Below are 71,872 nucleotides of genomic sequence, written 5' to 3'. Positions count from 1 at the left end.
TGCAGCACTCCCTCAGTACTGCCCTCCGACAGTGCAGCACTCCCTGAGTACTGCCCCTCCGACAGTGCAGCGCTTCCTCAGTACTGCTCCTCTGACAGTCCAGCATTTCCTCAGTACTGCCTCATCGACAGTGGAGCGTTCCCTCAGTACTGCCCCTCCGACAGTACAGCACTCCCTCAGTGCTGTCCCTCCGACAGTGCAGCACTCCCTCAGTACTGCCCCCCAACAGTGCAGCACTCCATCAGTACTGCCACTCCGACAGTGCAGCACTCCCTCAGTACTGCCTCTCCAAAAGTGCAGCACTCCCTCAGTACTGCCCCCCGACAGTGCGGGGCTACATCAGTATTGCCCCTTCGACAGTGCAGCATTCCCTCAGTACTGCCCCTCCGACGGTACAGAACTCCCTCAGTACTGCCTCATCAACAGTGCTGCACTCCCTCAGTGCTGCCCCTCCGAAAGTGCAGCACTCCCTCAGGACTGCCCCATCGACAGTATCGCGTTCCCTCAGTACTGCCCCTCCGACAGTACAGCCCTGCCTCAGTACTGCTCCTCCGACAGTGCAGCGCTCCCTCAATACTGCCCCTCCGACAGTGCAGCGCTCCCTCAATACTGCCCCTCCGACAGTGCGGCACTCCCTCAGTACTGCCCCTCCAACAGTGCAGCACTCCCTCAGTACTGCCCCTCCAACAGTGCAGCATTCCCTCAGTACTGCCCCTCCGACAGTACAGCACTCCCACAGCATTGCCTCAGCAACAGTGCAGCACTCCCTCAGTACTGCCCCTCCAACAGTGCAGCACTCCCTCAGGACTGCCCCATCGACAGCACAGCGCTCCCTCAGTACTGCCCCTCCGACAGTGCAGCCCTGCCTCAGTACTGCCCATCCGACAGTGCAGCGCTCCCTCAGTACTGCCCCTCTGACAGTGCAGCGCTCCCTCAATACTGCCCCTCCGACAGTGCGGCACTCCCTCAGTACTGCCCCTCCAACAGTGCAGCACTCCCTCAGTACTGCCCCTCCAACAGTGCAGCATTCCCTCAGTACTGCCCCTCCGACAGTACAGCACTCCCACAGCATTGCCTCAGCAACAGTGCAGCACTCCCTCAGTACTGCCCCTCCAACAGTGCAGCACTCCCTCAGGACTGCCCCATCGACAGTACAGCACTCCCTCAGTACTGCCCCTCCGACAGTGCAGCCCTGCCTCAGTACTGCCCATCCGACAGTGCAGCGCTCCCTCAGTACTGCCCCTCTGACAGTGCAGCACTCCCTCAGTACTGCCCTCCGACAGTGCAGCACTCCCTGAGTACTGCCCCTCCGACAGTGCAGCGCTTCCTCAGTACTGCTCCTCTGACAGTCCAGCATTTCCTCAGTACTGCCTCATCGACAGTGGAGCGTTCCCTCAGTACTGCCCCTCCGACAGTACAGCACTCCCTCAGTGCTGCCCCTCCGACAGTGCAGCACTCCCTCAGTACTGCCCCCCGACAGTGCAGCACTCCATCAGTACTGCCCCTCCGACAGTGCAGCACTCCCTCAGTACTGCCTCTCCAAAAGTGCAGCACTCCCTCAGTACTGCCCCCCGACAGTGCGGCGCTACATCAGTATTGCCCCTTCGACAGTGCAGCATTCCCTCAGTACTGCCCCTCCGACGGTACAGAACTCCCTCAGTACTGCCTCATCAACAGTGCTGCACTCCCTCAGTGCTGCCCCATCGACAGTGTCGCGTTCCCTCAGTACTGCCCCTCCGACAGTACAGCCCTGCCTCAGTACTGCTCCTCCGACAGTGCAGCGCTCCCTCAATACTGCCCCTCCGACAGTGCAGCGCTCCCTCAATACTGCCCCTCCGACAGTGCGGCACTCCCTCAGTACTGCCCCTCCAACAGTGCAGCACTCCCTCAGTACTGCCCCTCCAACAGTGCAGCATTCCCTCAGTACTGCCCCTCCGACAGTACAGCACTCCCACAGCATTGCCTCAGCAACAGTGCAGCACTCCCTCAGTACTGCCCCTCCAACAGTGCAGCACTCCCTCAGGACTGCCCCATCGACAGCACAGCGCTCCCTCAGTACTGCCCCTCCGACAGTGCAGCCCTGCCTCAGTACTGCCCCTCTGACAGTGCAGCGCTCCCTCAGTACTGCCCCTCTGACAGTGCAGCGCTCCCTCAGTACTGCCCGTCCGACAGTGCAGCGCTCCCACAGTACTGCCCCCCAACAGTCCAGCACTCCCTCAGTACAGCCACTCCGACAGTGCGGCACTGCATCAGTAGTGCCCCTTCGACAGTGCAGCATTCCCTCAGTACTGCCCCTCCAACGGTACAGAACTCCCTCAGTACCGCCTCATCAACAGTGCTGCACTCCCTCAGTGCTGCCCCTCCGAAAGTGCAGCACTCCCTCAGGACTGCCCCATCGACAGTGCAGCGCTCCCTCAATACTGCCCCTCTGACAGTGCAGCACTCCCTCAGGACTGCCCCATCGACAGTGCAGCGCTCCCTCAGTACTGCCCCTCCGACAGTGCAGCCCTGCCTCAGTACTGCCCCACCGACAGTGCAGCGCTCACTCAGTACTGCCCCTCTGACAGTGCAGCACTCCCTCAATACTGCCCCTCCGACAGTACGGCACTCCCTCAGTACAGCCCCTCCGACAGTGCGGCGTTCCCTCAGTACTGGCCCATTGGCAGTGCAGCACTCCCTCAGTACTGCCCCTCCAACAGTGCGGCACTCCCTCAGAACTGCCCCACCGACAGTGCAGCGCTCCCTCAGTACTGCCCCTACGACAGTGCAGCGCTCCCTCAGTACTGCCCCTCCGACAGTGCAGTGCTCCCTCAGTACTACCCCTCCGACATTGCAGCACTCCATCAGTACTGCCCCTCCGACAGTGCAGAACTCCCTCAGGACTGCCCCATCGATAGTACAGCGTTCCCTCAGTACTGCCCCTCTGACAGTGCAGCCCTGCCTCAGTCCTGCCCCTCCAACAGTGCAGCGCCACCTCAGTACTGCCCCTCTAACAGTGCAGCACTCCCACAGTACTGCCCCTCCGACAGTGCAGCGCTCCCTCAGTACTGCCCCTCCGACAGTACAGAGCTCCCACAGGACTGCCCCTCCGACAGTGCAGCGCTCCCTCAGTACTGCCCCCGACAGTGCAGTACTCACTCAGTACTGCCACCCGGCAGTGCAGCACACCCTCAGTACTGCCCATCCGACAGTGCAGCACTCCCTCAGTACTGCCCCTCCGATGGTACAGAACTCCCTCAGTGCTGCCTCATCAACAGTGCTGCACTCCCTCAGTGCTGCCCCTCCGAAAGTGCAGCACTCCCTCAGGACTGCCCCATCGACAGTATAGCGTTCCGTCAGTACTGCCCCTCCGACAGTGCAGCCCTGCCTCAGTACTGCCCCTCCGACAGTGCAGCGCTCCCTCAATACTGCCCCTTCGACAATGCAGCACTCCCTCAGTACTGCCCCTCCGACAGTGCAGCCCTGCCTCAGTACTGCCCCTCCGACAGTGCAGCACTCACTCAGTACTGCCCCTCTGACAGTGCAACACTCCCTCAGTACTGCTCCTCCGACAGTGCAGCGCTCCCTCAGTACTGCCCCTCCGACACTGCAGCACTCCCTCAGCACTGCCCCTCCGACAGAGCAGCGCTCCCTCAGTACTGCCCCTCCGACAATACAGCGTTCCCTCAGTACTGCCCCAGCGACAGTGGAGCATTCCCTCAGTACTGCTCTTCTGACAGTGCAGCATTCACCCAGTACTGCCCCTCCGACAGTGCAGCACTGCCTCAGTACTGCACCATCGACAATACAGCACTCCCTCAGTACTGCCCCTCCGACAGTGCAGCCCTGCCTCAGTACTGCCCATCCGACAGTGCAGCGCTCCCTCAGTACTGCCCCTCTGACAGTGCAGCACTCCCACAGTACTGCCCTCTGACAGTGCAGCACTCCCTGAGTACTGCCCCTCCGACAGTGCAGCGCTTCCTCAGTACTGCTCCTCTGACAGTCCAGCATTTCCTCAGTACTGCCTCATCGACAGTGGAGCGTTCCCTCAGTACTGCCCCTCCGACAGTACAGCACTCCCTCAGTGCTGCCCCTCCGACAGTGCAGCACTCCCTCAGTACTGCCCCCCGACAGTGCAGCACTCCATCAGTACTGCCCCTCCGACAGTGCAGCACTCCCTCAGTACTGCCTCTCCAAAAGTGCAGCACTCCCTCAGTACTGCCCCCCGACAGTGCGGCGCTACATCAGTATTGCCCCTTCGACAGTGCAGCATTCCCTCAGTACTGCCACTCCGACGGTACAGAACTCCCTCAGTACTGCCTCATCAACAGTGCTGCACTCCCTCAGTGCTGCCCCTCCGAAAGTGCAGCACTCCCTCAGGGCTGCCCCCCGACAGTGCAGCACTCCCTCAGTACTGCCCCTCTGACAGTGCGGCGGTACATCAGTAGTGCCCCTTCGACAGTGCAGCATTCCCTCAGTACTGCCCCTCCGATGGTACAGAACTCCCTCAGTGCTGCCTCATCAACAGTGCTGCACTCCCTCAGTGCTGCCCCTCCGAAAGTGCAGCACTCCCTCAGGACTGCCCCATCGACAGTATAGCGTTCCGTCAGTACTGCCCCTCCGACAGTGCAGCCCTGCCTCAGTACTGCCCCTCCGACAGTGCAGCGCTCCCTCAATACTGCCCCTTCGACAATGCAGCACTCCCTCAGTACTGCCCCTCCGACAGTGCAGCCCTGCCTCAGTACTGCCCCTCCGTCAGTGCAGCACTCACTCAGTACTGCCCCTCTGACAGTGCAGCACTCCCTCAGTACTGCCCCTCCGACACTGCAGCACTCCCTCAGCACTGCCCCTCCGACAGAGCAGCGCTCCCTCAGTACTGCCCCTCCGACAATACAGCGTTCCCTCAGTACTGCCCCAGCGACAGTGGAGCATTCCCTCAGTACTGCTCTTCTGACAGTGCAGCATTCACCCAGTACTGCCCCTCCGACAGTGCAGCACTGCCTCAGTACTGCACCATCGACAGTACAGCACTCCCTCAGTACTGCCCCTCCGACAGTGCAGCCCTGCCTCAGTACTGCCCATCCGACAGTGCAGCACTCCCTCAGTACTGCCCCTCTGACAGTGCAGCACTCCCTCAGTACTGCCCTCCGACAGTGCAGCACTCCCTGAGTACTGCCCCTCCGACAGTGCAGCGCTTCCTCAGTACTGCTCCTCTGACAGTCCAGCATTTCCTCAGTACTGCCTCATCGACAGTGGAGCGTTCCCTCAGTACTGCCCCTCCGACAGTACAGCACTCCCTCAGTGCTGTCCCTCCGACAGTGCAGCACTCCCTCAGTACTGCCCCTCCGACAGTGCAGCACTCCCTCAGTACTGCCTCTCCAAAAGTGCAGCACTCCCTCAGTACTGCCCCCCGACAGTGCGGCACTACATCAGTATTGCCCCTTCGACAGTGCAGCATTCCCTCAGTACTGCCCCTCCGACGGTACAGAACTCCCTCAGTACTGCCTCATCAACAGTGCTGCACTCCCTCAGTACTGCCCCTCCGACAGTGCAGCCCTGCCTCAGTACTGCCCCACCGACAGTATCGCGTTCCCTCAGTACTGCCCCTCCGACAGTACAGCCCTGCCTCAGTACTGCTCCTCCGACAGTGCAGCGCTCCCTCAATACTGCCCCTCCGACAGTGCAGCGCTCCCTCAATACTGCCCCTCCGACAGTGCGGCACTCCCTCAGTACTGCCCCTCCAACAGTGCTGCACTCCCTCAGTACTGCCCCTCCAACAGTGCAGCATTCCCTCAGTACTGCCCCTCCGACAGTACAGCACTCCCACAGCATTGCCTCAGCAACAGTGCAGCACTCCCTCAGTACTGCCCCTCCAACAGTGCAGCACTCCCTCAGGACTGCCCCATCGACAGCACAGCGCTCCCTCAGTACTGCCCCTCCGACAGTGCAGCCCTGCCTCAGTACTGCCCCTCTGACAGTGCAGCGCTCCCTCAGTACTGCCCCTCTGACAGTGCAGCGCTCCCTCAGTACTGCCCGTCCGACAGTGCAGCGCTCCCTCAGTACTGCCCCCCAACAGTCCAGCACTCCCTCAGTACAGCCACTCCGACAGTGCGGCACTGCATCAGTAGTGCCCCTTCGACAGTGCAGCTTTCCCTCAGTACTGCCCCTCCAACGGTACAGAACTCCCTCAGTACTGCCTCATCAACAGTGCTGCACTCCCTCAGTGCTGCCCCTCCGAAAGTGCAGCACTCCCTCAGGACTGCCCCATCGACAGTGCAGCGCTCCCTCAGTACTGCCCCTCCGACAGTGCAGCCCTGCCTCAGTACTGCCCCACCGACAGTGCAGCGCTCACTCAGTACTGCCCCTCTGACAGTGCAGCACTCCCTCAATACTGCCCCTCCGACAGTACGGCACTCCCTCAGTACAGCCCCTCCGACAGTGCGGCGTTCCCTCAGTACTGGCCCATTGACAGTGCAGCACTCCCTCAGTACTGCCACTCCAACAGTGCGGCACTCCCTCAGAACTGCCCCACCGACAGTGCAGCGCTCCCTCAGTACTGCCCCTACGACAGTGCAGCGCTCCCTCAGTACTGCCCCTCCGACAGTGCAGTGCTCCCTCAGTACTGCCCCTCCGACATTGCAGCACTCCATCAGTACTGCCCCTCCGACAGTGCAGAACTCCCTCAGGACTGCCCCATCGATAGTACAGCGTTCCCTCAGTACTGCCCCTCTGACAGTGCAGCCCTGCCTCAGTCCTGCCCCTCCAACAGTGCAGCGCCACCTCAGTACTGCCCCTCTAACAGTGCAGCACTCCCACAGTACTGCCCCTCCGACAGTGCAGCGCTCCCTCAGTACTGCCCCTCCGACAGTACAGAGCTCCCACAGGACTGCCCCTCCGACAGTGCAGCGCTCCCTCAGTACTGCCCCCCGACAGTGCAGCACTCACTCAGTACTGCCCCTCCAAAAGTGCAGCACTCCCTCAGTACTGCCCCTCCGACAGTGCAGCGCTCCCTCAGTACTGCCCCTCCAACAGTGCGGCATTCCCTCAGTACTGCCCCTCCAACAGTGCAGCACTCCCTCAGTACTGCCCCTCCGACAGTGCGGCACTCCCTCAGTACTGCCCCTCCAACAGTGCAGCACTCCCTCAGTACTGCCCCTCCGACAGTGCAGCATTCCCTCAATACTGCCCCTCCGACAGTACAGCACTCCCTCAGTATTGCCTCATCAACAGTGCAGGACTCCCTCAGTACTGCCCCTCCAACAGTGCAGCACTCCCTCAGGACTGCCCCATCGACAGTACAGCGTTCCCTCAGTACTGCCCCTCCGACAGTGCAGCCCTGCCTCAGTACTGCCCCTCTGACAGTGCAGCACTCCCTCAGTACTGCCCCCCGACAGTGCAGCACTCCCTCAGTACTGCCACTCCGACAGTGCAGCACTCCCTCAGTACTGCCCCCCGACAGTGCAGCACTCCCTCAGTACTGCCCCTCTGACAGTGCGGCGGTACATCAGTAGTGCCCCTTCGACAGTGCAGCATTCCCTCAGTACTGCCCCTCCGATGGTACAGAACTCCCTCAGTGCTGCCTCATCATCAGTGCTGCACTCCCTCAGTGCTGCCCCTCCGAAAGTGCAGCACTCCCTCAGGACTGCCCCATCGACAGTATAGCGTTCCGTCAGTACTGCCCCTCCGACAGTGCAGCCCTGCCTCAGTACTGCCCCTCCGACAGTGCAGCGCTCCCTCAATACTGCCCCTTCGACAATGCAGCACTCCCTCAGTACTGCCCCTCCGACAGTGCAGCCCTGCCTCAGTACTGCCCCTCTGACAGTGCAGCACTCCCTCAGTACTGCTCCTCCGACAGTGCAGCGCTCCCTCAGTACTGCCCCTCCGACACTGCAGCACTCCCTCAGCACTGCCCCTCCGACAGAGCAGCGCTCCCTCAGTACTGCCCCTCCGACAATACAGCGTTCCCTCAGTACTGCCCCAGCGACAGTGGAGCATTCCCTCAGTACTGCTCTTCTGACAGTGCAGCATTCACCCAGTACTGCCCCTCCGACAGTGCAGCACTGCCTCAGTACTGCACCATCGACAGTACAGCACTCCCTCAGTACTGCCCCTCCGACAGTGCAGCCCTGCCTCAGTACTGCCCATCCGACAGTGCAGCACTCCCTCAGTACTGCCCCTCTGACAGTGCAGCACTCCCTCAGTACTGCCCTCCGACAGTGCAGCACTCCCTGAGTACTGCCCCTCCGACAGTGCAGCGCTTCCTCAGTACTGCTCCTCTGACAGTCCAGCATTTCCTCAGTACTGCCTCATCGACAGTGGAGCGTTCCCTCAGTACTGCCCCTCCGACAGTACAGCACTCCCTCAGTGCTGTCCCTCCGACAGTGCAGCACTCCCTCAGTACTGCCCCCCAACAGTGCAGCACTCCATCAGTACTGCCCCTCCGACAGTGCAGCACTCCCTCAGTACTGCCTCTCCAAAAGTGCAGCACTCCCTCAGTACTGCCCCCCGACAGTGCGGGGCTACATCAGTATTGCCCCTTCGACAGTGCAGCATTCCCTCAGTACTGCCCCTCCGACGGTACAGAACTCCCTCAGTACTGCCTCATCAACAGTGCTGCACTCCCTCAGTGCTGCCCCTCCGAAAGTGCAGCACTCCCTCAGGACTGCCCCATCGACAGTATCGCGTTCCCTCAGTACTGCCCCTCCGACAGTACAGCCCTGCCTCAGTACTGCTCCTCCGACAGTGCAGCGCTCCCTCAATACTGCCCCTCCGACAGTGCAGCGCTCCCTCAATACTGCCCCTCCGACAGTGCGGCACTCCCTCAGTACTGCCCCTCCAACAGTGCAGCACTCCCTCAGTACTGCCCCTCCAACAGTGCAGCATTCCCTCAGTACTGCCCCTCCGACAGTACAGCACTCCCACAGCATTGCCTCAGCAACAGTGCAGCACTCCCTCAGTACTGCCCCTCCAACAGTGCAGCACTCCCTCAGGACTGCCCCATCGACAGCACAGCGCTCCCTCAGTACTGCCCCTCCGACAGTGCAGCCCTGCCTCAGTACTGCCCCTCTGACAGTGCAGCGCTCCCTCAGTACTGCCCCTCTGACAGTGCAGCGCTCCCTCAGTACTGCCCGTCCGACAGTGCAGCGCTCCCTCAGTACTGCCCCCCAACAGTCCAGCACTCCCTCAGTACAGCCACTCCGACAGTGCGGCACTGCATCAGTAGTGCCCCTTCGACAGTGCAGCTTTCCCTCAGTACTGCCCCTCCAACGGTACAGAACTCCCTCAGTACTGCCTCATCAACAGTGCTGCACTCCCTCAGTGCTGCCCCTCCGAAAGTGCAGCACTCCCTCAGGACTGCCCCATCGACAGTGCAGCGCTCCCTCAGTACTGCCCCTCCGACAGTGCAGCCCTGCCTCAGTACTGCCCCACCGACAGTGCAGCGCTCACTCAGTACTGCCCCTCTGACAGTGCAGCACTCCCTCAATACTGCCCCTCCGACAGTACGGCACTCCCTCAGTACAGCCCCTCCGACAGTGCGGCGTTCCCTCAGTACTGGCCCATTGACAGTGCAGCACTCCCTCAGTACTGCCCCTCCAACAGTGCGGCACTCCCTCAGAACTGCCCCACCGACAGTGCAGCGCTCCCTCAGTACTGCCCCTACGACAGTGCAGCGCTCCCTCAGTACTGCCCCTCCGACAGTGCAGTGCTCCCTCAGTACTGCCCCTCCGACATTGCAGCACTCCATCAGTACTGCCCCTCCGACAGTGCAGAACTCCCTCAGGACTGCCCCATCGATAGTACAGCGTTCCCTCAGTACTGCCCCTCTGACAATGCAGCCCTGCCTCAGTCCTGCCCATCCAACAGTGCAGCGCCACCTCAGTACTGCCCCTCTAACAGTGCAGCACTCCCACAGTACTGCCCCTCCGACAGTGCAGCGCTCCCTCAGTACTGCCCCTCCGACAGTACAGAGCTCCCACAGGACTGCCCCTCCGACAGTGCAGCGCTCCCTCAGTACTGCCCCCCGACAGTGCAGCACTCACTCAGTACTGCCCCCCGGCAGTGCAGCACACCCTCAGTACTGCCCATCCGACAGTGCAGCACTCCCTCAGTACTGCCCCTCCAAAAGTGCAGCACTCCCTCAGTACTGCCCCTCCGACAGTGCAGCGCTCCCTCAGTACTGCCCCTCCAACAGTGCGGCATTCCCTCAGTACTGCCCCTCCAACAGTGCAGCACTCCCTCAGTACTGCCCCTCCGACAGTGCGGCACTCCCTCAGTACTGCCCCTCCAACAGTGCAGCACTCCCTCAGTACTGCCCCTCCGACAGTGCAGCATTCCCTCAATACTGCCCCTCCGACAGTACAGCACTCCCTCAGTATTGCCTCATCAACAGTGCAGGACTCCCTCAGTACTGCCCCTCCAACAGTGCAGCACTCCCTCAGGACTGCCCCATCGACAGTACAGCGTTCCCTCAGTACTGCCCCTCCGGCAGTGCAGCCCTGCCTCAGTACTGCCCCTCTGACAGTGCAGCACTCCCTCAGTACTGCCCCCCGACAGTGCAGCACTCCCTCAGTACTGCCACTCCGACAGTGCAGCACTCCCTCAGTACTGCCCCCCGACAGTGCAGCACTCCCTCAGTACTGCCCCTCCGACAGTGCGGCGGTACATCAGTAGTGCCCCTTCGACAGTGCAGCATTCCCTCAGTACTGCCCCTCCGATGGTACAGAACTCCCTCAGTGCTGCCTCATCATCAGTGCTGCACTCCCTCAGTGCTGCCCCTCCGAAAGTGCAGCACTCCCTCAGGACTGCCCCATCGACAGTATAGCGTTCCGTCAGTACTGCCCCTCCGACAGTGCAGCCCTGCCTCAGTACTGCCCCTCCGACAGTGCAGCGCTCCCTCAATACTGCCCCTTCGACAATGCAGCACTCCCTCAGTACTGCCCCTCCGACAGTGCAGCCCTGCCTCAGTACTGCCCCTCCGACAGTGCAGCACTCACTCAGTACTGCCCCTCTGACAGTGCAGCACTCCCTCAGTACTGCTCCTCCGACAGTGCAGCGCTCCCTCAGTACTGCCCCTCCGACACTGCAGCACTCCCTCAGCACTGCCCCTCCGACAGAGCAGCGCTCCCTCAGTACTGCCCCTCCGACAATATAGCGTTACCTCAGTACTGCCCCAGCGACAGTGGAGCATTCCCTCAGTACTGCTCTTCTGACAGTGCAGCATTCACCCAGTACTGCCCCTCCGACAGTGCAGCACTGCCTCAGTACTGCACCATCGACAGTACAGCACTCCCTCAGTACTGCCCCTCCGACAGTGCAGCCCTGCCTCAGTACTGCCCATCCGACAGTGCAGCGCTCCCTCAGTACTGCCCCTCTGACAGTGCAGCACTCCCTCAGTACTGCCCTCAGACAGTGCAGCACTCCCTGAGTACTGCCCCTCCGACAGTGCAGCGCTTCCTCAGTACTGCTCCTCTGACAGTCCAGCATTTCCTCAGTACTGCCTCATCGACAGTGGAGCGTTCCCTCAGTACTGCCCCTCCGACAGTACAGCACTCCCTCAGTGCTGCCCCTCCGACAGTGCAGCACTCCCTCAGTACTGCCCCCCCGACAGTGCAGCACTCCATCAGTACTGCCCCTCCGACAGTGCAGCACTCCCTCAGTACTGCCTCTCCAAAAGTGCAGCACTCCCTCAGTACCGCCCCCCGACAGTGCGGCGCTACATCAGTATTGCCCCTTCGACCGTGCAGCATTCCCTCAGTACTGCCCCTCCGACGGTACAGAACTCCCTCAGTACTGCCTCATCAACAGTGCTGCACTCCCTCAGTGCTGCCCCTCCGAAAGTGCAGCACTCCCTCAGGACTGCCCCATCGACAGTATAGCGTTCCCTCAGTACTGCCCCTCCGACAGTGCAGCCCTGCCTCAGTACTGCTCCTCCGACAGTGCAGCGCTCCCTCAATACTGCCCCTCTGACAGTGCAGCACTCCCTCAGTACTGCCCCTTCGACACTGCAGCATTCCCTCAGTACTGCCCCTCCGACAGTGCAGCGCCGACTCAGTACTGCCCCTCTGACAGTGCAGCACTCCCTCAATACTGCCCCTCCGACAGTACGGCACTCCCTCAGTACAGCCTCTCCGACAGTGCGGCGTTCCCTCAGTACTGGCCCTATGACAGTGCAGCACTCCCTCAGTACTGCCCCTCCAACAGTGCGGCACTCCCTCAGAACTGCCCCTCCGACAGTGCAGCGCTCCCTCAGTACTGCCCCTCCGACAGTGCAGCGCTCCCTCAGTACTGCCCCTCCGACAGTGCAGTGCTCCCTCAGTCCTGCCCCTCCGACATTGCAGCACTCCATCAGTACTGCCCCTCCGACAGTGCAGAACTCCCTCAGGACTGCCCCATCGACAGTACAGCGTTCCCTCAGTGCTGCCCCTCTGACAGTGCAGCCCTGCCTCAGTTCTGCCCCTCCAACAGTGCAGCGCTCCCTCAGTACAGCCCCTCTAACAGTGCAGCACTCCCACAGTACTGCCCCTCGGACAGTGCAGCGCTCCCTCAGTACTGCCCCTCCGACAGTACAGAGCTCCCACAGGACTACCCCTCCGACAGTGCAGCGCTCCCTCAGTACTGCCCCCCGACAGTGCAGCACTACCTCAGTACTGCCCCTCCGACAGTACAGAGCTCCCACAGGACTTCCCCTCCGACAGTGCAGCACTCCCTCAGTACTGCCCATCCAACAGTGCAGCACTCCCTCAGTACTGCCCCTCCGACAGTGCAGCACTCCCTCAGTACTGCCCCTCCGACAATACAGCGTTCCCTCAGTACTGCCCCAGCGATAGTGGAGCGTTCCCTCAGTACTGCACCTCTGACAGTGCAGAATTCACCCAGTACTGCCCCTCCGACAGTGCCGCCCTGCCTCAGTACTGCCCATCCGACAGTGCAGCGCTCCCTCAGTACTGCCCCTCTGACAGTGCAGCACTCCCTCAGTACTGCCCTCCGACAGTGCAGCACTCCCTGAGTACTGCCCCTCCGACAGTGCAGCGCTTCCTCAGTACTGCTCCTCTGACAGTCCAGCATTTCCTCAGTACTGCCTCATCGACAGTGGAGCGTTCCCTCAGTACTGCCCCTCCGACAGTACAGCACTCCCTCAGTGCTGCCCCTCCGACAGTGCAGCACTCCCTCAGTACTGCCCCTCCGACAGTGCAGCACTCCCTCAGTACTGCCTCTCCAAAAGTGCAGCACTCCCTCAGTACTGCCCCCCGACAGTGCGGCGCTACATCAGTATTGCCCCTTCGACCGTGCAGCATTCCCTCAGTACTGCCCCTCCGACGGTACAGAACTCCCTCAGTACTGCCTCATCAACAGTGCTGCACTCCCTCAGTGCTGCCCCTCCGAAAGTGCAGCACTCCCTCAGGACTGCCCCATCGACAGTATAGCGTTCCCTCAGTACTGCCCCTCCGACAGTGCAGCCCTGCCTCAGTACTGCTCCTCCGACAGTGCAGCGCTCCTTCAATACTGCCCCTCTGACAGTGCAGCACTCCCTCAGTACTGCCCCTTCGACACTGCAGCATTCCCTCAGTACTGCCCCTCCGACAGTGCAGCACTCCCTCAATACTGCCCCTCCGACAGTACGGCACTCCCTCAGTACAGCCCCTCCGACAGTGCGGCGTTCCCTCAGTACTGGCCCTATGACAGTGCAGCACTCCCTCAGTACTGCCCCTCCAACAGTGCGGCACTCCCTCAGAACTGCCCCTCCGACAGTGCAGCGCTCCCTCAGTACTGCCCCTCCGACAGTGCAGCGCTCCCTCAGTACTGCCCCTCCGACAGTGCAGTGCTCCCTCAGTACTGCCCCTCCGACATTGCAGCACTCCATCAGTACTGCCCCTCCGACAGTGCAGAACTCCCTCAGGACTCCCCCATCGACAGTACAGCGTTCCCTCAGTGCTGCCCCTCTGACAGTGCAGCCCTGCCTCAGTCCTGCCCCTCCAACAGTGCAGCGCTCCCTCAGTACAGCCCCTCTAACAGTGCAGCACTCCCACAGTACTGCCCCTCCGACAGTGCAGCGCTCCCTCAGTACTGCCCCTCCGACAGTACAGAGCTCCCACAGGACTACCCCTCCGACAGTGCAGCGCTCCCTCAGTACTGCCCCCCGACAGTGCAGCACTACCTCAGTACTGCCCCTCCGACAGTACAGAGCTCCCACAGGACTTCCCCTCCGACAGTGCAGCACTCCCTCAGTACTGCCCATCCAACAGTGCAGCACTCCCTCAGTACTGCCCCTCTGACAGTGCAGCACTCCCTCAGTACTGCCCCTCCGACAATACAGCATTCCCTCAGTACTGCCCCAGCGACAGTGGAGCGTTCCCTCAGTACTGCACCTCTGACAGTGCAGAATTCACCCAGTACTGCCCCTCCGACAGAGCAGCACTGCCTCAGTACAGCACCATCGACAGTACAGCACTCCCTCAGTACTGCCCCTCCGACAGTGCAGCCCTGCCTCAGTACTGCCCATTCAACAGTGCAGCGGTCCCTCAGTACTGCCCCTCTGACAATGCAGCACTCCCTCAGTACTGCCTCATCGACAGTGGAGCGTTCCCTCAGTATTAACCCTCCGACAGTGCAGCACTCCCTCAGTGCTGACACTCCGACAGTGCAGCACTCCCTCAGTACTGCCCCCCGGCTGTGCAACACTACATCAGTACTTCCCCTCCGAAAGTGCAGCACTCCCTCAGTACTGCCTCTCCGAAAGTGCAGCATTCCCTCAGTACTGGCCCTATGACAGTGCATCACTCCCTCAGGACTGCCCCATCGACAGTACAGCGTTCTCTCAGTACTGCCCCTCCGACAGTGCAGCCCTGCCTCAGTACTGCCCCTCTGACAGTGCAGCGCTCCCTCAGTACTGCCCCTCTGACAGTGCAGCACTCCCTCAATACTGCCCCTCTGACAGTACGGCACTCCCTCAGTACAGCCCCTCAGACAGTGCAGCGTTCCCTCAGTACTGGCCCTATGACAGTGCAGCACTTCCTCAGTACTGCCCCTCCAACAGTGCGGCACTCCCTCAGAACTGCCCCTCCGACAGTGCAGCGCTCCCTCAGTACTGCCCCTCCGACAGTGCAGTGCTCCCTCAGTTTTGCCCCTCCGACAGTGCAGTGCTCCCTCAGTACTGCCCCTCCGACAGTGCAGCACTCAATCAGTACTGCCCCTCCGACAGTGCAGAACTACCTCAGGACTGCCCCATCGACAGTACAGCATTCCCTCAGTCCTGCCACTCTGACAGTGCAGCCCTGCCTCAGTCCTGCCCCTCCAACAGTGCAGCGCTCCCTCAGTACTGCCCCTCTAACAGTGCAGCACTCCCACAGTACTGCCCCTCCGACAGTGCAGCGCTCCCTCAGTACTGCCCCTCCGACAGTACAGAGCTCCCACAGGACTGCCCCTCCGACAGTGCAGCGCTCCCTCAGCACTGCCCCCCGACAGTGCAGCACTCCCTCAGTACTGCTCCCCGACAGTGCAGTACTCCCTCAGAACTGCCCATCCGACAGTGCAGCACTCCCTCAGTACTGCCCCTCCAACAGTGCAGCACTCCCTCTGTACTGCCCCTCCGACAGTGCAGCGCTCCCTCAGTACTGCCCCTCCAACAGTGCGGCATTCCCTCAGTACTGCCCCTCCAACAGTGCAGCACTTCCTCAGTACTGCCCCTCCGACAGTGCGGCACTCCCTCAGTTCTGCCCCTCCAACAGTGCAGCACTCCCTCAGTACTGCCCCTCCGACAGTGCAGCATTCCCTCAGTACTGCCCCTCCGACAGTACAGCACTCCCTCAGTACTGCCCCTCCAACAGTGCAGCACTCCCTCAGGACTGCCCCATCGATAGTACAGCGTTCCCTCAGCACTGCCCCTCCGACAGTGCAGCCCTGCCTCAGTACTGCCCCTCTGACAGTGCAGCACTCCCTCAGTACTGCCCCTCCGACAGTGCAGCGCTCCCTCAGTACTGCCCCTCCGACAGTGCAGCGCTCCCTCAGTACTGCCCCCTGACAGTGCAGCACTCCCTCAGTACTGCCCCTCCGACAGTGCGGCACTGCATCAGTAGTTCCCCTTCGACAGTGCAGCATTCCCTCAGTACTGCCCCTCCGACGGTACAGAACTCCCTCAGTACTGCCTCATCAACAGTGCTGCACTCCCTCAGTGCTGCCCCTCCGAAAGTGCAGCACTCCCTCAGGACTGCCCCATCGACAGTATAGCGTTCCCTCAGTTCTGCCCCTCTGAAAGTGCAGCCCTGCCTCAATACTGCCCCTCCGACAGTGCAGCGCTGCCTCAATACTGCCCCTCTGACAGTGCAGCACTTCCTCAGTACTGCCCCTTCGACAGTGCAGCATTCCCTCAGTACTGCCCCTCCGACAGTGCAGCCCTGCCTCAGTACTGCCCCTCCGACAGTGCAGCGCTCACTCAGTGCTGCCCCTCCGACAGTACGGCACTCCCTCAGTACAGCCCCTCCGACAGTGCGGTGTTCCCTCAGTACTGGCCCTATGACAGTGCAGCACTCCCTCAGTACTGCCCCTCCAACAGTGCAGCACTCCCTCAGGACTGCCCCATCGATAGTACAGCGTTCCCTCAGCACTGCCCCTCCGACAGTGCAGCCCTGCCTCAGTACTGCCCCTCTGACAGTGCAGCACTCCCTCAGTACTGCCCCTCCGACAGTGCGCCACTCCCTCAGAACTTCCCCTCCGACAGTGCAGTGCTCCCTCAGTACTGCCCCCCGACATTGCAGCACTCCATCAGTACTGCCCCTCCGACAGTGCAGAACTCCCTCAGGGCTGCCCCATCGACAGTACAGCGTTCCCTCAGTACTGCCCCTCTGACAGTGCAGCCCTGCCTCAGTCCTGCCCCTCCAACAGTGCAGCGCTCCCTCAGTACTGCCCCTCTAACAGTGCAGCACTCCCACAGTACTGCCCCTCCGACAGTGCAGCGCTCCCTCAGTACTGCCCCTCCGACAGTACAGAGCTCCCACAGGACAGCCCCTCCGACAGTGCAGCGCTCCCTCAGTACTGCCCATCTGACAGTGCAGCACTCCCTCAATACTGCCCCTCCAACAGTGCAGCACTCCCTCAGTACTGCCCCTACGACAGTGCAGCGCTCCCTCAGTACTGCCCCTCCAAGAGTGCAGCATTCCCTCAGCACTGCCCCTCCAACAGTGCAGCACTCCCTCAGTACTGCCCCTCCGACAGTGTGGCACTCCCTCAGTACTGCCCCTCCAACAGTGCAGCACTCACTCAGTACTGCCCCTCCGACAGTGCAGCATTCCCTCAGTACTGCCCCTCCGACAGTACAGCACTCCCTCAGTATTGCCTCATCGACAGTTCAGGACTCCCTCAGTACTGCCCCTCCGACAGTGCAGCCCTGCCTCAGTACTGCCCCTCTGACAGTGCAGCACTCCCTCAGTACTGCCCCCCGACAGTGCAGCACTCCCTCAGTACAGCCCCTCCGACAGTGCAGCACTCCCTCAGTACTGCCCCCCGACAGTGCAGCACTCCCTCAGTACTGCACCTCTGACAGTTCGACGGTACATCAGGAGTGCCCCTTCGACAGTGCAGCATTCCCTCAGTACTGCCCCTCCGACGGTACAGAACTCCCTCAGTACTGCCTCATCAACAGTGCCTCGCTCCCTCAGTGCTGCCCCTCCGAAAGTGCAGCACTCCCTCAGGACTGCCCCATCGACAGTATAGCGTTCCCTCAGTACTGCCCCTCCGAAAGTGAAGCCCTGCCTCAGTACTGCCCCTCCGACAGTGCAGCGCTGCCTCAATACTGCCCCTCTGACAGTGCAGCACTCCCTCAGTACTGCCCCTTCGACAGTGCAGCATTCCCTCAGTACTGCCCCTCCGACAGTGCAGCCCTGCCTCAGTACTGCCCGTCCGACAGTGCAGCGCTCACTCAGTACTGCCCCTCCGACAGTACGGCACTCCCTCAGTACAGCCCCTCCGACAGTGCGGCATTCTCTCAGTACTGGCCCTATGACAGTGCAGCACTCCCTCAGTACTGCCCCTCCAACAGTGCGGCACTCCCTCAGAACTTCCCCTCCGACAGTGCAGCGCTCCCTCAGTACTGCCCCTCCGACAGTGCAGCGCTCCCTCAGTACTGCCCCTCTGACAGTGCAGCGCTCCCTCAGTACTGCCCCTCTGACAGTGCAGCACTCCCTCAATACTGCCCCTCCGACAGTACGGCACTCCCTCAGTACAGCCCCTCAGACAGTGCAGCGTTCCCTCAGTACTGGCCGTTTGACAGTGCAGCACTCCCTCAGTACTGCCCCTCCAACAGTGCGGCACTCCCTCAGAACTGCCCCTCCGACAGTGCAGCGCTCCCTCAGTACTGCCCCTCCGACAGTGCAGTGCTCCCTCAGTACTGCCCCTCCGACAGTGCAGTGCTCCCTCAGTACTGCCCCTCCGACAGTGCAGCACTCCATCAATACTGCCCCTCCGACAGTGCAGAACTACCTCAGGACTGCCCCATCGACAGTACAGCATTCCCTCAGTCCTGCCACTCTGACAGTGCAGCCCTGCCTCAGTCCTGCCCCTCCAACAGTGCAGCGCTCCCTCAGTACTGCCCCTCTAACAGTGCAGCACTCCCACAGTCCTGCCCCTCCGACAGTGCAGCGCTCCCTCAGTACTGCCCCTCCGACAGTACAGAGCTCCCACAGGACTGCCCCTCCGACAGTGCAGCGCTCCCTCAGTACTGCCCCCCGACAGTGCAGCACTCCCTCAGTACTGCCCCCCGACAGTGCAGCACTCCCTCAGTACTGCCCATCCGACAGTGCAGCACTCCCTCAGTACTGCCCCTCCAACAGTGCAGCACTCCCTCAGTACTGCCCCTCCGACAGTGCAGCGCTCCCTCAGTACTGCCCCTCCAACAGTGCGGCATTCCCTCAGTACTGCCCCTCCAACAGTGCAGCACTTCCTCAGTACTGCCCCTCCGACCGTGCGGCACTCCCTCAGTTCTGCCCCTCCAACAGTGCAGCACTCCCTCAGTACTGCCCCTCCGACAGTGCAGCATTCCCTCACTACTGCCCCTCCGACAGTACAGCACTCCCTCAGCATTGCCTCATCAACAGTGCAGCACTCCCTCAGTACTGCCCCTCCAACAGTGCAGCACTCCCTCAGGACTGCCCCATCGATAGTACAGCGTTCCCTCAGCACTGCCCCTCCGACAGTGCAGCCCTGCCTCAGTCCTGCCCCTCTGACAGTGCAGCACTCCCTCAGTACTGCCCCTCCGACAGTGCAGCGCTCCCTCAGTACTGCCCGTCCGACAGTGCAGCGCTCCCTCAGTACTGCCCCCTGACAGTGCAGCACTCCCTCAGTGCTGCCCCTCCGACAGTGCGGCACTGCATCAGTAGTTCCCCTTCGACAGTGCAGCATTCCCTCAGTACTGCCCCTCCGACGGTACAGAACTCCCTCAGTACTGCCTCTTCAACAGTGCTGCGCTCCCTCAGTGCTGCCCCTCCGAAAGTGCAGCACTCCCTCAGGACTGCCCCATCGACATTATAGCGTTCCCTCAGTTCTGCCCCTCCGAAAGTGCAGCCCTGCCACAGTACTGCCCCTCCGACAGTGCAGCGCTGCCTCAATACTGCCCCTCTGACAGTGCAGCACTCCCTCAGTACTGCCCCTTCGACAGTGCAGCGTTCCCTCAGTACAGCCCCTCCGACAGTGCGGTGTTCCCTCAGTACTGGCCCTATGACAGTGCAGCACTTCCTCAGTACTGCCCCTCCAACAGTGCGCCACTCCCTCAGAACTTCCCCTCCGACAGTGCAGTGCTCCCTCAGTACTGCCCCTCCGACATTGCAGCACTCCATCAGTACTGCCCCTCCGACAGTGCAGAACTCCCTCAGGGCTGCCCCATCGACAGTACAGCGTTCCCTCAGTACTGCCCCTCTGACAGTGCAGCCCTGCCTCAGTCCTGCCCCTCCAACAGTGCAGCGCTCCCTCAGTACTGCCCCTCTAACAGTGCAGCACTCCCACAGTACTGCCCCTCCGACAGTGCAGCACTCCCTCAGTACTGCCCTCCGACAGTACAGAGCTCCCACAGGACTGCCCCTCCGACAGTGCAGCGCTCCCTCAGTACTGCCCCCTGACAGTGCAGCACTCCCTCAGTACTGCCCCCCGACAGTGCAGCACTCCCTCAGTACTGCCCATCCGACAGTGCAGCACTCCCTCAGTACTACCCCTCCGACAGTGTGGCACTCCCTCAGTACTGCCCCTCCAACAGTGCAGCACTCCCTCAGTACTGCCCCTCCGACAGTGCAGCATTCCCTCAGGACTGCCCCTCCGACAGTACAGCACTCCCTCAGTATTGCCTCATCGACAGTGCAGGACTCCCTCAGTACTGCCCCTCCGACAGTGCAGCCCTGCCTCAGTACTGCCCCTCTGACAGTGCAGCACTCCCTCAGTACTGCCCCCCGACAGTGCAGCACTCCCTCAGTACTGCCCCTCCGACAGTGCAGCACTCCCTCAGTACTGCACCTCTGACAGTTCGACGGTACATCAGTAGTGCCCCTTTGACAGTGCAGCATTCCCTCAGTACTGCCCCTCCGACGGTACAGAACTCCCTCAGTGCTGCCTCATCAACAGTGCCTCGCTCCCTCAGTGCTGCCCCTCCGAAAGTGCAGCACTCCCTCAGGACTGCCCCATCGACGGTATAGCGTTCCCTCAGTACTGCCCCTCCGAAAGTGAAGCCCTGCCTCAATACTGCCCCTCCGACAGTGCAGCGCTGCCTCAATACTGCCCCTCTGACAGTGCAGCACTCCCTCAGTACTGCCCCTTCGACAGTGCAGCATTCCCTCAGTACTGCGCCTCCGACAGTGCAGCCCTGCCTCAGTACTGCCCGTCCGACAGTGCAGCGCTCACTCAGTACTGCCCCTCCGACAGTACGGCACTCCCTCAGTACAGCCCCTCCGACAGTGCGGCGTTCTCTCAGTACTGGCCCTATGACAGTGCAGCACTCCCTCAGTACTGCCCCTCCAACAGTGCGGCACTCCCTCAGAACTTCCCCCCCGACAGTGCAGCGCTCCCTCAGTACTGCCCCTCCGACAGTGCAGCGCTCCCTCAGTACTGCCCCTCCGACAGTGCAGTGCTCCCTCAGTATTGCCTCATCAACAGTGCAGGACTCCCTCAGTACTGCCCCTCCAACAGTGCAGCACTCCCTCAGGACTGCCCCATCGACAGTACAGCGTTCCCTCAGTACCGCCCCTCCGACAGTGCAGCCCTGCCTCAGTACTGCCCCTCTGACAGTGCAGCACTCCCTCAGTACTGCCCCCCGACAGTGCAGCACTCCCTCAGTACTGCCCCTCCGACAGTGCAGCACTCCCTCAGTACTGCCCCCCAACAGTGCAGCACTCCCTCAGTACTGCCCCTCTGACAGTGCGGCGGTACATCAGTAGTGCCCCTTCGACAGTGCAGCATTACCTCAGTACTGCCCCTCCGACGGTACAGAACTCCCTCAGTGCTGCCTCATCAACAGTGCTGCACTCCCTCAGTGCTGCCCCTCCGAAAGTGCAGCACTCCCTCAGGACTGCCCCATCGACAGTATAGCGTTCCCTCAGTACTGCCCCTCCGACAGTGCAGCCCTGCCTCAGTACTGCCCCTCCGACAGTGCAGCGCTCCCTCAATACTGCCCCTCTGACAGTGCAGCACTCCCTCAGTACTGCCCCTTCGACACTGCAGCATTCCCTCAGTACTGCCCCTCCGACAGTGCAGCGCTCACTCAGTACTGCCCCTCTGACAGTGCAGCACTCCCTCAATACTGCCCCTCCGACAGTACGGCACTCCCTCAGTACAGCCCCTCCGACAGTACGGTGTTCCCTCAGTACTGGCCGATGACAGTGCAGCACTCCCTCAGTACTGCCCCTCCAACAGTGCGGCACTCCCTCAGAACTGCCCCTCCGACAGTGCAGCGCTCCCTCAGTACTGCCCCTCCGACAGTGCAGCGCTCCCTCAGTACTGCCCCTCGACAGTGCAGTGCTCCCTCAGTACTGCCCCTCCGACATTGCAGCACTCCATCAGTACTGCCCCTCCGACAGTGCAGAACTCCCTCAGGACTGCCCCATCGACAGTACAGCGTTCCCTCAGTACTGCCCCTGTGACAGTGCAGCCCTGCCTCAGTCCTGCCCCTCCAACAGTGCAGCGCTCCCTCAGTACTGCCCATCTAACAGTGCAGCACTCCCACAGTACTGCCCCTCCGACAGTGCAGTGCTCCCTCAGTACTGCCCCTCCGACAGTACAGAGCTCCCACAGGACTACCCCTCCGACAGTGCAGCGCTCCCTCAGTACTGCCCCCCGACAGTGCAGCACTCCCTCAGTACCGCCCCTCCGACAGTACAGAGCTCCCACAGGACTTCCCCTCCGACATGCAGCACTCCCTCAGTACTGCCCATCCGACAGTGCAGCACTCCCTCAGTACTGCCCCTCCAACAGTGCAGCACTCCCTCAGTACTGCCCCTCCGACAGTGCAGCGCTCCCTCAGTACTGCCCCTCCAACAGTCCGGCATTCCCTCAGTACTGCCCCTCCAACAGTGCAGCACTCCCTCTGTACTGCCCCTCCGAAAGTGCGGCACTCCCTCAGTACTGCCCCTCCAACAGTGCAGCACTCCCTCAGTACTGCCCCTCCAACAGTACAGCACTCCCTCAGTATTGCCTCATCAACAGTGCAGCACTCCCTCAGTACTGCCCCTCCAACAGTGCAGCACTCCCTCAGGACTGCCCCATTGACAGTACAGCGTTCCCTCAGTACTGCCCCTCCGACAGTGCAACCCTGCCTCAGTACTGCCCCTCTGACAGTGCAGCGCTCCCTCAGTACTGCCCCTCCGACAGTGCAGCGCTCCCTCAGTACTGCCCCCCGACAGTGCAGCGCTCCCTCAGTACTGCCCCCTGACAGTGCAGCACTCCCTCAGTACTGCCCCTCCAACAGTGCGGCGCAACATCAGTAGTGCCCCTTCGACAGTGCAGCATTCCCTCAGTACTGTCCCTCCGACGGTACAGAACTCCCTCAGTACTGCCTCATCAACAGTGCTGCACTCCCTCAGTGCTGCCCCTCCGAAAGTGCAGCACTCCCTCAGGACTGCCCCATCGACAGTATAGCGTTCCCTCAGTACTGCCCCTCCGACAGTGCAGCCCTGCCTCAGTACTGCCCCTCCGACAGTGCAGCGCTCACTCAGTACTGCCCCTTCGACAGTGCAGCATTCCCTCAGTACTGCCCCTCCGACAGTGCAGCCCTGCCTCAGTACTGCCCCTCCGACAGTGCAGCGCTCACTCAGTACTGCCCCTCTGACAGTGCAGCACTCCCTCAGTACTGCCCCTCCGACAGTGCAGCGCTCTCTCAGCGCTGCCCCTCTGACTGTGCAGCACTCCCTCAGTACTGCCCCTCCGACTGTGCAGCACTCCCTCAGTACTGCCCCTCCGACAGTGCAGCACTCCCTCAGTACTGCCCCCCGACTGTGCAGCACTCCCTCAGTACTGCCCCTCCGACAGTGCAGCACTCCCCTCAGTACTGCCCCCCCGACAGTGCAGCACTCCCTCAGTACTGCCCCTCCGACAGTGCGGCGCTACATCAGTAGTGCCCCTTCGACAGTGCAGCATTCCCTTAGTACTGCCCCTCCGACGGTACAGAACTCCCTCAGTACTGCCTCATCAACAGTGCTGCACTCCCTCAGTGCTGCCCCTCCGAAAGTGCAGCACTCCCTCAGGACTGCCCCATCGACAGTATAGCATTCCCTCAGTACTGCCCCACTGACAGTGCAGCCCTGCCTCAGTACTGCCCCTCCGACACAGTGCAGCGCTCCCTCAATACTGCCCCTCTGACAGTGCAGCACTCCCTCAGTACTGCCCCTTCGACAGTGCAGCATTCCCTCAGTACTGCCCCTCCGACAGTGCAGCCCTGCCTCAGTACTGCCCCTCCGACAGAGCAGCGCTCACTCAGTACTGCCCCTCTGACAGTGCAGCACTCCCTCAGCACTGCCCCTCCGACAGTGCAGCGCTCCCTCAGTGCTGCCCTTCTGACAGTGCAGCACTCCCTCAGTACTGCCCCTCCGACAGTGCAGCACTCCCTCAGTACTGCCCCCCCGACAGTGCAGCACTCCCTCAGTACTGCCCCTCCGACAGTGCAGCACTCCCTCAGTACTGCCCCTCCGACAGTGCAGCACTCCCTCAGCACTGCCCCTCCAACAGTGCAGCACTCCCTCAGTACTGCCCTCCGACAGTGCAGCAGTCCCTCAGTACTGCCCCTCCGACATTGCAGCGCTCCATCAGTACTGTCCTTCCGACAGTGCAGCACTCCCTCAGTACTGCCCCTCTGATAGTGCGGCGGTCCCTCAGTACCGCCCCACCGACTGTGCAGTGCTCCCACAGTACTGCCCCTCCGACAGTGCAGCGCTCCCTCAGTACTGCCCCCCGACAGTGCAGCGCTCCCTCAGTACTGCCCCCCAACAGTGCAGCACTCCCTCAGTACTGCCCCTCCGACAGTGCGGCGCTACATCAGTAGTGCCCCTTCGACAGTGCAGCATTCCCTCAGTACTGCCCCTCCGATGGTACAGAACTCCCTCAGTACTGCCTCATCAACAGTCCTGCACTCCTCAGTGCTGCCCCTCCGAAAGTGCAGCACTCCCTCAGGACTGCCCCATCGACAGTATAGCGTTCCCCCAGTACTGCCCCTCCGACAGTGCAGCCCTGCCTCAGTACTGCCCCTCCGACAGTGCAGCACTCCCTCAGTACTGCCCCTTCGACAGTGCAGCATTCCCTCAGTACTGCCCCTCCGACAGTGCAGCCTTGCCTCAGTACTGCCCCTCTGACAGTGCAGCACTCACTCAGTACTGCCCCTCCGACAGTGCAGCGCTCTCTCAGTGCTGCCCCTCTGACAGTGCAGCACTCCCTCAGTACTGCCCCCTCCGACTGTGCAGCACTCCCTCAGTACTGCCCCTCCGACAGTGCAGCACTCCCTCAGTACTGCCCCCCGACAGTGCAGCACTCCCTCAGTACTGCCCCTCCGACAGTGCAGCACTCCCTCAGTACTGACCCCGACAGTGCAGCACTCCCTCAGTACTGCCCCTCTGACAGTGCGGCGCTACATCAGTAGTGCCCCTTCGACAGTGCAGCATTCCCTCAGTACTGCGCCTCCGACGGTACAGAACTCCCTCAGTACTGCCTCATCAAAAGTGCTGCACTCCCTCAGTGCTGCCCCTCCGAAAGTGCAGCACAAAACCCTCAAGACTGCCCCATCGACAGTATAGCGTTCCCTCAGTACTGCCCCTCCGACAGTGTAGCGCTCCCTCAATACAGCCCCCTGACAGTGCAGCTCTCCCTCAGTACTGCCCCTCCGACAGTGCAGCATTCCCTCAATACTGCCCCTCCGACAGTACAACACTCCCTCAGTATTGCCTCATCAATAGTGCAGGACTCCCTCAGTACTGCCCCTCCAACAGCACAGCACTCCCTCAGGACTGCCCCATCGACAGTACAGCGTTCCCTCAGTACTGCCCCTCCGTCAGTGCAGCCCTGCCTCAGTGCTGCCCCTCTGACAGTGCAGCACTCCCTCAGTACTGCCCCCCGACAGTGCAGCACTCCCTCAGTACTGCCACTCCGACAGTGCAGCACTCCCTCGGTACTGCCCCCCGACAGTGCAGCACTCCCTCAGTACTGCCCCTCTGACAGTGTGGCGGTACATCAGTAGTGCCCCTTCGACAGTGCAGCATTCCCTCAGTGCTGCCCCTCCGACGGTACAGAACTCCCTCAGTGCTGCCTCATCAACAGTGCTGCACTCCCTCAGTGCTGCCCCTCCGAAAGTGCAGCACTCCCTCAGGACTGCCCCATCGACAGTATAGCATTCCGTCAGTACTGCCCCTCCGACAGTGCAGCACTGCCTCAGTACTGCCCCTCCGACAGTGCAGCGCTCCCTCAATACTGCCCCTTCGACAATGCAGCACTCCCTCAGTACTGCCCCTCCGACAGTGCAGTCCTGCCTCAGTACTGCCCCTCCGACAATGCAGCACTCACTCAGTACTGCCCCTCTGACAGTGACTCCCCTCAGTACCGCTCCTCCGACAGTGCAGCGCTCCCTCAGTACTGCCCCTCCGACAATGCAGCACTCCCTCAGCACTGCCCCTCCGACAGAGCAGCACTCCCTCAGTACTGCCCCTCCGACAATACAGCGTTCCCTCAGTACTGCCCCAGCGACAGTGGAGCGTTCCCTCAGTACTGCTCCTCTGACAGTGCAGCATTCACCCAGTACTGCCCCTCCGACAGTGCAGCACTGCCTCAGTACTGCACCATCGACAGTACAGCACTCCCTCAGTACTGCCCCTCCGACAGTGCAGCCCTGCCTCAGTACTGCCCATCCGACAGTGCAGCGCTCCCTCAGTACTGCCCCTCTGACAGTGCAGCACTCCCTCAGTACTGCCCTCCGACAGTGAGCAGCACTCCCTGAGTACTGCCCCTCCGACAGTGCAGCGCTTCCTCAGTACTGCTCCTCTGACAGTGCAGCATTTCCTCAGTCCTGCCTCATCGACAGTGGAGCGTTCCCTCAGTACTGCCCCTCCGACAGTACAGCACTCCCTCAGTGCTGCCCCTCCGACAGTGCAGCACTCCATCAGTACTGCCCCTCCGACAGTGCAGCACTCCCTCAGTACTGCCTCTCCAAAAGTGCAGCACTCCCTCAGTACTGCCACCCGACAGTGCGGCGCTACATCAGTATTGCCCCTTCGACAGTGCAGCATTCCCTCAGTACTGCCCCCTCCGACGGTACAGAACTCCCTCAGTACTGCCTCATCAACAGTCCTGCACTCCCTCAGTGCTGCCCCTCCGAAAGTGCAGCACTCCCTCAGGACTGCCCCATCGACAGTATAGCGTTCCCCCAGTACTGCCCCTCCGACAGTGCAGCCCTGCCTCAGTACTGCCCCTCCGACAGTGCAGCGCTCCCTCAATACTGCCCCTCTGACAGTGCAGCACTCCCTCAGTACTGACCCCTTCGACAGTGCAGCATTCCTCAGTACTGCCCCTCCGACAGTGCAGCCCCTGCCTCAGTACTGCCCATCCGACAGTGCAGCGCTCACTCAGTACTGCCCCTCCGACAGTGCAGCGCTCTCTCAGTGCTGCCCCTCTGACAGGCAGCGCTCTCTCAGTGCTGCCCCTCTGACAGTGCAGCACTCCCTCAGTACTGCCCCTCCGACTGTGCAGCACTCCCTCAGTACTGCCCCTCCGACAGTGCAGCACTCCCTCAGTACTGCCCCCCGACAGTGCAGCACTCCCTCACTACTGCCCCTCTGACAGTGCAGCACTCCCTCAGTACTGACACCCGACAGTGCAGCACTCCCTCAGTACTGCCCCTCTGACAGTGCGGCGCTACATCAGTAGTGCCCCTTCGACAGTGCAGCATTCCCTCAGTACTGCCCCTCCGACAGTGCAGCCCTGCCTCAGTACTGCCCCTCCGACAGTGTCGCGCTCCCTCAATACAGCCCCCTGACAGTGCAGCTCTCCCTCAGTACTGCCCCTCCGACAGTGCAGCATTCCCTCAATACTGCCCCTCCGACAGTACAGCACTCCCTCAGTATTGCCTCATCAACAGTGCAGGACTCCCTCAGTACTGCCCCTCCAACAGTACAGCACTCCCTCAGGACTGCCCCATCGACAGTACAGCGTTCCCTCAGTACTGCCCATCCGACAGTGCAGCCCTGCCTCAGTACTGCCCCTCTGACAGTGCAGCACTCCCTCAGTACTGCCCCCCGACAGTGCAGCACTCCCTCAGTACTGCCACTCCGACAGTGCAGCACTCCCTCAGTACTGCCCCCCGACAGTGCAGCACTCCCTCAGTACTGCCCCTCTGACAGTGCGGCGGTACATCAGTAGTGCCCCTTCGACAGTGCAGCATTCCCTCAGTGCTGCCCCTCCGACGGTACAGAACTCCCTCAGTGCTGCCTCATCAACAGTGCTGCACTCCCTCAGTGCTGCCCCTCCGAAAGTGCAGCACCCCTCAGGACTGTCCCTTCGACAGTATAGCGTTCCGTCAGTACTGCCCCTCCGACAGTGCAGCACTGCCTCAGTACTGCCCCTCCGACAGTGCAGCGCTCCCTCAATACTGCCCCTTCGACAATGCAGCACTCCCTCTGTACTGCCCCTCCGACAGTGCAGTCCTGCCTCAGTACTGCCCCTCCGACAATGCAGCACTCACTCAGTACTGCCCCTCTGACAGTGCAGCACTCCCTCAGTACTGCCCCTCTGACAGTGCAGCGCTCCCTCAGTACTGCCCCTCCAACAGTCCGGCATTCCCTCAGTACTGCCCCTCCAACAGTGCAGCACTCCCTCTGTACTGCCCCTCCGAAAGTGCGGCACTCCCTCAGTACTGCCCCTCCAACAGTGCAGCACTCCCACAGTACTGCCCCTCCGACAGTGCAGCATTCCCTCAGTACTGCCCCTCCAACAGTACAGCACTACCTCAGTATTGCCTCATCAACAGTGCAGCACTCCCTCAGTACTGCCCCTCCAACAGTGCAGCACTCCCTCAGGACTGCCCCATTGACAGTACAGCGTTCCCTCAGTACTGCCCCTCCGACAGTGCAACCCTGCCTCAGTACTGCCCCTCTGACAGTGCAGCGCTCCCTCAGTACTGCCCCTCCGACAGTGCAGCGCTCCCTCAGTACTGCCCCCCGACAGTGCAGCGCTCCCTCAGTACTGCCCCCCGACAGTGCAGCGCTCCCTCAGTACTGCCCCTCCGACAATGCAGCACTCCCTCAGCACTGCCCCTCCGACAGAGCAGCACTCCCTCAGTACTGCCCCTCCGACAATACAGCGTTCCCTCAGTACTGCCCCAGCGACAGTGGAGCGTTCCCTCAGTACTGCTCCTCTGACAGTGCAGCATTCACCCAGTACTGCCCCTCCGAAAGTGCAGCACTGCCTCAGTACTGCACCATCGACAGTACAGCACTCCCTCAGTACTGCCCCTCCGACAGTGCAGCCCTGCCTCAGTACTGCCCATCCGACAGTGCAGCGCTCCATCAGTACTGCCCCTCTGACAGTGCAGCACTCCCTCAGTACTGCCCTCCGACAGTGCAGCACTCCCTGAGTACTGCCCCTCCGACAGTGCAGCGCTTCCTCAGTACTGCTCCTCTGACAGTGCAGCATTTCCTCAGTACTGCCTCATCGACAGTGGAGCGTTCCCTCAGTACTGCCCCTCCGACAGTACAGCACTCCCTCAGTGCTGCCCCTCCGACAGTGCAGCACTCCCTCAGTACTGCCCCCCGACAGTGCAGCACTCCATCAGTACTGCCCCTCCGACAGTGCAGCACTCCCTCAGTACTGCCTCTCCAAAAGTGCAGCACTCCCTCAGTACTGCCACCCGACAGTGCGGCGCTACATCAGTATTGCCCCTTCGACAGTGCAGCATTCCCTCAGTACTGCCCCTCCGACGGTACAGAACTCCCTCAGTACTGCCTCATCAACAGTCCTGCACTCCCTCAGTGCTGCCCCTCCGAAAGTGCAGCACTCCCTCAGGAATGCCCCATCGACAGTATAGCGTTCCCCCAGTACTGCCCCTCCGACAGTGCAGCCCTGCCTCAGTACTGCCCCTCCGACAGTGCAGCGCTCCCTCAATACTGCCCCTCTGACAGTGCAGCACTCCCTCAGTACTGCCCCTTCGACAGTGCAGCATTCCCTCAGTACTGCCCCGCCGACAGTGCAGCCCTGCCTCAGTACTGCCCCTCCGACAGTGCAGCGCTCACTCAGTACTGCCCCTCTGACAGTGCAGCACTCCCTCAGTACTGCCCCTCCGACAGTGCAGCGCTCTCTCAGTGCTGCCCCTCTGACAGTGCAGCACTCCCTCAGTACTGCCCCTCCGACTGTGCAGCACTCCCTCAGTACTGCCCCTCCGACAGTGCAGCACTCCCTCAGTACTGCCCCCCGACAGTGCAGCACTCCCTCAGTACTGCCCCTCTGACAGTGCAGCACTCCCTCAGTACTGACACCCGACAGTGCAGCACTCCCTCAGTACTGCCCCTCTGACAGTGCGGCGCTACATCAGTAGTGCCCCTTCGACAGTGCAGCATTCCCTCAGTACTGCCCCTCCGACGGTACAGAACTCCCTCAGTACTGCCTCATCAAAGGTGCTGCACTCCCTCAGTGCTGCCCCTCCGAAAGTGCAGCACACCCTCAAGACTGCCCCATCGACAGTATAGCGTTCCCTCAGTACTGCCCCTCCGACAGTGCAGCCCTGCCTCAGTACTGCCCCTCCGACAGTGTCGCGCTCCCTCAATACAGCCCCCTGACAGTGCAGCTCTCCCTCAGTACTGCCCCTCCGACAGTGCAGCATTCCCTCAATACTGCCCCTCCGACAGTACAGCACTCCCTCAGTATTGCCTCATCAACAGTGCAGGACTCCCTCAGTACTGCCCCTCCAACAGTACAGCACTCCCTCAGGACTGCCCCATCGACAGTACAGCGTTCCCTCAGTACTGCCCCTCCGACAGTGCAGCCCTGCCTCAGTACTGCCCCTCTGACAGTGCAGCACTCCCTCAGTACTGCCCCCCGACAGTGCAGCACTCCCTCAGTACTGCCACTCCGACAGTGCAGCACTCCCGCAGTACTGCCCCCCGACAGTGCAGCACTCCCTCAGTACTGCCCCTCTGACAGTGCGGCGGTACATCAGTAGTGCCCCTTCGACAGTGCAGCATTCCCTCAGTGCTGCCCCTCCGACGGTACAGAACTCCCTCAGTGCTGCCTCATCAACAGTGCTGCACTCCCTCAGTGCTGCCCCTCCGAAAGTGCAGCACCCCTCAGGACTGTCCCATCGACAGTATAGCGTTCCGTCAGTACTGACTCTCCGACAGTGCAGCACTGCCTCAGTACTGCCCCTCCGACAGTGCAGCGCTCCCTCAATACTGCCCCTTCGACAATGCAGCACTCCCTCTGTACTGCCCCTCCGACAGTGCAGCACTCCCTCAGTACTGCCCCCCGACAGTGCAGCACTCCCTCACTACTGCCCCTCTGACAGTGCAGCACTCCCTCAGTACTGACACCCGACAGTGCAGCACTCCCTCAGTACTGCCCCTCTGACAGTGCGGCGCTACATCAGTAGTGCCCCTTCGACAGTGCAGCATTCCCTCAGTACTGCCCCTCCGACAGTGCAGCCCTGCCTCAGTACTGCCCCTCCGACAGTGTCGCGCTCCCTCAATACAGCCCCCTGACAGTGCAGCTCTCCCTCAGTACTGCCCCTCCGACAGTGCAGCATTCCCTCAATACTGCCCCTCCGACAGTACAGCACTCCCTCAGTATTGCCTCATCAACAGTGCAGGACTCCCTCAGTACTGCCCCTCCAACAGTACAGCACTCCCTCAGGACTGCCCCATCGACAGTACAGCGTTCCCTCAGTACTGCCCATCCGACAGTGCAGCCCTGCCTCAGTACTGCCCCTCTGACAGTGCAGCACTCCCTCAGTACTGCCCCCCGACAGTGCAGCACTCCCTCAGTACTGCCACTCCGACAGTGCAGCACTCCCTCAGTACTGCCCCCCGACAGTGCAGCACTCCCTCAGTACTGCCCCTCTGACAGTGCGGCGGTACATCAGTAGTGCCCCTTCGACAGTGCAGCATTCCCTCAGTGCTGCCCCTCCGACGGTACAGAACTCCCTCAGTGCTGCCTCATCAACAGTGCTGCACTCCCTCAGTGCTGCCCCTCCGAAAGTGCAGCACCCCTCAGGACTGTCCCTTCGACAGTATAGCGTTCCGTCAGTACTGCCCCTCCGACAGTGCAGCACTGCCTCAGTACTGCCCCTCCGACAGTGCAGCGCTCCCTCAATACTGCCCCTTCGACAATGCAGCACTCCCTCTGTACTGCCCCTCCGACAGTGCAGTCCTGCCTCAGTACTGCCCCTCCGACAATGCAGCACTCACTCAGTACTGCCCCTCTGACAGTGCAGCACTCCCTCAGTACTGCCCCTCTGACAGTGCAGCGCTCCCTCAGTACTGCCCCTCCAACAGTCCGGCATTCCCTCAGTACTGCCCCTCCAACAGTGCAGCACTCCCTCTGTACTGCCCCTCCGAAAGTGCGGCACTCCCTCAGTACTGCCCCTCCAACAGTGCAGCACTCCCACAGTACTGCCCCTCCGACAGTGCAGCATTCCCTCAGTACTGCCCCTCCAACAGTACAGCACTACCTCAGTATTGCCTCATCAACAGTGCAGCACTCCCTCAGTACTGCCCCTCCAACAGTGCAGCACTCCCTCAGGACTGCCCCATTGACAGTACAGCGTTCCCTCAGTACTGCCCCTCCGACAGTGCAACCCTGCCTCAGTACTGCCCCTCTGACAGTGCAGCGCTCCCTCAGTACTGCCCCTCCGACAGTGCAGCGCTCCCTCAGTACTGCCCCCCGACAGTGCAGCGCTCCCTCAGTACTGCCCCCCGACAGTGCAGCGCTCCCTCAGTACTGCCCCTCCGACAATGCAGCACTCCCTCAGCACTGCCCCTCCGACAGAGCAGCACTCCCTCAGTACTGCCCCTCCGACAATACAGCGTTCCCTCAGTACTGCCCCAGCGACAGTGGAGCGTTCCCTCAGTACTGCTCCTCTGACAGTGCAGCATTCACCCAGTACTGCCCCTCCGAAAGTGCAGCACTGCCTCAGTACTGCACCATCGACAGTACAGCACTCCCTCAGTACTGCCCCTCCGACAGTGCAGCCCTGCCTCAGTACTGCCCATCCGACAGTGCAGCGCTCCATCAGTACTGCCCCTCTGACAGTGCAGCACTCCCTCAGTACTGCCCTCCGACAGTGCAGCACTCCCTGAGTACTGCCCCTCCGACAGTGCAGCGCTTCCTCAGTACTGCTCCTCTGACAGTGCAGCATTTCCTCAGTACTGCCTCATCGACAGTGGAGCGTTCCCTCAGTACTGCCCCTCCGACAGTACAGCACTCCCTCAGTGCTGCCCCTCCGACAGTGCAGCACTCCCTCAGTACTGCCCCCCGACAGTGCAGCACTCCATCAGTACTGCCCCTCCGACAGTGCAGCACTCCCTCAGTACTGCCTCTCCAAAAGTGCAGCACTCCCTCAGTACTGCCACCCGACAGTGCGGCGCTACATCAGTATTGCCCCTTCGACAGTGCAGCATTCCCTCAGTACTGCCCCTCCGACGGTACAGAACTCCCTCAGTACTGCCTCATCAACAGTCCTGCACTCCCTCAGTGCTGCCCCTCCGAAAGTGCAGCACTCCCTCAGGAATGCCCCATCGACAGTATAGCGTTCCCCCAGTACTGCCCCTCCGACAGTGCAGCCCTGCCTCAGTACTGCCCCTCCGACAGTGCAGCGCTCCCTCAATACTGCCCCTCTGACAGTGCAGCACTCCCTCAGTACTGCCCCTTCGACAGTGCAGCATTCCCTCAGTACTGCCCCGCCGACAGTGCAGCCCTGCCTCAGTACTGCCCCTCCGACAGTGCAGCGCTCACTCAGTACTGCCCCTCTGACAGTGCAGCACTCCCTCAGTACTGCCCCTCCGACAGTGCAGCGCTCTCTCAGTGCTGCCCCTCTGACAGTGCAGCACTCCCTCAGTACTGCCCCTCCGACTGTGCAGCACTCCCTCAGTACTGCCCCTCCGACAGTGCAGCACTCCCTCAGTACTGCCCCCCGACAGTGCAGCACTCCCTCAGTACTGCCCCTCTGACAGTGCAGCACTCCCTCAGTACTGACACCCGACAGTGCAGCACTCCCTCAGTACTGCCCCTCTGACAGTGCGGCGCTACATCAGTAGTGCCCCTTCGACAGTGCAGCATTCCCTCAGTACTGCCCCTCCGACGGTACAGAACTCCCTCAGTACTGCCTCATCAAAGGTGCTGCACTCCCTCAGTGCTGCCCCTCCGAAAGTGCAGCACACCCTCAAGACTGCCCCATCGACAGTATAGCGTTCCCTCAGTACTGCCCCTCCGACAGTGCAGCCCTGCCTCAGTACTGCCCCTCCGACAGTGTCGCGCTCCCTCAATACAGCCCCCTGACAGTGCAGCTCTCCCTCAGTACTGCCCCTCCGACAGTGCAGCATTCCCTCAATACTGCCCCTCCGACAGTACAGCACTCCCTCAGTATTGCCTCATCAACAGTGCAGGACTCCCTCAGTACTGCCCCTCCAACAGTACAGCACTCCCTCAGGACTGCCCCATCGACAGTACAGCGTTCCCTCAGTACTGCCCCTCCGACAGTGCAGCCCTGCCTCAGTACTGCCCCTCTGACAGTGCAGCACTCCCTCAGTACTGCCCCCCGACAGTGCAGCACTCCCTCAGTACTGCCACTCCGACAGTGCAGCACTCCCGCAGTACTGCCCCCCGACAGTGCAGCACTCCCTCAGTACTGCCCCTCTGACAGTGCGGCGGTACATCAGTAGTGCCCCTTCGACAGTGCAGCATTCCCTCAGTGCTGCCCCTCCGACGGTACAGAACTCCCTCAGTGCTGCCTCATCAACAGTGCTGCACTCCCTCAGTGCTGCCCCTCCGAAAGTGCAGCACCCCTCAGGACTGTCCCATCGACAGTATAGCGTTCCGTCAGTACTGACTCTCCGACAGTGCAGCACTGCCTCAGTACTGCCCCTCCGACAGTGCAGCGCTCCCTCAATACTGCCCCTTCGACAATGCAGCACTCCCTCTGTACTGCCCCTCCGACAGTGCAGTCCTGCCTCAGTACTGCCCCTCCGACAATGCAGCACTCACTCAGTACTGCCCCTCTGACAGTGCAGCACTCCCTCAGTACTGCCCCTCTGACAGTGCAGCGCTCCCTCAGTACTGCCCCTCCAACAGTCCGGCATTCCCTCAGTACTGCCCCTCCAACAGTGCAGCACTCCCTCTGTACTGCCCCTCCGAAAGTGCGGCACTCCCTCTGTACTGCCCCTCCGAAAGTGCGGCACTCCCTCAGTACTGCCCCTCCAACAGTGCAGCACTCCCACAGTACTGCCCCTCCGACAGTGCAGCATTCCCTCAGTACTGCCCCTCCAACAGTACAGCACTCCCTCAGTATTGCCTCATCAACAGTGCAGCACTCCCTCAGTACTGCCCCTCCAACAGTGCAGCACTCCCTCAGGACTGCCCCATTGACAGTACAGCGTTCCCTCAGTACTGCCCCTCCGACAGTGCAACCCTGCCTCAGTACTGCCCCTCTGACAGTGCAGCGCTCCCTCAGTACTGCCCCTCCGACAGTGCAGTGCTCCCTCAGTACTGCCCCCCGACAGTGCAGCGCTCCCTCAGTACTGCCCCCCGACAGTGCAGCACTCCCTCAGTACTGCCCCTCCAACAGTGCGGCGCAACATCAGTAGTGCCCCTTCGACAGTGCAGCATTCCCTCAGTACTGTCCCTCCGACGGTACAGAACTCCCTCAGCACTGCCTCATCAACAGTGCTGCACTCCCTCAGTGCTGCCCCTCCGAAAGTGCAGCACTCCCTCAGGACTGCCCCATCGACAGTATAGCGTTCCCTCAGTACTGCCCCTCCGACAGTGCAGCCCTGCCTCAGTACTGCCCCTCCGACAGTGCAGCGCTCACTCTTTACTGCCCCTTCGACAGTGCAGCATTCCCTCAGTACTGCCCCTCCGACAGTGCAGCCCTGCCTCAGTACTGCCCCTCCGACAGTGCAGTGCTCACTCAGTACTGCCCCTCTGACAGTGCAGCACTCCCTCAGTACTGCCCCTCCGACAGTGCAGCGCTCTCTCAGCGCTGCCCCTCTGACTGTGCAGCACTCCCTCAGTACTGCCCCTCCGACTGTGCAGCACTCCCTCAGTACTGCCCCTCCGACAGTGCAGCACTCCCTCAGTACTGCCCCCCGACTGTGCAGCACTCCCTCAGTACTGCCCCTCCGACAGTGCAGCACTCCCTCAGTACTGCCCCCCGACAGTGCAGCACTCCCTCAGTACTGCCCCTCCGACAGTGCGGCGCTACATCAGTAGTGCCCCTTCGACAGTGCAGCATTCCCTCAGTACTGCCCCTCCGACGGTACAGAACTCCCTCAGTACTGCCTCATCAACAGTGCTGCACTCCCTCAGTGCTGCCCCTCCGAAAGTGCAGCACTCCCTCAGGACTGCCCCATCGACAGTATAGCATTCCCTCAGTACTGCCCCTCTGACAGTGCAGCCCTGCCTCAGTACTGCCCCTCCGACAATGCAGCGCTCCCTCAATACTGCCCCTCTGACAGTGCAGCACTCCCTCAGTACTGCCCCTTCGACAGTGCAGCATTCCCTCAGTACTGCCCCTCCGACAGTGCAGCCCTGCCTCAGTACTGCCCCTCCGACAGAGCAGCGCTCACTCAGTACTGCCCCTCTGACAGTGCAGCACTCCCTCAGCACTGCCCCTCCGACAGTGCAGCGCTCCCTCAGTGCTGCCCTTCTGACAGTGCAGCACTCCCTCAGTACTGCCCCTCCGACAGTGCAGCACTCCCTCAGTACTGCCCCCCGACAGTGCAGCACTCCCTCAGTACTGCCCCTCCGACAGTGCAGCACTCCCTCAGTACTGCCCCTCCGACAGTGCAGCACTCCCTCAGCACTGCCCCTCCAACAGTGCAGCACTCCCTCAGTACTGCCCTCCGACAGTGCAGCAGTCCCTCAGTACTGCCCCTCCGACATTGCAGCGCTCCATCAGTACTGTCCTTCCGACAGTGCAGCACTCCCTCAGTACTGCCCCTCTGATAGTGCAGCGGTCCCTCAGTACCGCCCCACCGACTGTGCAGCGCTCCCTCAGTACTGCCCCTCCGACAGTGCAGCGCTCCCTCAGTACTGCCCCCCGACAGTGCAGCGCTCCCTCAGTACTGCCCCCCAACAGTGCAGCATTCCCTCAGTACTGCCCCTCCAACAGTGCGGTGCTACATCAGTAGTGCCCCTTCGACAGTGCAGCATTCCCTCAGTACTGCCCCTCCGACGGTACAGAACTCCCTCAGTACTGCCTCATCAACAGTCCTGCACTCCCTCAGTGCTGCCCCTCCGAAAGTGCAGCACTCCCTCAGGACTGCCCCATCGACAGTATAGCGTTCCCCCAGTACTGCCGCTCCGACAGTGCAGCCCTGCCTCAGTACTGCCCCTCCGACAGTGCAGCGCTCCCTCAATACTGCCCCTCTGACAGTGCAGCACTCCCTCAGTACTGCCCCTTCGACAGTGCAGCATTCCCTCAGTACTGCCCCTCCGACAGTGCAGCCCTGCCTCAGTACTGCCCCTCCGACAGTGCAGCGCTCACTCAGTACTGCCCCTCCGACTGTGCAGCCCTCCCTCAGTACTGCCCCTCCGACAGTGCAGCACTCCCTCAGTACTGCCCCCCGACAGTGCAGCACTCCCTCAGTACTGCCCCTCCGACAGTGCAGCACTCCCTCAGTACTGACCCCGACAGTGCAGCACTCCCTCAGTACTGCCCCTCTGACAGTGCGGCGCTGCATCAGTAGTGCCCCTTCGACAGTGCAGCATTCCCTCAGTACTGCCCCTCCGACGTTACAGAACTCCCTCAGTACTGCCTCATCAAAAGTGCTGCACTCCCTCAGTGCTGCCCCTCCGAAAGTGCAGCACACCCTCAAGACTTCCCCATCGACAGTATAGCGTTCCCTCAGTACTGCCCCTCCGACAGTGCAGCCCTGCCTCAGTACTGCCCCTCCGACAGTGTAGCGCTCCCTCAATACAGCCCCCTGACAGTGCAGCTCTCCCTCAGTACTGCCCCTCCGACAGTGCAGCATTCCCTCAATACTGCCCCTCCGACAGTACAGCACTCCCTCAGTATTGCCTCATCAACAGTGCAGGACTCCCTCAGTACTGCCCCTCCAACAGTACAGCACTCCCTCAGGACTGCCCCATCGACAGTACAGCGTTCCCTCAGTACTGCCCCTCCGACAGTGCAGCCCTGCCTCAGTACTGCCCCTCTGACAGTGCAGCACTCCCTCAGTACTGCCCCCCGACAGTGCAGCACTCCCTCAGTACTGCCACTCTGACAGTGCCGCACTCCCTCAGTACTGCCCCCCGACAGTGCAGCACTCCCTCAGTACTGCCCCTCTGACAGTGCGGCGGTACATCAGTAGTGCCCCTTCGACAGTGCAGCATTCCCTCAGTGCTGCCCCTCCGACGGTACAGAACTCCCTCAGTGCTGCCTCATCAACAGTGCTGCACTCCCTCAGTGCTGCCCCTCCGAAAGTGCAGCACTCCCTCAGGACTGCCCCATCGACAGTATAGCGTTCCGTCAGTACTGCCCCTCCGACAGTGCAGCACTGCCTCAGTACTGCCCCTCCGACAGTGCAGCGCTCCCTCAATACTGCCCCTTCGACAATGCAGCACTCCCTCTGTACTGCCCCTCCGACAGTGCAGTCCTGCCTCAGTACTGCCCCTCCGACAATGCAGCACTCTCTCAGTACTGCCCCTCTGACAGTGCAGCACTCCCTGAGTACTGACCCTCCGACAGTGCAGCGCTTCCTCAGTACTGCTCCTCTGACAGTGCAGCATTTCCTCAGTATTGCCCCTTCGACAGTGCAGCATTCCCTCAGTACTGCCCCTCCGACGGTACAGAACTCCCTCAGTACTGCCTCATCAACAGTGCAGCACTCCCTCAATACTGCCCCTCCGACAGTACGGCACTCCCTTAGTACAGCCCCTCCGACAGTGCGGCGTTCCCTCAGTACTGGCCCTATGACAGTGCAGCACTCCCTCAGTACTGCCCCTCCAACAGTGCGGCACTCCCTCAGAACTGCCCCTCCGACAGAGCAGCGCTCCCTCAGTACTGCCCCTCCGACAGTGCAGCGCTCCCTCAGTACTGCCCCTCCGACAGTGCAGTGCTCCCTCAGTACTGCCCCTCCGACATTGCAGCACTCCATCAGTACTGCCCCTCCGACAGTGCAGAAATCCCTCAGGACTGCCCCATCGACAGTACAGCGTTCCCTCAGTACTGCCCCTCTGACAGTGCAGCCCTGCCTCAGTCCTGCCCCTCCAACAGTGCAGCGCTCCCTTTGTACTGCCCCTCTAACAGTGCAGCACTCCCACAGTACTGCCCCTCCGACAGTGCAGCGCTCCCTCAGTACTGCCCCTCCGACAGTATAGCGCTCCCACAGGACTACCCCTCCGACAGTGCAGCGCTCCCTCAGTACTGCCCCCCGACAGTGCAGCACTACCTCAGTACTGCCCCTCCGACAGTACAGAGCTCCCACAGGACTTCCCCTCCGACAGTGAAGCACTCCCTCAGTACTGCCCATCCGACAGTGCAGCACTCCCTCAGTACTGCCCCTCCGACAGTGCAGCACTCCCTCAGTACTGCCCCTCTGACAATACAGCGTTCCCTCAGTACTGCCCCAGCGACAGTGGAGCGTTCCCTCAGTACTGCACCTCTGACAGTGCAGAATTCACCCAGTACTGCCCCTCCGACAGTGCAGCACTGCCTCAGTACTGCACCATCGACAGTACAACACTCCCTCAGTACTGCCCCTCCGACAGTGCAGCCCTGCCTCAGTACTGCCCATCCGACAGTGCAGCGGTCCCTCAGTACTGCCCCTCTGACAATGCAGCACTCCCTCAGTACTGCCCTCCGACAGTGCAGCACTTCCTGAGTACTGCCCCTCCGACAGTGCAGCGCTTCCTCAGTACTGCCTCATCGACAGTGGAGCGTTCCCTCAGTACTACCCCTCCGACAGTGCAGCACTCCCTCAGTGCTGCCACTCCGACAGTACGGCACTCCCTCAGTACAGCCCCTCCGACAGTGCGGCGTTCCCTCAGTACTGGCCCTATAACAGTGCATCACTCCCTCAGGACTGCCCCATCGACAGTACAGCGTTCCCTCAGTACTGCCCCTCCGACAGTGCAGCCCTGCCTCAGTACTGCCCCTCTGACAGTGCAGCGCTACCTCAGTACTGCCCCTCTGACAGTGCAGCACTCCCTCAATACAGCCCCTCCGACAGTACGGCACTCCCTCAGTACAGCCCCTCAGACAGTGCGGCGTTCCCTCAGTACTGGCCCTATGACAGTGCAGCACTCCCTCAGTACTGCCCCTCCAACAGTGCGGCACTCCCTCAGAACTGCCCCTCCGACAGTGCAGCGCTCCCTCAGTACTGCCCCTCTGACAGTGCAGTGCTCCCTCAGTACTGCCCCTCCGACAGTGCAGTGCTCCCTCAGTACTGCCCCTCCGACAGTGCAGCACTCCATCAGTACTGCCCCTCCGACAGTGCAGAACTCCCTCAGGACTGCCCCATCGACAGTACAGCGTTCCCTCAGTACTGCCCCTCTGACAGTGCAGCCCTTCCTCAGTCCTGCCCCTCCAACAGTGCAGCGCTCCCTCAGTACTGCCCCTCTAACAGTGCAGCGCTCCCTCAGTACTGCCCCCCGACAGTGCAGCACTCCCTCAGTACTGCCCCCCGACAGTGCAGCACTCCCTCAGTACTGCCCATCCGACAGTGCAGCACTCCCTCAGTACTGCCCCTCCAACAGTGCAGCACTCCCTCAGTACTGCCCCTACGACAGTGCAGCGCTCCCTCAGTACTGCCCCTCCAACAGTGCAGCATTCCCTCAGTACTGCCCCTCCAACAGTGCAGCACTCCCTCAGTACTGCCCCTCCAACAGTGCAGCACTCCCTCAGTACTGCCCCTCCGACAGTGCGGCACTCCCTCAGTACTGCCCCTCCAACAGTGCAGCACTCCCTCAGTACTGCCCCTCCGACAGTGCAGCATTCCCTCAGTACTGCCCCTCTGACAGTACAGCACTCCCTCAGTATTGCCTCATCAACAGTGCAGGACTCCCTCAGTACTGCCCCTCCAACAGTGCAGCACTCCCTCAGGACTGCCCCATCGACGGTACAGCGTTCCCTCAGTACTGCCCCTCCGACAGTGCAGCCCTGCCTCAGTACTGCCCCTCTGACAGTGCAGCACTCCCTCAGTACTGCCCCCCGACAGTGCAGCACTCCCTCAGTACTGCCCCTCCGACAGTGCAGCACTCCCTCAGTACTGCCTTCCGACAGTGCAGCACTCCCTCAGTACTGCCCCTCTGACAGTGCGGCAGTACATCAGTAGTGCCCCTTCGACAGTGCAGCATTCCCTCAGTACTGCCCCTCCGACGGTACAGAACTCCCTCAGTACTGCCTCATCAACAGTGCTGCGCTCCCTCAGTGCTGCCCCTCCGAAAGTGCAGCACTCCCTCAGGACTGCCCCATCGACAGTGTAGCGTTCCCTCAGTGCTGCCCCTCCGAAAGTGCAGCCCTGCCTCAGTACTGCCCCTCCGACAGTGCAGCGCTGCCTCAACACTGCCCCTCTGACAGTGCAGCACTCCCTCAGTACTGCCCATCTGACAGTGCAGCACTCCCTCAGTACTGCCCCTCCAACAGTGCAGCACTCCCTCAGTACTGCCCCTACGACAGTGCAGCGCTCCCTCAGTACTGCCCCTCCAACAGTGCAGCATTCCCTCAGTACTGCCCCTCCAACAGTGCAGCACTCCCTCAGTACTGCCCCTCCGACAGTGCGGCATTCCCTCAGTGCTGCCCCTCCAACAGTGCAGCACTCCCTCAGTACTGCCCCTCCGACAGTGCGGCACTCCCTCAGTACTGCCCCTCCAACAGTGCAGCACTCCCTCAGTACTGCCCCTCTGACAGTGCAGCATTCCCTCAGTACTGCCCCTCCGACAGTACAGCACTCCCTCAGTATTGCCTCATCAACAGTGCAGGACTCCCTCAGTACTGCCCCTCCAACAGTGCAGCACTCCCTCAGGAATGCCCCATCGACAGTACAGCGTTCCCTCAGTACTGCCCCTCCGACAGTGCAGCCCTGCCTCAGTACTGCCCCTCTGACAGTGCAGCACTCCCTCAGTACTGCCCCCCGACAGTGCAGCACTCCCTCAGTACTGCCACTCCGACAGTGCAGCACTCCCTCAGTACTGCCCCCCGACAGTGCAGCACTCCCTCAGTACTGCCCCTCTGACAGTGCGGCGGTACATCAGTAGTGCCCCTTCGACAGTGCAGCATTCCCTCAGTACTGCCCCTCCGACGGTACAGATCTCCCTCAGTGCTGCCTCATCAACAGTGCTGCACTCCCTCAGTGCTGCCCCTCCGAAAGTGCAGCACTCCCTCAGGACTGCCCCATCGACAGTATAGCGTTCCCTCAGTACTGCCCCTCCGACAGTGCAGCACTCCCTCAGTACTGCCTCTCCAAAAGTGCAGCACTCCCTCAGTACTGCCCCCCGACAGTGCGGCGCTACATCAGTATTGCCCCTTCGACAGTGCAGCATTCCCTCAGTACTGCCCCTCCGACGGTACAGAACTCCCTCAGTATTGCCTCATCAACAGTGCTGCACTCCCTCAGTGCTGCCCCTCCGAAAGTGCAGCACTCCCTCAGGACTTCCCCATCGACAGTATAGCGTTCCCTCAGTACTGCCCCTCCGAAAGTGCAGCCCTGCCTCAGTACTGCCCCTCCGACAGTGCAGCGCTCCCTCAATACTGCCCCTTTGACAGTGCAGCACTCCCTCAGTACTGCCCCTTCGACACTGCAGCATTCCCTCAGTACTGCCCCTCCGACAGTGCAGCGCTCACTCAGTACTGCCCCTCTGACAGTGCAGCACTCCCTCAATACTGCCCCTCCGACAGTACGGCACTCCCTCAGTACAGCCCCTCCGACAGTACGGTGTTCCCTCAGTACTGGCCCGACGACAGTGCAGCACTCCCTCAGTACTGCCCCTCCAACATTGCGGCACTCCCTCAGAACTGCCCCTCCGACAGTGCAGCGCTCCCTCAGTACTGCCCCTCCGACAGTGCAGCGCTCCCTCAGTACCGCCCCTCCGACAGTGCAGTGCTCCCTCAGTACTGCCCCTCCGACATTGCAGCACTCCCTCAGTACTGCCCCTCCGACAGTGCAGAACTCCCTCAGGACTGCCCCATCGACAGTACAGCGTTCCCTCAGTACTGCCCCTCCAACAGTGCAGCACTCCCTCAGTACTGCCCCTCCGACAGTGCGGCACTCCCTCAGTACTGCCCCTCCAACAGTGCAGCACTCCCACAGTACTGCCCCTCCGAAAGTGCGGCACTCCCTCAGTACTGCCCCTCCAACAGTGCAGCACTCCCTCAGTACTGCCCCTCTGACAGTGCGGCGGTACATCAGTAGTGCCCCTTCGACAGTGCAGCATTCCCTCAGTACTGCCCCTCCGACGGTACAGAACTCCCTCAGTGCTGCCTCATCAACAGTGCTGCACTCCCTCAGTGCTGCCCCTCCGAAAGTGCAGCACTCCCTCAGGACTGCCCCATCGACAGTATAGCGTTCCCTCAGTACTGCCCCTCCGACAGTGCAGCACTCCCTCAGTACTGCCTCTCCAAAAGTGCAGCACTCCCTCAGTACTGCCCCCCGACAGTGCGGCGCTACATCAGTATTGCCCCTTCGACAGTGCAGCATTCCCTCAGTACTGCCCCTCCGATGGTACAGAACTCCCTCAGTACTGCCTCATCAACAGTGCTGCACTCCCTCAGTGCTGCCCCTCCGAAAGTGCAGCACTCCCTCAGGACTGCCCCATCGACAGTATAGCGTTCCCTCAGTACTGCCCCTCCGACAGTGCAGCCCTGCCTCAGTACTGCCCCTCCGACAGTGCAGCGCTCCCTCAATACTGCCCCTCTGACAGTGCAGCACTCCCTCAGTACTGCCCCTTCGACACTGCAGCATTCCCTCAGTACTGCCCCTCCGACAGTGCAGCGCTCACTCAGTACTGCCCCTCTGAGAGTGCAGCACTCCCTCAATACTGCCCCTCCGACAGTACGGCACTCCCTCAGTACAGCCCCTCCGACAGTACGGTGTTCCCTCAGTACTGGCCCGATGACAGTGCAGCACTCCCTCAGGACTGCCCCTCCAACAATGCGGCACTCCCTCAGAACTGCCCCTCCGACAGTGCAGCGCTCCCTCAGTACTGCCCCTCCGACAGTGCAGCGCTCCCTCAGTACTGCCCCTCCGACAGTGCAGTGCTCCCTCAGTACTGCCCCTCCGACATTGCAGCACTCCATCAGTACTGCCCCTCCGACAGTGCAGAACTCCCTCAGGACTGCCCCATCGACAGTACAGCGTTCCCTCAGTACTGCCCCTCTGACAGTGCAGCCCTGCCTCAGTCCTGCACCTCCAACAGTGCAGCGCTCCCTCAGTACTGCCCCTCCAACAGTACAGAGCTCCCACAGGTCTACCACTCCGACAGTGCAGCGCTCCCTCAGTACTGCCCCCCGACAGTGCAGTGCTCCCTCAGTACTGCCCCTCCGACAGTACAGAGCTCCCACAGGACTTCCCCTCCGACAGTGCAGCACTCCCTCAGTACTGCCCATCCGACTGTGCAGCACTCCCTCAGTACTGCCCCTCCAAGAGTGCAGCACTCCCTCAGTACTGCCCCTCCGACAGTGCAGCGCTCCCTCAGTACTGCCCCTCCAACATTGCGGCATTCCCTCAGTACTGGCCCTCCAACAGTGCAGCACTCCCTCAGTACTGCCCCTCCGACAGTGCAGCATTCCCTCAGTACTGCCCCTCCAGCAGTACAGCACTCCCTCAGTATTGCCTCATCAACAGTGCAGCACTCCCTCAGTACTGCCCCTCCAACAGTGCAGCACTCCCTCAGGACTGCCCCATCGACAGTACAGCGTTCCCTCAGTACTGCCCCTCCGACAGTGCAACCCTGCCTCAGTACTGCCCCTCTGACAGTGCAGCCCTCCCTCAGTACTGCCCCTCCGACAGTGCAGCGCTCCCTCAGTACTGCCCCTCCGACAGTGCAGCGCTCCCTCAGTACTGCCCCTCCGACAGTGCAGCGCTCCCTCAGTACTGCCCCCCGACAGTGCAGCACTCCCTCAGTACTGCCCCTCCAACAGTGCGGCGCAACATCAGTAGTGCCCCTTCGACAGTGCAGCATTCCCTCAGTACTGCCCCTCCGACGGTACAGAACTCCCTCAGTACTGCCTCATCAACAGTGCTGCACTCCCTCAGTGCTGCCCCTCCGAAAGTGCAGCACTCCCTCAGGACTGCCCCATCGACAGTATAGCGTTCCCTCAGTACTGCCCCTCCGACAGTGCAGCCCTGCCTCAGTACTGCCCCTTCGACAGTGCAGCGCTCACTCAGTACTGCCCCTTCGACAGTGCAGCATTCCCTCAGTACTGCCCCTCCGACAGTGCAGCCCTGCCTCAGTACTGCCCCTCCGACAGTTCAGCGCTCACTCAGTACTGCCCCTCTGACAGTGCAGCACTCCCTCAGTACTGCCCCTCCGACAGTGCAGCGCTCTCTCAGCGCTGCCCCTCTGACTGTGCAGCACTCCCTCAGTACTGCCCCTCCGACTGTGCAGCACTCCCTCAGTACTGCCCCTCCGACAGTGCAGCACTCCCTCAGTACTGCCCCCCGACTGTGCAGCACTCCCTCAGTACTGCCCCTCCGACAGTGCAGCACTCCCTCAGTACTGCCCCCCGACAGTGCAGCACTCCCTCAGTACTGCCCCTCCGACAGTGCGGCGCTACATCAGTAGTGCCCCTTCGACAGTGCAGCATTCCCTCAGTACTGCCCCTCCGACGGTACAGAACTCCCTCAGTACTGCCTCATCAACAGTGCTGCACTCCCTCAGTGCTGCCCATCCGAAAGTGCAGCACTCCCTCAGGACTGCCCCATCGACAGTATAACATTCCCTCAGTACTGCCCCTCCGACAGTGCAGCCCTGCCTCAGTACTGCCCCTCCGACAGTGCAGCGCTCACTCAGTACTGCCCCTCTGACAGTGCAGCACTCCCTCAGCACTGCCCCTCCGACAGTGCACCGCTCCCTCAGTGCTGCCCTTCTGACAGTGCAGCACTCCCTCAGTACTGCCCCTCCGACTGTGCAGCACTCCCTCAGTACTGCCCCTCCGACAGTGCAGCACTCCCTCAGTACTGCCCCCCGACAGTGCAGCACTCCCTCAGCACTGCCCCTCCAACAGTGCAGCACTCCCTCAGTACTGCCCTCCGACAGTGCAGCACTCCCTCAGTACTTCCCCTCCGACATTGCAGCGCTCCATCAGTACTGTCCTTCCGACAGTGCAGCACTCCCTCAGTACTGCCCCTCTGATAGTGCGGCGGTCCCTCAGTACCGCCCCACCGACTGTGCAGCGCTCCCTCAGTGCCGACATTGCGGCGTTCTCTCAGTACTGGCCCTATGATAGTGCAGCACTCCCTCAGTACCGCCCCTTCGACAGTGCAGCACTCCCTCAGTACTGCCCCTCCGACAGTGCAGCTCTCCCTCAATACTGCCCCTCCGACAGTGCGGCACTCCCTCAGTACTGCCCCTCCGACAGTGCGGCGCTCCCTCAGTACCGCCCCTCCGACTGTGTGGCGCTCCCTCAGTACTGACCCTCCGACAGTGTGGCGTTCCCTCAGTACTGGCCCTACGTCAGTGCAGCACTCCCTTAGTACTGCCCCTCCGACAGTGCAGCACTCCCTCAGTACTGCCCCTCTGACAGTGCAGCACTCCCTCAGTACTGCCCCCCGACAGTGCAGCACTCCCTCAGTACTGACCCTCCAACAGTGCGGCGCTCCCTCAGTACTGCCCTCCGACAATGCAGCACTCCCTCAGTACTGCCCCTCCAACAGTGCAGCGCTCCCTCAGTACTGCCCCACCGACAGTGCAGCGCTCCCTCAGTACTGCCCCCCAACAGTGCAGTACTCCCTCAGTACTGACCCTCCGACAGTGCAGCACTCCCTCAGTACTGCCCCTCCGACAGTGCAGCTCTCCCTCAGTACTGCCCCATCAACAGTGCAGCTCTCCCTCAGTACTGCCCCTCCGACAGTGCGGCACTCCCTCTGTACTGCCCCTCCGACAGTGCAGCGCTCCCTCAGTACCGCCCCTCCGACAGTGCAGCTCTCCCTCTGTACTGCCCCTCCGACAGTGCAGCTCTCCCTCAGTACTGCCCCTCCAACAGTGCAGCTCTCCCTCAGTACTGCCCCTCCGACAGTGTAGCACTCCCTCAGTACAGCCCCTCCGACAGTGCGGCGCTCCCTCAGTACCGCCCCTCCGACAGTGCAGCACTCCCTCAATACTGCCCCTCCGACAGTGCAGCGCTCCCTCAGTACTGCCCGTCCAACAGTGCGGCGCTCCCTCAGTACTGACCCTCCGACAGTGCAGCTCTCCCTCAGTACTGCCCCTCCGACAGTGCGGCACTCTTGAGCCACAGCTGACATGGAAGTACTCGGCCCAGTGCTGCTCAGAGGGTTTCATGTGACCCACTAGCTTCTCTCTGCTAATTATAAATCTTGTACTGCGCTGTCTGCCCATTCTTTGTCTTTTATTTAGTCTGCCTTGTTAACACATAGATAAAAGGGGCCAAGGGAGAAAGACTTACAAATTGGTTGTTTTTTTCCTCTGTTAAATGTAGAATTTATAGAAATCCTGTTCCAGGGAATGATCCTGATCCAAACATGGAATTCTTGGCAAACTGATTAAGCCTTCATCAGGATTGATAAACGTTTAAGAAGTTTGCCAAAACATGTTATGCAATTATTAATAAAAAATATAGCCAATTGGCAAAGCTTTTACAGGTTATTTAATCATTCATTCAGTAATTCAGTTCAAATGAAATTAGCAACAAATACTTAACAAATTGTATACTTTAAGGGGGGTGAAAAACCCCATTAGGCATCTAAAACATGCTGCTGCCTTCGCTGTACAGACTGTGGATTGGTGCTGGAGCCTTCCATGTCTGTATGGCTCAGATACTCACTGGATAAGGTTGCTGAGGAGTCCAGGGGTGGGAGAGGAATCAGTCTCCAACTGGCGAATCCATCTTCTAAACCAGACTTGCTTTCTGTGGCCTATCTTTGACAGCAACTTGACTAATAGGCCGATTCTGCTCCGTGGCCTCTGTCAGTGCAAAGAGGTTTCTGCCCCACGTTAAGAAGATAAGAACACAAGAAATGGGAGCAGGAATAGGCCATACGGCCCCTCGAGCCTGCTCTGCCATTCAATAAGATCATGGCTGATCTTCGACCTCAACTCCACTTTCCCACCTGATCTCCGTATCCCTTGATTCCCCTAGACTCCAAAAGTGTATTGATTTCAGTCTTGAATATACTCAACAGCCCTCTGGGGCAGAGAATTCAAAAGATTCACAACCCTCTGAGTGAAGAAATTTCTCCTCATCTCAGTCTTAAAAGGCCGACCCCTTATCCTGAGACTATGACCCCTAGTTCTAGACTCTCCAGCCAAGGAAAACAGCCTCTCAGCATCTACCCTGTCAATCCTCCTCAGAATCTTATATGTTTCAATGAGATCACCTCTGATTCTTTTAAACTCCAGAGAGTATAGGCCCATTCTACTCAATCTCTCTTCATGGGACAGCCCTCTCATCCCAGGAATCAATCAACATTGATGCTAACTGCACAGTATAATCTGGATGTGAAGTCAGTCGAATCCCATTTAGGCAAGTGGCGTAAGACTATTCCCTAGGGAATGGCCTCATACTCTGGGCTTCATGCCCACTGCACTGGAACTGCAGTCCGTGTGCGGACCCATCTGGGAACTTTTCATTTCTCTTCCGTCTAATGTTAGCAGAAAGCTGAAGGCACCATCAGAGCTCTCCACTATCCAGAGGCAGAAGTCTGCACATGCTCAGACTGGGATGCTTTTTTCTCAGGTCCAGGACACATGTGGAGCCAGAAGTACATCTTGGGCTAGCTTGCTCCACATCAGTACCAGGTTACGGTAGCATGGTGGTTATGTTACTGGACCTATAATCCAGCAGCTTTGATGATCGTAGATATATGAGTTCAAACCCCAGTGCAGCAGCTGGGGAACTTAAATTCAGTTAATTAAATAAAACTGGAATTAAAAAGTTAGTGTTAGTGTCAGTAATAGTAACTGTGGTGATTATTTCCTATGTTTAATAAGAAGTATTGTGATTGGTGAATGGGATGGTTGTTCTCTGTATTAGTAAGAAGTATTGTAATTGGTTGTTTGTTTCTACCTTGAGATATATGCTGTAAACTCATTGGTAGTGGATGTCAGGTGATTTGTGGTGGCCATCTTAAATTCAGTTCTCTCTAGTCATTGTTGGAGACTGGTGTTGAAAGATGTGCTACTGGGTTTTTAAAGTTAATAAAGCCTTGATTAGAAAGGCAAATCTATTCTTTATTTCAATTTATTAACTTTTTATTAGAATGGAGCGATATCTTCAACCGGAACGATTCAATGCTGACCCTAATTCTGCAGGAGTGGATGATAAATGGAAACATTGGTATTGTACATTTACAAACTTTTTGGGTGTGTTGGAACAAGAGTCTCTGAATAAGCTGAATATGCTGATCAACTACATTGCTCCGGATGTGTATAAGTATATTTTGGACTGTAAAACTTACGAATTGGCTATTTCTACATTGGAGAAGATTTTTGTTAAACCAAAGAATGAGGTATTTGCACGTTACCTTCTATCTGCCCGTAGGCAGCAGGTGGGAGAATCTTTGGATACTTATTTACAAGCACTTCGGCACCTTGGTGCTAACTGTAATTATAAAGCCGTGATGGCTTAAGAATATAAGGAAGAATCGGTACGGGATGCTTTTATTAATGGACTACTGTCTAGATCAATTCGTCAGCGGTTGTTAGAAAATAAGACTTTGGATCTCAAGAGTGCTTTTGAGTAAGCTTCGACATTGGATATGGCTCAGAGAAGTTCGGATTCTTATGCTCTTTCTAATCGGCCTGTGACTGTGGTTTCGGCAGTTCCGGACGAAAAGGAATTAGGTGGACTTAATGGGAGTGGTTTACTAGATTCTGAAATAGTTTCTACTCCAACAGCTCCACCTTTTACTTCGGCGGCTGTTGCCTCTAGGATTCAGAAGTGTTATTTTTGTGGGAATGTCCGGCATCCTCGTTTGAAGTGTCCTGCCCGGGAGGCTGTATGTAGTAAATGCGGCAAGAGAGGTCATTATGCACATGTTTGTAAATCATTAGGTTCAATTACCTCCTCTTCTGCGACTATTCAACCTGTAGAGAGGGCGTTTATTGCATCAATTTCTGCTGCATTTGCTCATGGCCTAAACAAAGCTATAGTTATGGCCCAAGTTAATAGGTTAGAAGTGAAGGCTCTCATAGGCAGTACCGAGAGTTTTATAAGTCTTCAGTTTGTGAAGGAAAAGTGTTTGAAAATCTTGCCTGTTACTTATCAGGTGTGTATGGCTCAGACGACCCTTACTTCACAAGTAGCTGGTTGTTGCCTTGTGAAATTGATTCTTCTAGGTAATACGTATACTGATATACGCCTATCTGTTTTGCCTAATCTTTGTGCGGATATTTTGATTGGTCATGATGTGCTTAAATTACACGAGAGTCTTAGTCTTTCGTTTGGAGGGACTAAGCCACCCTTATCCATTTGTGGATTAACTTCTTTATCCATTTCTCCATTATCACTTTTTTCCAATTTGATGCCGGAATGTAAGCCAATTGCTACCAAGTCAAGAAGGTATAGCAGTCAGGATAGAGAATTTATTAATTCTGAAGTCCAACGTCTTTTATTGGAAGGAATCATTGAACCTAGCTGTTCGCCTTGGCGGGCTCAGGTAGTTGTCACCACTAACGAGAGGCATAAGAAACAAATGGTGATAGACTACTCTCAAACTATTAATAGGTATACTCAATTAGATGCGTACCCTTTGCCTACGATTGATGAGCTTATCAACAAAGTATCTCAGTATAAGTTTTTTTAGCACTATTGATTTAAAGAGTGCTTATCATCAGATTCCTATTGTTAAGAGGGATCAACCATATACAGCCTTTGAGGCTGGTGGAAAGCTGTATCAGTTTTGCCGAATACCATTTGGTGTTACTAATGGTGTTGCTTGTTTTCAACGGGCAATGGGTGCTTTTATAAGTGATAACTCTCTCTCTGACACCTTTTCATATTTAGATGATATCACGGTGTGTGGTAAATCAAGGGTGGAGCATGATTCTAATTTAGAAAGATTCCTTCAAGCTGCGGAAAAAGTTGGTTTAACTTTTAATAAAGAGAAGTGTATCTTTTCGACTACTGAGGTAAATCTACTGGGGTATATTATCTCGGGAAATAAGATTAAACCAGATCCAGAACGTCTGCGACCATTGATCGATTTACCTTATCCTACTAATTCTAAGGCTTTGCAACGAGTTGTTGGACTGTTTTCTTACTATTCTAATTGGATTGCAAACTTTTCACAGAAGATCCGGCCCCTTATCCGGGTTACGACATATCCTCTATCATGGGAGGCCAGGACATGTTTTGATAAATTTAAAAAGGATATCCTAGGAGCAGTTGTGCATTCTATTGATGAGCAGGTTCCTTTTGTGATTGAGATGGATGCTTCTGATTTTGCAATTGGGGCTACTCTGAACCAAAATGGAAGACCTGTGGCCTTTTTCTCACGTACTTTGAACAATAGTGAAAAAAGGCATTCTTCAATAGAGAAAGAGGCATATGCAATAGTAGAAGCACTGTGTAAATGGAGACATTATTTATCGGGGTGACATTTCACGTTGGTAACTGATCAAAAATCTGTGTCCTTTATGTTTGATGTTAAACATTTTGGAAAGATCAAAAATGATAAAATAATGAGGTGGAGGATTGAGTTGGCATGTTACCATTTTGATATAGTTTATCGTCCGGGGAAGGATAATGTTGCTGCTGATGCACTGTCGAGGGCTTATTGTTCTGTGATTCACGGAGATACACTTATTAATCTTCACAATGCTTTATGTCATCCTGGGGTTACGAGGATGATACACTTCGTACGCAGTAAGAATTTGCCCTTTTCAGTTGAAGACGTCGAGCGGATGACTTCATCATGTTCTATCTGTGCTCGGTGTAAACCGAATTTCTTTAAGCCTCAACGAGCTCATCTTATAAAGGCTACTTCTCCTTTTGAACGTTTGAGCATTGATTTTAAGGGGCCTCTTCCTTCAACGACTCAAAATCGATACATATTTACTGTTGTGGATGAGTTTTCAAGGTTTCCTTTTGCTTTTCCTTGCGCAAATGTATCAGCTGCTACAGTTATCAAATGTCTGACTCAACTTTTTGTCATCTTTGGGATGCCTGCGTATATCCATTCGGATCAAGGAAGTTCTTTTATGTCTTCCCAGTTGAAGGAATACCTTCAGAGTCGGGGAATTTCTACTAGTAGAACTACCCCGTATAACCCCCAGGGTAATGGACAGTGCGAACGATACAATGGGGTGATCTGGAAGGCAGTTATGTTGGCTTTGACATCCCGGAATCTTAAGAATACACAGTGGGAAATGGTACTGCCTGATGCCCTGCATTCCATTAGATCATTGCTTTCAACGGCTACTAATGTGACCCCCCCATGAAAGGCTCTTTAATTACCCGTGGAGATCTACTACGGGATATTCGGTACCTTCATGGCTTACTATGCAGGGACCTGTGTTGCTTCGACGCCATGTTAGATTGTCAAAATATGATCCTTTAGTGGAGGAGGTGGAGCTGTTGGAGGCAAATTCCCAATATGCTCATATTCGATTCCAAGATGGGAAAGAAAGTACTGTTTCAATTAAAGACTTGGCTCCTTGTGGTGGCCAGCCCTCTTCCAAGGATACTAATAATAGTCATGAGTCAAATAATGTGGATGTTGTTATAGATACTACGAATGTTCCCAATCCTATTGCAGATAATTATACTTCTATTAGTCAGTCTTTGATGGATGTTCATGACCGTCCTAGTTTACTTCCTGATGGGATTTCCAATCTGGAAACCGTTGATAATCGGGATATGGATAGCCTGTCTGCAGAAGATACTTCGGTGCCTCCGGGTGTGGGAGGGCAAGGAATTTCACCAAGGTTAAGAAGGTCGACACGAACAAGATATCCGGTCGACCGATTGAAAATGGACTTTTAAATTGATAGTAATGTTTTAAAGTTGTTGAAATATTATATTTGTATTTTAGTTGTAAATAAATTAATTATAAATTGTAAAGGTTATTTAGGTTGGAGCATGTTTTAAAAGGAGGGGTGAATGTGGTGATTATTTCCTATGTTTAATAAGAAGTATTGTGATTGGTGAAGGGGGTGGTTGTTCTCTGTATTAGTAAGAAGTATTGTAATTGGTTGTTTGTTTCTACCTTGAGATATATGCTGTAAACTCATTGGTAGTGGATGTCAGGTGATTTGTGGTGGCCATCTTAAATTCAGTTCTCTCTAGTCATTGTTGGAGACTGGTGTTGAAAGATGTGCTACTGGGTTTTTAAAGTTAATAAAGCCTAGATTAGAAAGGCAAATCTATTCTTTATTTCAGTAACCAACTGTTGCTCACTAATGCCCTTTAGGGGAAGGAAATCTACTGTCCTTACCTGGGCTGGCCTATATGTGACTCCAGATCCAAATGTTACACTTAACTGCTCTCTGAAATGGGCTAGCTAAGCCACTCAGCTGTACAACAGATGTGTATTCACTGTGGGAGTATCTTCACCTCACTGATTGCAGCGGTTCAAGAAGGCAGCTCACCACCACTTTCTCAAGGGCAATGAGGGATGGACAATAAAGGCTGGCCTTGCCGGCGATGCCCATAAATGAATTTTAAAAATGTTGAGCAGTTCCAAATGTGTATAACAATGGAAAACTCTACCATGTGTATATTGTCTCATACCAGGTCCTGCTTGTCCATCATCCCCCATCCGTGCCGGGCTCCCTATATGCTGGTGCATTGGGATTCTAAATCTCTCCATAGCCTCATCCCACCTGGCAACCTCCTCCAGCCTATGCTGCTACATGTGCCTTACAGCCCTCTGATGTTAGCTGCCTCTGCATCCCTCCCTTCACTTCAATCCACCATTGGGGGCAGAGTGTTTGGTCGACCTAAACCTCTCTTTGGCTGTAATTTTGACTTTGTGCGATAGCGTGAAACGGATGGTGGTGAACCGCCAGCCCGTTTTACATCTTGCTCAATTTTTATTCCTATGTAGGAATTTCCAGATTCCTAATCAAAAGACTGAGATCGAGTCAGCCTGTTAACCAAACGAAGTTTAATACTGTTTTGCAGAAGTAACAATCAAACGCAGGAGAACTAACAAACAGGTCTATGCTCAATGCTGGCTCCACGAGGACTGAGAGAGAGAGCTCCTCCCTCTGACATCATGACGTCATCACGTTTCCCGCCGTTGGGAACGTCACGTGACCCACGTGGTGACGTCATCGCGTTTGGTCTTAACCCTCTAGGGACCGCGCTATATGTAGTAAAACGAATACAGGTACAGATTCATTCTGTTACGGATAATTATGTACATCGATATAAGAGTCCCTTGGTGGATCTGCCACATGCGCCCCCCCAGAATTGTCTTTTACAGTGAAAGTCAATCGAAGAGGAGGTCGGACAAGTCTGTTCAAACGACTCCTATATTCCCGGAGAGGAATTTGTTGAGCGGTAGATGGGCTGACAGGTGGAACGATCCGTTCGGACATAGCAGCAGCGGGCGGCCGACCACGGCGTGGCGGCTGTGCAGTTTCGACCAGCCGGTCGAGGTCCAGGTGCGCGGGCTTGAGGCGGTCAATCGAAATGTAGTCGGGTTTGCCCCCGATGTCGATCAAAAAACTCTTGTTGCCTGCCTCCCGCATCCAGAAGGGGCCCGTATAAGGAGGCTGGAGTGGACAGCGATGGGCATCATGGTGAACGAAAACAAACTCGGCCTGCCTTAACTCCGTTGGAATATGAGAGGCAGGAAGGCCGTGGTGCGACGTCGGAATCGGCTTAAAGGAGTCGGCCGTTTCTCGGTGGGTGCTGAGTTGATCAGCCGCGGACCACGGCTCAGTTGGCGATGGCAAGAAATCGCCCGGCACCCGGAGTGGCTGGCCGTGCACCAGTTCCGCGGAAGATGACTGCAGGTCTTCTTTAGGCGCCGTGCGCAAACCAAGCAGAACCCACGGGAGTCGATCTACCCATGCAGTGCCCTGAAGGGTGGCCCTTAGCTATGCTTTTAGCGACCAATGGAAATGCTCACACAATCCGTTCGCCTGCGGGTGGTAGGCCGTGGTGCGATGGAGCTTGGTGCCCAAACCTGAGGCTACAGCGTTCCAAAGTTCAGACGAAAACTGTGGACCGCGGTCGGACGAAATATCTGACGGGACACCGAAACGTGCGACCCACGAGGAGATAAGAGCCCTGGCGACATCAGCGGAGGTAGTAGACGCCAAAGGAACCGCCTCTGGCCATCTTGTAATGCGGTCGACCATGGTCAGGAGGTGTGTGAACCCTTGTGACGGCGGAAGCGGCCCAACAAGGTCTACGTGGACATGGTCGAAACGGCGTTCTGGCACTTCGAAAGTGGCCAAGGGGGCTTTTACATGTCATTGAACCTTAGATTTTTGACACACGACGCAGGTGTTAGCCCAGTCGCGAGCATCTTTACACATCCCTCTCCAGACGAATTTAGATGCCAGTAATCTTTGAGATGCCTTCACGCCAGGATGCGAAAGTCCGTGTATGGCATCGAAAACTTTGCAATGCCAGGAGGTCGGAACGATCGGGCGGGGATCCCCCAAGGAGACATCGCAGAGCATGGAGGTGCCTGCTGAGTGGAACTGCACATCTGCTGGCTGGAGGCAGGAGGAGTCGGAACGGAACGCCTGTGTTTCCGGATCGGTGGCTTGGTCGGCAGCCAGTTGGGAATAGTCGATCCCCAGCTGAACAGCTTGGACGGTCGCACGCGAAAGACAATCAGCCACCACGTTGTCCTTTCTGGCCACGTGCTGGATGTCGGTAGTAAACTCCGAAATAAAAGTAAGTTGCCGCTGCTGTCGAGCCGACCATGGTTCGGCAGTCTTGGCCATAGCAAACGTCAGTGGCTTGTGATCCACGAACGCGGTGAAGTGGCGTCCCTCTAATAAAAATCAAAAATGGCAGATAGCCAGAAACAGCGCCAACAACTCCCTGTCAAACGTGTTGTATTTGCACTCATTACGTCGTAGTTGGCGACTAAAAAATGCCAGTGGCTGCCACGTGCCACCGACTCACTGTTCTTGCACGGCGCCTATGGCGTAGTCTGAAGCGTCGGTCGTGAGAGCGATAGTGGCACCCGGCAGTGGATGTGCCAACATAGTTGCGTTTGCAAGAGCGGTCTTCGTGTCGCTGAAGGCGCAGTCCATCTCGGGCATCCAAACCACGGGCCCTTTACCCGGCTTTCCCCTGAGAGCCTCGTAGAGTGGTTGCATAAGTTGAGCAGCCCTGGGAACGAAACGGTGGTAAAAATTTACCATACCCAGGAACTCCTGGAGGGCCTTGATGGACTGCAGCCGTGGGAATGCTGTAATCGCCTCTACCTTTGACTGAAGCGGCATCGCACCCTCCGAAGTGATGCGGTGGCCCAAGAAGTCGCTATGTGGTAGGCCGAACTGACATTTGGCCGGGTTGATTATCAAACCATGTTGATGGAGGCGGCGAAAGAGGGTGCGCAACTGGCAGATGTGTTCCTCTTTGGTGGAGCTGGCGATCAGAATATCGTCAAGGTAGATGAATAAAAAGGGAAGGTCCCGCAGCACCGAATCCATCAGACGCTGAAACGCCTGCGCCGTATTCTTAAGCCCAAACGGCATCCGGAGGAACTCGAAGAGGCCAAAAGGAGTAATGACCGCCGTCTTTTGGATGCCTTGGGGGTGTACAGGCACTTGATGGTATCCCCGTACGAGGTCGAGCTTCGAGAATTTTGACTTTCCCGCCAAATGCGCGGAGAAATCCTGTATATGCGGTACTGGGTACTGATCAGGAGCTGTAACGTCATTGAGGCGTCGGTAGTCAACGCATGGCCGCCATCCGCCACCGGGTTTCGGGACGATATGGAGTGGCGAGGACCAGGGACTATTCGACTGGCGAATAATCCCCAACCGCTCCATTGTGGCGGATTCTGCCTTAGCGGCCGCGAGTTTGGTGGATTCCAGGCGCTGAGTTCGTGCGTAAACCGGAGAGCCGGTCATTGCGATGTGGTGCTCCACGCCATGTTTGGCGGTGGATGAGGAGAAAGTAGGCTTGGTTAGCTCCGGAAATTCCCCGAGCAGGCGAGTGAATTCATTAGGCGCAGGCTTAGCACAGGAAACCGTGTGCGACACAACTGTTCTGCGGAAACAAGGGATGGAGTCGAAGGTGGCCGCGTTAATCAGACGGCAATTTCTCACGTCCAACAAAAGGCTGTTGGCGCATAAAAAATCTGCGCCGAGGATGGCTTGCGAGATTTTGGCGGTGATGAAGTCCCATTGAAAACGCTGTCCGCCGAAACACACCTGGGCTAGCCATTTACCGAAAGTGCGGATAGCACCGCCGTTGGCGGCCTGGAGGGGAGAACCACGTCTCCCAGTCCAGATGTTGAGGACGGAGGCGGGCAGGATGCTACACTGCGCCCCTGTGTTGCATAAAAACCGTCGGCCGGAGATGGAATCAGTAACATAAAGGAGCTTCCCGGAATCGCCGATCGCCATCGCGGCCGTGGGACATCCCTCAGGCTCGGGCTTCCTTTCCCGGACTTGGCGCTGGTGTTTATTCTTCGGTTGAAGCGTGAAACTGCAGGGAGACCGGCAGCATCTGGCTCTCGCGCTGAAACGGGCGTGGTAAAAGCACAAGCTGGGCAATGGAGGCGTCGGGGCGGGATCCGCGAGGGGGGGTCGCCTCGTGGCGGCGCAGTAATGCTGCGGGACCGCATAAATGGTGTCTGCCTCAGCGGCAAGTGCGACGCAATCCGTGGCATCCGATCTTGCGAGGGCTGCCTGTACCTGCTCGGGCAATTGGCTCAAAAACAACTCTCGAAAGAGGAAGCATTGCGGTTCGGAGCCAAGGAGTGTGAGCATCTGGCACATCAACTCCGATGGCTTGGAGTCGCCTAACCCGGGCAGCGTAAGCAAACGGCGTGCGCGTTCCGCCTTCGTGAGGCCGAAAACCTGACTTAACCGTGCTTTTAGCATTTCGTACTTGCCGTCGACCGGGGGCTTTTCAAGCAGGTTGATGATCCATGAAGCTGCGGAGCCATCGAGTGCGGAGACCACATAGAGGTAACGGGTCTGATCTGCCACGATGTTTCACAGTTCAAACTGAGCTTCCGCTTGCATGAACCAGGAGGCCGCCTGTTCCCAGAACTGAGGGAGCTTCAAAGCCACCGCATTCGCTTCCATCATCTCGTTGCACGTCGCTTCCTTCGTGAAGATCGTTCGCGAAAGTTCGGGGTCACCACTGTAGGAATTGCCAGATTCCTAATCAAAAGACTGAGATCGAGTCAGTCTGTTAACCAAACGAAGTTTAATACTGTTTTGCAGAAGTAACAACCAAACGCAGGAGAACTAACAAACAGGTCTATGCTCAATGCTGGCTCCACGAGGACTGAGAGAGAGAGCTCCTCCCTCTGACATCATGACATCATCACGTTTCCCGCCGTTGGGAACGTCACGTGACCCACGTGGTGACGTCATCTCGTTTGGTCTTAACCCTCTAGGGACCGTGCTATTTACATGTACTAAAACGAATACAGGTACAGATTCATTCTGTTACAGATAATTATGTACATCGATATAAGAGTCCCTTGGTGGCTCTGCCACACCTACACTATAACAGTGACTACTCTTCAAAAAGTACTTCATTGGCCGTAAACGCAATGGGACATCCTGAGGTTGTGGAAGGCGCTATATAAATGCAAGTTATTTTGTTCCTTCTCTTTCTTAGATTGAGAGAGAGCGACTTAAAGATCTTTCTTTTTTTCATTGACTTCAATGGATATAAATATTAGGGAGATTCAAAACAGGCTGCTGATTCGCTATTGCCCATTTTACACTATCGCTGATAGTCAAACTTATCCCCTTTGTCTTTAAAAGTCTCCTGAAAATCTATCATTTCAACTATGTCATCTTTCCCAACTCTTCCACTACCATTCGGTTCCCCTTTTCCCTCTGTGAAGCATCTTGAAATATTTGCTATTTTATAGACGCAAGATGTTGTTGGCTGATATTTAGCAAGCTCAGCATAATTGAGGCAGATCCATTGCTTGTTTATTGATGTTGTAATTATGTTTTATGTGCAAATTTGGATTAAAATAATGAAGGGGTTTAATCTCCTCAGATAGTGCTTTAGTTTACATAGGATATATGGCACAGAAACAGGCCATTGACCCAAACAGTCCATGCCGGCGTTTATGCTCCACTCGAGCCTCCTCCTGTCTTTCCTCATCTAACTCTTTCAGCCTAACACTCTATTCCCTTCTCCCTCATATGCTTATCTAACCGCCCCTTAAATACGTCTATACCATTCACTTCAACCACTCCCTGTGGTAGCGAGTTCCACATTCCCACCACTCTTTGGATAAAGAAGTTCCTTCTGAATTCCCTATTGGATTTCTTGGTGACTATCTTATATTGATGGCTTCTCGTTATGATCTTCCCCACAAGTAGAAACACTCTGGGCTCGAAATTCATCGGGCCGTTGAGGCGGGATTGGAGGCTTGTAGGGGGGTTAAAATCGCGAAATCGGGGGGCACGAGCCCATCCCGCCCCCAACCCGCCTCCATGCCCGTTTCCCAGGAGGCGGGTACCCGACCTGTGCTGGGAGCCGCCTCCCCGAGGCGGGAAGGGGATTAGTGCCAATTAATTGCCTGTTAACAGGCAGTTAACAGGCAGTTTTTAGCCTAATCCCTATTTTTATTCCTGAAGTGTGGGATTCCCGACGGCTCCAAACCACGCCAAGTTAGCGAGGTGGACCGTCGTGCTGAAGGGCTTGGAGGGGTCGAAATGTCCGGTGTTCAGGTGAGTAATGGGTGCATGAATGCAGAGGTAAGTGTGTTTGGTGTGTGTAAAGTGTTTAAGTAAGTTTTACTTACTTTTACTTAATAATAATGCAGGCTTCCTTCCTTCAGGTCTTGGGAGTCCCTCATCTCATCGGCACAGAAAGCAGAATGGCCGCGAGCTGTCAAAAGTTGCAGCCTCTGCTTTCTGTTCTGGAGAGATCTCTAAATCAGCCTGAGAGGAAGGAATTAACTTAGAGTACAGATTGTCAGTGTTTGACAGCTTCAAAGAGCTGTCAAACACTGATATTTCATCTGTCAAAAGCTCTTGAACGATGAAATGTCAATCTGTGACGTCACTTTTTTTTGCCAGTTGGCCATTAATTGGCCTGCTGAGCCCGCTGGGAGTGGGAGCCCCGCCTCCTACACGCCTCCATTGATAAAATCCAGCCCTCTGTGTCTACTCTGTCAAAAGCTTAACTCATTCGTACAAAATTCCTCCACCCGCCATTTTAAGCAGAAAGAACTTGCATTTATATAGCGCCTTTCACGACCTCAGGGCATCGCAAAGCGCTTTACAGCTAACACAGTACTTTTGAAGAAAAAACAGAAAATGCTGGAAACACTCAGCAGGTCAGGCAGCATCTGTGGAGAGAGAGAAACAAGAGTTACTGTTTCACTGATAAAAGGTCATCGACTCCACGTACTACAGGAAAGGGAGAATTCACACGTCAGTTAATTCAACGAGATTTAGTCGTGAACTCCTCTTCCATCCTGTTTAAGAAAGTGGCTGTGTTTCTGACAAGAACTCGACAACACACCTTACAGACGAAACCTTGCACCTCCTTTTAATTGATTAACTTTGCTGAGATGAATTGAGTGGCTGGCTAGGCCACCTCAGAGGGCAGTTAGGAGTCACCCACATTCATGTGGGTCTGGAGTCACATATAGGCCAGACCGGGTAAGGACGGCGTGTTTCCTTCCCTAATGGACATTAGCGAACTTTACAGACAATTCCAACAAATATATTCTCACCATATCAGGAGACCATCTGAACCAACAAGCAGGTAGGGAAAAAAATGCTGCCCCCTCCCCCAGTCACTGACTCTTGCCATTCTGAACCCCAAATATAGAAGTTTCCCTGTTAAACTGAGGCCCCATCTGCTTTCTCAGGCAGACATAAACCATCCCATGGCATTATTTCGAAGAAGAGCAGGGGAGTTACCCTCCCAGTCTCCCGGCCAATATTTAATCCCTCAACCAACATCACTAAAAGACAGATGACCTGGTCATTATCACATTGCTGTTTCTGGGAGCTTGTTGTGTTGCCGCATTTCCTACATTAAAAAAGAAAAGAAAGACTTGCATTTCTATAGCACCTTTCACGACCACCGGACGTCTCAAAGTGCTTTACAGCCAATTAAGTGCTTTTTTTGAAGTGTAGTCACTGTTGTAATGTGGGAAACACAGCAGCCAATTTGCACACAGCAAGGCCCCACAAACAGCAATGTGATAATGACCAGATAATCTGCTTAAGAACATAAGAAATAGGAGCAGGGGTAGGCCATTCAGCCCTACGAGCCTGCTCCGCCATTCAATGAGATCATGGCTGATCTTCTGCCTCAATTCCATTCACCGGCCTTACCACCATATGCCTTGATGCCCTTACTAGTCAGAAATCTATTGACTTCTGTTTTGAATATACCCAATGACTGAGCCTCCACAGCCCTCTGGGGTAGAGAATTCCAAAGATTCACCACCCTCTGTGTGAAGAAATGTCTTCTCATCTCAGTCCTGAATGACCTACCCTTTATCCTGAGGCTGTGGCCCCTGGTTCTAGACTCCCCAGCCAAGGGAAACATTCTCCCAGCATTTACCCTATCAAGCCCTGTAATAATTTTGTGTGCTTCAATGAGATCCCCTCTCATTCTTCTGAATTCAAGAGAATATAGGCCTAGTTTACTCAATCTCTTCTCATACGACAGTCCCATCATCCCAGGAATCAATCTCGTGAACCTTCGTTGCACTCCCTCTATGGCAAGTATATCCTTCACAGAATCACAGAATCACAGAAACCCCACAGTACAGATAGAGGCCATTTCGGCCCATCGAGCCTGCACCGACACATATCCCACCCGATCCCCGTAACCCCTACACCAACACATATCCCACCCTATCCCCGTAACCCCACGTATTTAATCCCCCTAACACTAAGGATCAATTTATCATAGCCAATCAACCTAACCCACACATCTTTGGACTGTGGGAGGAAACCGGAGCACCCGGAGGAAACCCACGCAAACACAGGGAGAATGTGCAAACTCCACACAGACAGTCGCCCGAGGCCGGATTCGAACCCGGGTCCCTGGCGCTGTGAGGCAACAGTGCTAACCACTATGCCACCGTGCTGCCCATAGGTAAGGAGACCAAAATTGTACACAGTACTCCAGGTGTGGTCTCACCAAGGCCCTATATAATTGGTTTAAGACTTCTTTACTTCTGTACTCAAATCCTCTTGTATTGAAGGTCAGCATACCATTTGCCTTCCTAATGGCTTGCTGCACCTGCACATTCACTTTCAGTGACTCATGTACAAGGACACCCAGGTCCCTTTGAGCATCTGTATTCCCCAATCTTTCACCATTTAGGAAATATTCTGCCTTCCTGTTTTTTCTATCAAAGTGGATAACTTCACATTTATCCACATTATATTCCATCTGCCATGTTCTCGCCCACTCACTGAGCCTGTCGAGATCCCCTTGAAGCCTCTTCACATTCTCTTCGCAACTGACACTGCCACCTAGCTTTGTGTCATCAGCAAATTTGGAAATGTTACATTTAGTCCCCTCATCCAAATCATTGATATAGATTGTGAATAGTTGGGGCCCAAGCACCGATCCTTGCGGTACCCCACTAGTCACAGCCTGCCATCCTGAAAAAGACCCGTTTATCCCTACTCTTTGTTTTCTGTCTGTTAACCAATTCTCAATCCATGCTAGTATATTACCCCCAATTCCATGTACCCTAATTTTGTTCACCAACCTCTTGTGTGGGACCTTATCGAAGGCCTTCTGAAAATCCAAATACAACACATCTACCGGTTCCCCTTTGTCTACTCCACTAGTTACATCCTCAAAGAACCCCAATAGGTTTGTCAAACAGGATTTCCCTTTCATAAATCCATGTTGACTCTGCCCAATCTTACTATTAGTTTCTAAGTGCCCAGTTATTGCATCCTTTATAATAGATTCCAGCATTTTCCCAACTACTGATGTGAGGCTAACAGGTCTGTAGTTCCCCGTTTTCTCTCTCCCTCCTTTCTTAAATAGCGGGGTTACATTTGCTATCCTCCAATCTGCAGGAACCTTTCCAGAATCCAGAATCCATAGAATTGTGGAAGATGACAACCAATGCATCCACTATTCTAATGGCCACCTCTTGCAAAACCCTAGGATGTAGGTCATCCGGCCCTTGGGATTTATTGACTTTTAGTCCCGTTAATTTTGCTAGTACTGCTTTTTTACTAATAATAATTTATTTAAGTTCCTCATTCTCGCCACACCCTTGGTTTTCTCATATTTCTGGGAGGTTTTTCGTGTATTTATTTAATTTCTCTGCCATTTCCTCATTCCCCATTATAAATTCTCCCGTCTCTAACTGTAAAGGACCTACATTTACCTTCACCAGTCTTTTCCTTTTCACATACCTATAGAAGCTTTTACAATCAGTTTTTATATTTTTCGCTAGTTTGTGCTCATATTCCATTTTCCCTTTCTTTATCAATTTCTTGGTCCCCCTTTGCTGATTTCTAAAAAGATCCCAATCCTCAGGCTGACCGCTTTTTCTGGCAACTTTATAAGCTTTCTCCTTTGACTTAATACTAGCTTTAATTTCTTTTGTTAGCCATGGATGGATCACTTTTCCGTTTGGGTTTTTACGCCCTAGAGGAATATATGTTTGTTGCAAATTATGCATTATTTTCTTGAATGTTAGGCATTGTATATCCACCTTCATTTTAGTGTAGGTTTTTGTTATGTTGGTTGAGGGATAAATACTGGCCAGGACACCAGGGATAACTCTGCTGCTCTTCTTTTGAAATAGTGCCATGGGATCTTTTACATCCACCTGAGAGAGCAGACGGGGCCTCGGCTTAACGTCTCATCCGAAAGACAGCACCTCCGACAGTGCAGCGCTCCCTCAGCACTGCACTGGGAGTGTCAGCCTATATTTTTGTGCTCAAGTCCCTGGAGTGGGACTACTGAACCCACAACCTTCTGACTCAGAGGCAAGTGTGCTACCCACTGAGCCACAGCAGACACTACAACAGTGGCTACACTTCAAAAGTACTTCATTGGCTGCACAGCACTTTGGGCCGTCCTGAGGTGGTGAAAGGCGCTATAGAAATGCAAGTCTTTCTTTTCTTTCTACTTCTTGGCCTTGACATGGGGGTTGACTGAGAAATAAATACTCCAATTGAAAAAACATTTTTAAAACAAAGAAGGTGGAGCAGAAGGAAGCATGTGCACAAACAATTACAATGTAGGTTCGCACACGTAAGTAGACCCTGTGGATGTAGAGGGGGGGGTTCTGTTTTTATGGTAATGGCAGATTTATTCAGCCAGTCGCCACACTCAGCAGTCAAAGTGAATGGAGCTGAAAAGTGTTGTGTGGGAGTGCGAACTGGCTGTGAGAGGCCAGGGGTGTTCGAGATGGGCAGCAGACATTTTCTCAGCTTTGCGGGTTTGGAGTGGAGCTCGTGAGCTTGTTCGTTGGCCCGGCGCTCCGCAACGGACCAGGTCGCGGACTAATGTCTGAGGTGGGCCGGGGCCAAATTGCGAGGCCTGCTCGGAGTAAGTTTGTGAGCTCAAAACCGTTTTATGTTCCGTACGGAAGTCGGATTTGACAGAATTAATCTGCAAATCTGACATCTGTTTTCCGCACAAAATGAGGTATTACTAGATTATAATACATCCTAGCATAGATTACTATTGAGAGCTAATGGGAATGCCAGGCCAGGAAAACCGCTGGATAAGATGTATCCCTGTAAAATCTCTGCTTGTCTCTCTAACTGCGCCATAACTATCCAAGTACTTCAAACACACATACACACACACACTCACACAAACAGACACACAAATACACACACATACTCATAAATACAGACACACTCATACATACGCATACACACTCACACATACATACAGATGCACATATATACATATATATAATAAAAACAGATGCACACACATATACACACACATACAGACACATATACACACACATATATATATATAATAATATATATCTTCTCCTTCTTAGGCAGTCCCTCGGAACTGAGGATGACTTGCTTCCACATTACAAATGAGTTTGCAGGTGACTGATAAGTCCAATGCGGGACCTACAGTCTCTGTCACAGGTGGGGCAGACAGTGGTTGAAGGGGCGGGTGGGTGGGGTGCTTGGGTTGACATGCGCTCCTTGCACTGCCTGCGCTTGGCTTCCATTTGATCCCAGCGAAGACACTCGAGGTGTTCGGCGCCTTCCCGGATGCTTCTCCTCCACTTTGTGTGGTCTTGGGCCAGGGATTCCCAGGTGTCGGTGGGGATGTTGCACTTTTTCCAAGGAGGCTTTGAGGGTGTCCTTGAAGCATTTCCTCTGCCCACCTGGGGCTCTCTTGCCGTGCCGGAGCTCCGAGTAGAGCGCTTGTTTTGGGAGTCTCGTATCGGGCATGCGGACAATGTGACCCGTCCATCGGAGCTGATTGAGCATGGTCAAAGCTTCGATGCTGGGGATGTTGGCCTGAGCAAGAACACTGACGTTGGTGCACCTATCCTGCCAATGGATTTGCAGGATCTTGCGGAGGCAGCGTTGGTGGTACCTCTCCAGTGCTTTGAGGTGCCTGCTGTACATGGTCCATGTCTCTGAGGCATACAGCAGGGCAGGTATCACTGCTGCCCTGTAGACCATGAGCTTAGTGCCGGGTTTGAGATCCTGGTCTTGAAACACTCTCTTCCTCAGGCGACCGAAGGCTGCACTGGCACACTGAAGGCGGTGTTGGACTTCGTCGTCGACGTCTGCCCTTGTTGACAGTAGGCTCCCGAGGTATGGAAAGTGGTCCCCGTTGTCCTAGGCCTTGTCGTGGATTTTGATAATCGGGGGGCAGCACTGTGTGGCGGGGGCAGGTTGGTAGAGGACCTTTGTCTTACGGATGTTTAGTGTAAGGCCCATGCTCTCGTACGCTTCGGTGAAGGTGTTTACGATGGTTTGTGTAAAGTCTGTGGGTTGTGCAGTTAATTACGACACAGACTTCAGGAGTAACATACAACAGGACTTTACTATTCGAAGGTCAGGGCGAATCTGCCCTATAAATCATGCCACAGCACTTATATACCGGTGTGGTCACCGTCGGTATTACCGTATACAGAAGCCAAACAAGTAGTGCCACACCTAAAATAGTTCTCTTAAAGGTGAACGGTTACATACAATAGTCTCTTAAAGGTAGACGGTTACATACACTACAATCCTCCCTTTTTAGCTTACAACATACTATTTCTCATTAACATACATATATTCAACTTCAGGTAAACAATTTACAGATATAGTCTCTGTGGGAAACAGTTCACAGGTTCAGTCTCTGTGGGAACAGTGTATAGATTCAGTCTCTAGTCTTGACTCGGTCCGAACAACATCGCTGTGGTGTAGCCGGTTCACATTGCTAGCGTGACTCCTCCACTAGTCTTCCCCTTGACGTAACAGCTTGAACTCCCGTCCTGCTGAACCAGCAATGCTGACTTTTACAAACAGCTGTATTGCCTTGGTAATTTTCCTTACTTTCCAACTGATTTATCTCCCTTTGTAGGGCCCACGTGCATGATCTGGTAGGAGTGATAATGATTTTGATGGTTATCATCTTCTGCTTCTTCTTTTTCTTTTCTGCTTCTTGGAGACTCTCGGGGCTCCCTTATCAGCTGCCAGCTGTAGCGCCACCATCTCTCTATGTTCCTTAGACTTTAAGTGCTTCATCCTGATTTCTGCACTTTGGGAGTTTTCATCACAAGCTGGGCAGACCAGATCCTCGTAATATTCAGTGTCACTCAACAGGTCATGGTAATATTCGGTGTCGTCCTGAGCTAGTCTAGCGAGAGGGCCTGCTACTTCTTCCGTACCCAACTGGACGTTAGCCGACTGTTGTTCCCTCCCTAGACATCTTTCCTGAAGAGACTTCTTCATGCGTTCATATTCATCCCGCTCTTCCTGGGTTTCCTGCAAATCCTTCACTAATGACCTCGTTTGTGATTTCAATACTTCCCCTTCCCTCGGGGATTGATTGATCAGGCTATTCAATCCTTCTACTGGAGCAGCTGTTTCAACATTCTGCTGTTCACATTGACATGATTCAGCGTACTTTTGGCATCCCTGTAAAATCTGTGTTGCAACCTCAGCTATTTCCATAACTTTTGAGAGCTCCAAACTCCTTCCCTTTGAAGATTGAAGCTCGTGTTCAGATTGTTCCCATTGTAGAGTCTTGTCCTTCAGCATATGAAGGAGTTGGCTGACCGTTAACTCTTCCACGGGAACACTGTGGGTCAGAGTCTTCTCCATTTCATCCACCTTTTCCTCCAATGCTTTCACCTTCTTTTCCTCTTGTACTTTGGCTTCCAGCGCTCGGAGAAGTTCCGCCTTGATGCTCTCTAGCTCATGTTCAGAGGCCATTCTTACAGTCTCTGTGTTTCTTACAGTTCCCTTTTCTTCCACTGAACGGATTCCCAGTTGAATCTGTTCTTCAAGTTGTTGAATCTCGGTCATTGCCGCCCCATATTTGTCTTGGGTTTCCTTTAATATTTTTATGAGTTCTTGTACATCTTGTCTTTCAGGTTCTGCCATGTCTTTCACCTCTAATTTCTCATCTATGGATGGAACTTCTACCGATGAGTCTGTCTTGGCCTTGAGCTCATCAAGAATTTCCTGCAGCCTTTGGACTTCTTGCTCATGTTCAACCTTCAGTTGCTCATATGCTTCCACTGAAACTAGCTTTTCGGAGGTTGCCGAGTTAACCCCTTCCAGAATTGTAGCCTGGGCCTGTTCATACTGTTCTTTCAACTTCTCACACTCTGCTTGTGAGGAGTCGTAGAGAAGAACTGGAATAAAATCCTGGCTTCCTGAAGATTCCTCTTCATTTGCTTCTTCCTGCAAATATTCTAACTCCTGAACAGCATAAGGGAGATGTGATCGGTAATTGGTCACGATGGCTCTATGGTCGCTCTCTGCTTGAGCTAGCTGCTTCTGTTGTCTTTCCAGATTCTCCCATTCGGTGTCATAGAACTTTTTCATTGTTTTCATCTCTTGTACGAGATGGTAACTCAATTGTTCTAATTGTTGTCGTAATTTGAAATAAGTTTGAGTCCGAGCTCGGTGTTCTTCCGTCATGGATATGTCCGTAACTTGAACAGGCTCAGAATTTTCTGTCGAACTAGGTTGTCGTTGTTCGGTGGAGTTCTGTTCTGAAACTTTGTTCTTCCCTGGAGCATAAGCCTTTATGCATGCCTTTGTTTTTCCAACCTTCGTCGGCAAGTCCATTTCAGCCTTGTCTTTCATATTTGGGTTGGTCTTATCGTCATCCGTTTCAGAATCTGAGCTGATTGTCTGCACCGAGTCCTCACTCGTTATGGCTTTTAGATAGTGCCATTCCATGTCTATTTTCTTGATCCACTCCCGTCCTAGAAGTGGTGGTCCTCCCTCATGTAGTACGTATAAGTTCATTCTTGGGTGTTCTTTACCCCTATCTCTCACTTTGACTCTTATCTTTCCCATGGGGTATACTTTATGCCCCGTGTATGTCTGCAATACGAACTTGGTATCTCTTAAGGGTATATGTGAGAATAGCCGGTGGTAATCCCTTCGATTTATGACTGATAGAGCTGATCCAGTGTCCAACTCCATTTTCACTTGGATTCCAGCTATTTTTAGCATGACCCAGATAGTTTGTAGGTCAGCTTCCTTACTCACATTGTGAATTCTCAGGCTACCCAGCTCCTGGCCGTTTGGGTCTGAGTCTGAATTCTGTTCGTCTGAACTCTTCTCAGCCACCTTGTGTACCGTGTTGTACTTTTCCTGTGATGGCTTCCTTTGGTTGTTGGTCCTTTGGTTGTTGGTCTTCTTCCCTGACTGGCATACCTTAGCTATGTGATCCAGTTTGCCACATTTCCTACATTCCTGGTTCTTAAACCAGCATTGGTTCTGGTCGTGTGTTGTCTTCCCACAACGATAGCATTTTGTTGTTGTCGAGGTAATTTGATCCACACTTAGCGCTGCTGTCTTTAGCTGCATTTCCGCAGTTCCCTTCGCTGCGGCTTCGTGCGATGCTGCAATAAGGACAGCCCTGTCAAGTGTAAGGTCGTTCTCTTCGAGTAGTCGCTTTTGCGTTCCTTCCTTTGCCAACCCGCACACGAACTTGTCTCACAATGCCTCTGTCAGATTCCCTCCAAACTGGCAGTATTTCGCTAGTCTACGCAGTTCGACCAAGTATTCTGCGTTGCTTTCGTCTTTCCGTTGCGTTCTCGCATAGAATTTGAATCGTTCCGCCAACATCAACGGTGTAGGGTTCAAGTGGTCCTTCAGGACAGCCACAATATCATCGAAAGTCTGATCCGCCGGTTTAGCTGGTGCTAGTAGATGCTTCAAGAGCCCGTATGTCTTTGCGCCCATCGAGTTCAGCAAGGTTATAGCTTTGTCATCTTCTTCTATTTTATTGGCCTCACAATAGATCTCAATGCGTTCCACGTACGTGGCCCAGTCTTCTACTTCGGAATTAAAATCATTGATGTTACCACGCTTAGGCATCTTCCTCTCTTTGGGAACAACACAAGTATTTCTTTAAATTATTATTTCTTTTTTTTTCTAAGATGGCGGTTTTCCCGCGAAAATGGCGGTTTCCCGCTCTTATCTTCTCTCCCCGCCCACTTCAATGGCGGTTTCCCGCTTCTGTCTTCTTCCCCGCCTAATGGCGGCTTCCCGCGTTTCTTCCCTGGCGGGAGGGGTACACTTTCCCCACGGGCGACGGCCGCTGGCTTTCAAGTTCACAGCCTGCGCGTCGGCTTCAAGGCTTTCCCTTTTTTTTAATTTTATGGCAGGGCGACCGGCTCTGGGTACCCCGTTGACGGCGAACAGGTTCAGCCGCTGGACTGGCTCTCGCACAGTTCCCCTTGCTCGGCTCTGCCTCTCTCCCGCTCGCTCGGCTCTACCGGCGCTGGTTACACCCCGTTGACGGAGGACAGTTCAGCTGCTGGACTGGCTCTCGCGCAGTCTCTCTTGGTCGGCTCTGCCTCTCCCGCTCGCTCGGACCCCAATCGCGCCTCCCAGCCCTCTCGCAGTCCGGTGCTTCTCTCCCCGGCTGCGGCTAAGTTTCTCTCTACCCGCGCCTACGCTCCCGGTCGCAGCGCTTCGTGGCTTCGGTCAACGCCCGGCTTTTCCCGCCGGTCGCGGTCTCTCACGACGCCGTTGGACCCGACTTTTTGTCCGGCTCCTTTTCCCCCTCGACCGTGGTCGAGTGCCCAGCCCTTATCCTCCGGCTATTCTTTTCACTTTCCCTTACTCACAGTCACCGTGGCAGAAGGGACAGTCAGTGCCTGTTCCTGATGGAAGTTTTTGTCGCTAAAGTCTTCCTCCTTTCCATTGCTGCAGCCTTGAGTTTTCTCCCAGCCGAATGACGAGGGCGGTTGCCTCTTTTCGACGCTCTTTCGTTGCTTTGAAATTATTGTTGCCGCAGGGTACGATCGGACTCGTCGCCACTGTAAAGTCTGTGGGTTGTGCAGTTAATTACGACACAGACTTCAGGAGTAACATACAACAGGACTTTACTATTCGAAGGTCAGGGCGAATCTGCCCTATAAATCATGCCACAGCACTTATATACCGGTGTGGTCACCGTCGGTATTACCGTATACAGAAGCCAAACAAGTAGTGCCACACCTAAAATAGTTCTCTTAAAGGTGAACGGTTACATACAATAGTCTCTTAAAGGTAGACGGTTACATACACTACAGTTTGGAGTTCAACCTCCGAGTGAGCGCAGACACAAGCATCGTCTGCATACTGTAATTCGACGACAGAGGATGGAACGACCTTGGATCGGGACTGGAGTATATCTGTGTCTGTGTGTGTGTATATATGTGTGCATCTGTATATATATATATATATATAATATATACACACACACACACACACACATATATACACACACATACACAGACACACACACACATACAGACATACACACACACACACACACACACACACACACACATGTTTTTATATACACACACACACATATATTCACACACATATACCTACACACAGAACAGCAGTGTGTCAGCAAGGTAACGTCACATAATACCCAGGAAGCTAAGATGATTACTAAGACCATTCATAATCAGTTTTCTAGATTACTCTACACTATTAATGGAATGTCAGTTTTGAAGAAACTGTTCTCCACGTAAGGGCTAATGTTCCTACTCCCCCACCAACAGCACACATCAAAAAATTCAGCTGTCTGCTGCTTACAATTTTATCAATATGTGCTCCCGGCAGGTAAAGCTTCCCTCTGGCAGGGGGGAAAGGCAGAAGCGTACCCCTATACTGTCAGTCTGAAACTTCTGCTTGAATCTTAATATTGTAAGTGTGAATAATGTCTGGTATAAACTGTCAGTCTTTCCTACATTACGACAGTGACTACACTTCAAAGGTAATTCATTGTCTGGGACATACTGACGTTGTGAAAGGTGCTGTATAAATACAAGTTCTTTCTTTTCTCAGGACATTGAAATGGGTTGCTGGACTGGGAAAGTTGGAATACAGGAAACATGTCAGCCAGTGGCTCAGTTGGTAGCACCCTTGCCTCTGAGTCAGAAGGTTCAAGTCCCACTCCAGAGACTTGAGTGCAAAAATCTCAGCTGACACTCCAGCACAATGCTGAGGGAGTGCTGCACTGCCAGAGGTGCCGTTTTTCGGATGAGACGTTAAACCGAGGCCCCATCTGCTCTATCAGGTGGATGTAAAAGATCCCATGGCAACTATTTTTGAAGAAGTGCAGGGGAGTTATCTCCAGTGTTCTGGCCAATATTTATCCCTCACTCAACATCTGGTCATTATCACATTGCTGTTTGCGGGAGCTTGCTGTATGCACTGATTGGCTGCCACATTTCTCACATTACAACAGTGACCACACTTCAAAAAGTATTTAATTCGCTATAAA

This window comes from Somniosus microcephalus, chromosome 1 (assembly GCF_052327205.1).
Source record: "Somniosus microcephalus isolate GS21.2 chromosome 1, FLI_Smic_1.0, whole genome shotgun sequence".
Taxonomy (NCBI): Eukaryota; Metazoa; Chordata; class Chondrichthyes; order Squaliformes; family Somniosidae; genus Somniosus; species Somniosus microcephalus.
The sequence above is the reverse complement of the archived record's forward strand: the minus strand, read 5'-3'. Positions refer to the sequence as shown.